Source organism: Schistocerca americana, chromosome 11, assembly GCF_021461395.2.
Source record: "Schistocerca americana isolate TAMUIC-IGC-003095 chromosome 11, iqSchAmer2.1, whole genome shotgun sequence".
Lineage (NCBI taxonomy): Eukaryota > Metazoa > Arthropoda > Insecta > Orthoptera > Acrididae > Schistocerca > Schistocerca americana.
Window position 1 is genome coordinate 143,661,986 of NC_060129.1, and position 72,089 is coordinate 143,734,074.

The following is a 72,089-nucleotide window of genomic DNA, read 5'->3' on the forward strand; positions in this document are numbered from 1 at the left end:
CCTCATTTTTTATCACATATTCGTGTAGTACGTAAAGAGATATGAATGTTTTAGTTGGACCACTTTTTTCGCTTTGTGATAGATGGCGCTGTAATAGTCACAAACGTATAAGTACGTGGTATCACGTAACATTCCGCCAGTGCGGACGGTATTTGCTTCGTGATACATTACCCGTGTTAAAATGGACCGTTTACCAATTGTGGAAAAGGTCGATATCGTGTTGATGTGTGGCTATTGTGATCAAAATGCCCACTGGGCGTGTGCTATGTATGCTGCTCGGTATCCTGGACGACATCATCCAAGTGTCCGGACTGTTCGCCGGATAGTTACGCTATTTATGGAAACAGGAAGTGATCAGCCACATGTGAAACGTCAACCACGTCTTGCAACAAATGATGATCCCCAAGTAGGTGTTTTAGCTGCTGTCGCGGCTAATCAGCACATCAGTAGCAGACAAATTGCGCGACAATCGGGAATTTCAAAAACGCCGGTGTTGAGAATGCTACATGAACATCGATTGCACCCGTACCGTATTTCTATGCACCAGGAATTGCATGGCGACGACTTTGAACGTCGTGTACAGTTCTGTCACTGGGCACAAGATAAATTACGGGATGACAGATTTTTTGCACGCGTTCTATTTAGCGACGAAGCGTCAATCACCAACAACGGTAACGTAAACCGGCATAATATGCACTATTGGGCAACGGAAAATCCACGGTGGCTGCGACAAGTGGAACATCAGCGACCTTGTCGGGTTAATGTATGGTGCGGTATTATGGGAGGAATGATAATTGGCCCCCATTTTATTGATGGCAATCTAAATGGTGCAACGTATGTTGATTTCCTACCTAAGGTTCTACCGATGTTAATGCAAGATGTTTCATTGCATGACAGAATGGCGATGTACTTCCAACACGATGGATGTCCAGCACATAGCTCGCGTGCGGTTGAATCAGTACTGAATAGCATATTTTGTGACAGGTGGATTGGTCGCCGAAGCACCATTCCGTGGCTCGCACGTTCATCGGATCTGACGTCCCCGGATTTCTTTCTGTGGGGAAAGTTGAAGGATACTTGCTATCGCGATCCACCGACAACGCCTGACAACATGCGTCAGCGCATTGACAATGCATGTGCGAACATTACGGAAGGCGAACTACTTGCTGTTGAGAGGAATGTCGTTACACGTATTGCCAAATGCATTGAGGTTGACGGACATCATTTGGAGCGTTTATTGCATTAATGTGATATTTACGGGTGATCACGCCGTGACAGCATGCGTTCTCAGAAATGATAAGTTCACAAAGGCACATGTATCACATTGGAACAACCGAAATAAAATGTTCAAATGTACCTAAGTTCTGTATTTTAATTTAAGAAACCTACCTGTTACCAACTGTTCGTCTAAAATTGTGAGCCATATGTTTGCGAGTATTACAGCGCCATCTATCACAAAGCGAAAAAAGTGGTCCAACTGATTCATATTTCTTTACGTACTACACGAATATGTAATAAAAAATGGGAGTTCCTATGTAAAAAAACGGAGTTGATATCCGTTTGACCTGTGGCAGCGCCATCTAGCGGGCCAACTATAACGCCATCTGGTTTTCCACCCTTCAAGCAAGACAAGTTTCGTACTTTGTAATTTTTTCGTTTGACGCTTATTTCGTGAGATATTTGACCTGGTCGCTATGAATGGACCACCCTATATATAAATATTCCTTACTGTCATTTTTTGTTAACAATATTAGCTTATTCCCAAGAATTAGCAGCTTTCACTCAGCCAGTCCTAGGCCGAAATCCAGTCTGCATTTGGGTCGCACTTCCTTAACTCACTCGGTCGTTCCAGACTGAGAAGTCGGCAGCGGCGGAACATTGCCTTAACGAAGGACACAGGATGATGTATGACAAGGCGCAATTGATCTCAAAAAATGGTTCAAATGACTCTGAGCACTATGGGATTTAACAGCTGTGGTCATCAGTCCCCTAGAACTTAGAACTACTTAAACCTAACTAACCTAAGGACATCACACACATCCATGCCCAAGGCAGGATTCGAACCTGCGACCGTAGCGGTCACGCGGCTCCAGACTGTAGCGCCTAGAACCGCACGGCCACTTCGGCCGGCTCACAATTGATCTCTTCTGCTTCTCGCTATTAGGAATGTGTTCTTAAAGAATCAATTGAAATTAGATTATCCAGTAATATTATTAACAGGGATAAAGGTTTTCCTCTAAGCAAGATATGGAATCCGATTTTGTCCGATATTAAGCAACAACGGTCTTCTTTTCGATCACTGCATTCTTCCAACTAGTGCTGTTGCGATTTATCGTTTCTGCCGTCTTCTCCCACTGGCGCGCTTCGCGTCTAGTTGCAGCCAGGAGGCGCTGCCCATCATCTCGCGAAAGTGCGGTTCTCTGTCCGTCGTGTATAAAGGTTTCCGTCGTCGTGGCTGGAATTCAGTTCCGGCGAGGCAGTGCACGAGCATTAACTCAGCTGAAGATGGCGGCCAGCTGGTCCGCCGAAATATTGTGTCTGGACGACGACATGATCCGGCTGCAAACCCGTGAAGAATATCAACATTCAGGACCGTTAGTGCTAATGGTTTAGACAGCTATCGTACATGTACGGGATGGAATCGAGAGGTCACTTCGTACACAAAACCTTGCGCTGTCAAAAGTTTCGCAGTTATGGAATGCTGTAGAGGCGGAATGATTTGGTATTTCTCCAGGGGGCTTCCAGCGACTCGTTGACTCCACGCCACTTCGGGCTGCCGTACCACGCCAGGGGAAAGGAGGTGCGACACGATACGAGGAGGTGTCCGGTGACTTTGGTCACGTCGGTGTAGATTTACAGAAAGATTCTGACGGTGCTAATTGACATGCACTCTGCGAGTTTTGAAGGTAGCAGAGATGAAATACGGCCAGTGAGAGGTTATTTACAAATTCTACAGGAAACAGACTGCGGTTGTACGAGTTCAAGGAAGAGGAAGGGAAGCGTCCGTGTTGTGAGAGATTGGGCACGATGTGGGACACGTGGGGAGGACGTGGTTCGCGGTGAGCGGGGGCGGAGGCGGGGGTCCGGGGCAGAGGGGAGGCTGCGGAAGGTCCAGGCGGGGGGCGGCGTATAAAAGGCGGGGCTCGCGACCGGCCGCCACTGCAGCGGCGGAGGAGGCGACGCTGGTGAGTGTCTGCGCTGTCCTTCCATCAGTGCGCGGTTTGCTGTGTCTGTCACTCCACTCACCTTCACAGTCTCTCGTTCTCTGTGTCACCCACACTCGATAGCTGCGAAGTCGAGCAAACCGAAGAAAAAAACCCTGTTTTCTTCTTCTCGACTGTTTCCCACGAACTGTAGCGGAACAACTCTTCTGATGCATCCTGCCCCGGTACGTGTCAGTTACGCCACTTTAGCACCCTACTGCTGCTTACAGCGAAACCGAACGGGTCCCGGTCTGGCAGAATTTCCTTCGGGCGGCCACAGTAACTTTGATAGACTCCTCTCGATACCTACTTGTTCAAATGGTTCAAATGGCTCTGAGCACTATGGGACTTAACATCTGTGGTCATCAGTCCCCTAGAGCTTAGAACTACTTAAACCTAACTAACCTAAGGACATCACACACATCCATGCCCGAGGCAGGATTCGAACCTGCGACCGTAGCGGTCACGCGGTTCCGAACTGAAGCGCCTAGAACCGCTCGGCCACACCGGCCGGCCCTACTTGTTCGAATCCACCCAAATTTGCAACATACGTAAGTTGTCATATTTTATGCGTATTACTTACAGGGGATAGGCGAAATAATATGAACACCTGCACTTACTTGGTAACGGTTTGATAATAAGGGACTGGACTCCCTTTTGTTCGTAATACAGCTGCGATTCTTCTTGGAATACGGACTTTGAATGTGGTCAGGTGATTGGGTATCACTTGTGTCATACGCCTGTACGCGAGATTTCTACACTGGTAAACATCCCTAGCTCCACAGCTTCCGATGTGATAGTGAAGTGGAAACGTGAAGGGACACGTACAGCACAATATGTGGACGACTGGTTGCAACTTCCCATGTGGTAATTCCATCTACTAGTGTCATAGTAGTTATTGTCCGCAGCTCGTGGTGTTGCGGTAGCGTTCTCGCTTCCCGCGCACGGGGTCCCGGGTTCGATTCCCGGCGGGGTCGGGCATTATCTCTGCCTCGTGATGACTGGGTGTTGTGTGTCTTTCATCATCATTGACGCGCAATGTCGCCGAAGTGGCGTCAACTACAAAGAACTTCCAATACAGTGGCCGAACTTCCCCCCCATGGGGCCTCCCGGCCAACAATGCCATACGATCATTTCATTTCGTAGTAGTTATTATGGTTTGGCCATTGCCATAATAACTTTCTTATGTAAATTCGATGGACTGCAATCAATATGGTTCCAGATGGGTCACATAATACACTAGTTTTTTTTTTTCTTGTCCTACCACGATTATAGCACTGCCGGTGCAGTGGAGGAGGTTGTGCTATACTGTTATCGTTGTTATTATTCAATTTAGCATCCTCTCGTATCAGGTCAAGTGATTGCAGCACACACATGAAGTGTTCCAGATCAGTTTCAGATTTCTCGACGCATTTGTTCCTAAGATGCAGTAGTTGACTGGCTTTTGATACTCTTCGAATGTCGCAGTTACATAGGTCTCATCCCAGTAACGTGTTTCATTTATGTATTTTTCAAAATACTTGCAGCGGATACAATGTCTGCTATTTAAGGATTCCGGATTAAGGACCTCCTTTCGACGTCTTTCCTGAACACAGCGAGATCAACATTTAGCTAAAATCTCTTGCTCGAATTGCTCGTAATCTTGACAATTCACTGCAGTCTCTGTGGCCCAAAGTGCGACCTCGATCTGTATGAAACATGAGATGAAGTGAATTCTTCGTTGGTCAGTCTATGACGTCGTTAGTACACCCTTAAAATAGTTTATGAAAAAAATGCAGTGGAGACTTTTTGTTTCTTCGATATCTGCGTGATTACACTATCTATTCACAATAAAGTGCCTTCAATGAACCACCTTCAAGCAGTCTCTCTACCGTTCCACTCTCGAACGGCGCACGGGAAAAACGAGCGCTTAAATATCTCCGTGCGAGCCCTGATTTCTCTTATTTTATCGTGATGATCATTTCTCCCTATGTAGGTGGGTGCCAACAGAATGTTTTCGCAATCGGAGGAGAAAATTGGTGAGTTAAATTTAATGCGAAAATCCTGTCGCAACGAAAAACGCCTTTGTTTTAACGACTGCCACTGCAGTTCACGTACCATGTCTGTGGCACTATCTCCCCTATTTCGCGATGATTCAAATAGAGCTGCTCTTCTTTGTACTTTTTCGATGTCATCCGTCAGTCCCATCTGATGTGAATCCCACACCGCGCATCAATATTCCGAAATATGGCGGACAAGGGTGGTGTAAGCAGTCTCTTTAGTAGGCTTGTTGCACCTTCTACGTGTTCTGCCAATGAATAGCAGTCTTTGGTTTGCTCCACCTGAAACATTATCTATGTGATCGTTCCAATTTAGGGATTTTGTAACAGTAGTTAAATGCATCTGAGTACTTTAACAATTACTTGTAGTAACACAAGTACAGAAAAATGGCGCTGTTACAGGCAAGCACACCCCCATCCCTTGCTCCCTTTCGGCGAATCATCAGCTCATAATGTCACATACAGCACTTCAATTTGAGAAAAATAAAAATAAACTGAAGTTGATATCAATATGACAGCAACTAATATAGGTATGAAATAAGACTATGCGCCATTTAGAGAACACTTTTTCACAATTAATTTGGGGTAAGGAAGAATTACAGTGTCTTAAGCTATTTCAGATATTACTTAGCTGAATTAGGCAGTGTCTATTGTGCAGAACAGTGTGATATATATATCTTGTAAGAAACTGAATCATAAATAGTGTACCGAGCGAGGTGGCGCAGTGGTTAGCACACTGGACTCGCATTCGGGAGGACGACCGGTTCAATCCCGTCTCCAGCCATCCTGATTTAGGTTTTCCGTGATTTCCCTAAATCGTTTCAGGCAAATGCCGGGATGGTTCCTTTGAAAGGGCACGACCGATTTCCTTCCCAATCCTTCCCTAACCCGAGCTTGCGCTCCGTCTCTAATGACCTCGTTGTCGACGGGACGTTAAACACTAACCACCACCACCACCATAAATAGTGTGAAACATTAATCTACACTAGCTAATTTACATTAAATTATGCTAACTAAAATTACTTGTAACTATATTTGTTACAGGTTGTTCTGCATGGTACAAATTTTTTGAAGGTTGTTTACCTGGCGTGATAACTTTTTCCTGGCACTATGTGTTGCAGAAGCATTTTGTGGTTCATCTGCATTTTTGTGGCGATAGTCACAGATTCCAGCCACAGTAGCCTGGCCTCTAATACAGGTAAAATATTTTTTTTTTTTTGAGATCGTATAAGTTCGGGTAGAATTAATAACAATTTTATATTAAGTGCGTTCAGTGTTTTCATAAAGATTTCCATCAATTTCATTTGCAGGCTCTGATTCTGAAGTCGCAGCTTATAGTTTAAAAACGGACAATGGAGGTAAGTGTTTTTTTCCATTATTCCTGAACACTTTTCATGGCTCAAGAACTTCATCTGATGCCAGCTTATTTCATTGTGGTAGTCTTACTTAGTGATTAACAACGTCTTTAAGTCACAGTGTAATCATGTGAGTCTATTGCCTATCACAGTACTCAGAATCACAAACATTCATAACTCTTGCTTGTGGTGTTACAGATCACTAGTTGGTGTGCTATTTATTTGTGTATTGTATACATGTTCCATAGATCCTTACAGTGATAATCGTAGCCTGACTTAGGAGGGCATCAGTTATATTTTCACGAAATGGTTTAATAACGCATCATTAGGCATCTGCAGTAGAAGAAGTGTTGTGTTGTGCTGTATATCTTACATCGTTTTTGCCAGATACACTGAGGCTGCAGTGTCCACCTTTGAAACGCTAGAGTAGAAGGTGACACAAAACCGGCAAAGTGCAAAATTCGAGTAACTCGCATGGTTATTTACCGACATTCACATATATAATCTTACTTTTCTTGGTATCTGAATAAACTGACATATGTCAGATAAACTCGCCTCTGAAACTTAGATCCATATACTTCACCTTTTTTTGTTGATTGTATCAAATCTTCTGCTTGTGTCGCGATATAGTGTGTATTTTGTTATGTTGCATGCCGCCTGAAGCGTATTTTGTGCCGCAGCATCAGCTGTCATCGAAATTTGTACTCGATACGATACTAGCAGTGGTATCATCGTTCAAAGATCCGTTCACCCCCAATTCCAGTGTATATCAATATGTATAAATGCGAATTTTTGTGAATTTCTGGAAGGCATGACAGTTTTTCATGACAAATTCCACAAAAATTCGGCGTTTGTGACGTAGTTACTGTGGAAAAGCTGTAACTAACAGACCGTGTTGCACTCAGCTCTCCCCTTCAACAGGAATGTATACTGTCTCCATATATCGCAAGTTGCAATTTTTGAGTTTGACAGCGCTCAAAATCTCAAAAAATTTGAAGCAAATTAGGAAAGGTTATGCTAGGTCTTTCTGCGGCGTTAATATAAATCTCGTTTTGCGCTCCGATTGCCTCGTTTTGCGCTCCGATTGCTTCAATTCTTACTGCGAACTATCAGTAGTGTTAGCTACACTGATTGAGAAATTAAAAAACAATCAAAAGGCTTATTTTAATGTTATTTGTTTACTATTACGAAAAACATTAGGTCAGACTGTAATGGTACTTGAATTACGTAACCATTACGGCAGCTCAACTCAACCTCTCGATACCAGCAATATTCTACTGTGTTTCTGTAAAGTAGTTAACATATTTCTGAGACAACATTCAGATGTAATTTCATTAATGTAGAGGTACTTTGATACGTCGATATGTTTATATTGCAATGATATTACTCTTATGGTTATTCTTTGTCACTATGATCTTTGACGTTCTTGTAACTCTGATTTTTGGGCGCGTAAGCGATAAGCAGTTAGAGAGTCGGACCTTGAGAAAGTCAAGTCTTGGACGTCATTTTGGAAGGACGCATAACGTAGTCAGCTTACAAAATGTGAACTTTAACAGTGAGGAAGATGTTTTCAAGTATGTTTTGTATTGTGGTGTTTTGTGATTTACGTGATACTGCAACAAAAGTAATAAAAGAAGTGTAACTTAAATTCGGAGTGCTGATTATTTTTTTTTACATCACCATTGTGCTAACTTTCGAAGGTTTAATCTTCAAGAATCGTTTCTGAAACACATCTATAAAACTTTTGAATATAGCAGAATAAAACCTAGGCCTCTTTGCATCTGAGCTTGGAATCATCATCACCTAGGTTTTCGACAGTTGAGCCATGATTTTACAACGAGACCAGCGTGGGAAACACGAAAAGATGAGTGCCTAGTTTAATCATTATTACATGAAATGACTTTATTAACGGTGCTCTAATGACACCTGCCACACAATAACTTTGTTGTTGCCCGAAAATGCAGTATTTACCAGCGTGAGCAACACCACAATCATTATTAAATTTTGACCTTTGTTGTGGTAGGGTTGTTAGAAGACGCAAAGAAGCACCACTCTTAACGTTGTTCTTGAACATGGGCAGAGGTAGTTAACGTTTGTAGCAGGTGGAATTCGCTCTGACTACTGTCAAATGATTGGAAGCTGCTGAACATTATACCCATCCTCCTTGCCAACAAAATCGAGACGTTCCCCACTGACTATCCCGTGACTTTTGTCACAGCGGGGAGGGTATGGTCTAAGGGCAAAGTGCTGCAGAGTGACTCTGTTGACTCTACACTTCCGAATCTTTGACAGTGGAACCAGTTCAGAGGGATAAGGAGACCGCAGCTGTGGACCTGGCCGCCCTTCTGGACGCCGGGGACAGAGCCGTGGTGACGCTGGTGGCGGGCGACACACGTCTGGTGGCGCACAGGGCCGTCCTGGCTGCCAGGAGCACCGTGCTCGCCGCCATGTTGCGGAACACCACGCTGGAGGCCAGCAGCGGCCACATTGCCATCTCGGGCGTGGAGGGTCCAGTGCTACGCCAGCTGCTGGCCTACATGTACACACTCCGGGTCCCCCAAGCGCACAGCATGGCGCCACAGCTGCTGGCCGCTGCTGACAGATACGGACTGTCCGCCCTGAAGGCGGAGTGTGAGCAGCTGGTGGCCGCACAGGTGTCTGGGGGGCCCGCAGCGGCCGCAGCTGTGCTCCAAGTCAGGCGCTCCTCTGACAGCCTCAGGCAGGCCGTGGTTGACTTCGTAAAGGCTCACCTGCTCCACGTGATGGGAGGGACTCTGCACAGCCAGCGTGAAGATCGGGCGGAAGTGAGCCGCCTGCTGTCTGTTCCATCAGCAAAAACCAGGTAAGTTTGGGACAACTCACATGTTCATGTTGTAGAATTATATATGTACACTATGTGATCAAAAGTATCCGGACACCTGGCTGAAAATGACTTACAAGTTCGTGGCGCCCCCCATCAGTAATGCTGTGAATTCGATATGGTGTTGGCCCACGCTTTACCTTGACAGTAGCTTCCACTCTCGCAGGTGCTGGAAGGTTTCTTGGGGAATGGCAGCCCATTCTTCATGGAGTGCTGCACTGAGGAGAGGTATCTATAGTTCTGGACAACATGGTTGTGGAGAGAAGCAGCGATTAATATGATTAATCAATAATTCAAGAACAGTCCTAATCGCATTTATTATTGTTATAATACCACCAACCGGTTTCAACCCGACGTAGGGGTCATCTGCTGGGCGTTTACACCATTGGTCGACTGCTGGTGGTGTCACTCCTGTCTACCTAACGGCAGGGAACTGTCAATGGTGTAAACGCCCAGAAGATGACCCCCTACGTCGGGTTGAAACCGGTTGGTGGTATTATAACAATAATAAATGCGATTAGGACTGTTCTTGAATTATTGAGAGGTATCTATGTTGGTCAGTGAGGCCTGACACGAAGTCAGCATTCCAAAACGTCCCAAAAGTGTCAGTTGATTCTCGTGATATGTGCTGGACTTTTCTCCACTCCTTTCTATAACTCAAGTAGGAGGTGTTTTTTGGGACAAGGGCGCTGTATTTGCTTCTTGGAAGAGCCACGGTCAAATCTCATGCTGCTTGTCTTACGTGTAGCTATCTGTAGCGATACTAAAGGCTGTCTAGTGAATTCCAGTGCTTCATTCAACCAGGACTTCGCTAGTCCATGCACAGCAGCTACTAATCGGTCTCTAACATCCTCAAAATTGATATGACCTCCAGACAGAACTATCCTCAGTTAAATATAGTACAAGTCATCCTTACAAGTCTGGTGAGCAGTAATACTCATAATTTTCCTTTATTTCTCAGCTATTTTTAAATTTTTATTCAGTTTTTAACTAGAGTTCTTGCCTTCGAGATAACGGTGTCTGCATTGTCTGACTTATTTCTCATTTAATTGTATCCTGTCTCGTAAGCCACTCAAACCTGATCTCTCCTGCTCATTGTCGTGCAACACGAAAATGAATATTGGAAACAAAATACGTATCACCAGCAGTCTTTTCAAGATATCCTATGACACACACTTTAAACATATTCTGTCTGCAGTATTCAAATGTATATTTCAGAAAGTTGATAACTTAAATCGGATAATGTTATAATTCCTAACCATCATCTTCTTCAGTGCCACATGTTATGCATTATTATATGGTAATTGTATGTTTTCTCGTTAAAACATCAACTTCACAGCTTTTCATTAACATCACCTGTATGTCTATAAACAGCTTAATGTTATGTCAGTGGTAAATTCGTAGACGACTTTGCTAGATTAAGTAACCAGAACACACATTAACACACGACCACAAGAAATCTGTCAAATCTGTTAATTACTATACATTGAACAAGATACTCATTTTATTACATGGTCAAACGATTACTGCCTTAAAACATTGCTCCTACATGTGGCATGGTTAATAAAACTCTTAAAATGTTTCCTTTTTTCTTTTCCCATGACTACATCTCCTCGATCATTGACTGCATTCGTAAATTCCATATCTAGTTTCACTCCTACCACAGTTGTTTCCATTTGTCAACACATTACCTACAAACTTCTGTGGAGAGGCTAACTTTGCACTGATCCATCCTGAAAACATTCCAACTATGTTTCAGGATTGCACTGAGATAAAAAAAGCCTGTCATATATTTCAAAATGTGTTACTCTAAATAAAGCAGTAAAATTAAATTACTAACCACAGGCATATAATTATTACACACACACACACACACACACACAGTTCACTTTACAGACATTTTCTTCTACTATCTTCTCCTCTCTGCCCAAAATCACATTTGTCTTTAATCAATTTCTATACGCAATCATAAATTCCTGATTATTTACAAAAATACACTTTTTCTACTAACTTATCCAATATCTTTGTCACTATTTTCAATGACTTATCGAACATTTGAGTGTAACAAGAACAGTAGTCCCCACAAATTATACACTGAACTTTTTTATTAATTTTTATATTCTAATGAAGAGTGGGAAATGGGCAAAGAAATTGTTCGTTTCCTTTGACATAATCAGGCTAATTGAGAAAACTATTGAGTGAATTGGGGAATACTTTAGACTGAATTTCTATAGCCTACTTTCAACACGAAAAATCTGACAAAGATGGACAATTGGGGTATCAAATATAACAGTGTGAGGTGCAGGTTTGAAGAAAGATGTAATTACGTGAAGAAAAAATCAGGCTAGTAAAGAAAAATGTAATTGATCATTTCAAGGGAAACTGAAATATTTCATTATTAGATGCTACTAGCTGTGTAAATAAAGTGTCGAAATCTTAATCCCTTCAAGTCCTATCCATTTTCCACATATATACACTCCTGGAAATTGAAATAAGAACACCGTGAATTCATTGTCCCAGGAAGGGGAAACTTTATTGACACATTCCTGGGGTCAGATACATCACATGATCACAGTGACAGAACCACAGGCACATAGACACAGGCAACAGAGCATGCACAATGTCGGCACTAGTACAGTGTATATCCACCTTTCGCAGCAATGCAGGCTGCTATTCTCCCATGGAGACGATCGTAGAGATGCTGGATGTAGTCCTGTGGAACGGCTTGCCATGCCATTTCCACCTGGCGCCTCAGTTGGACCAGCGTTCGTGCTGGACGTGCAGACCGCGTGAGACGACGCTTCATCCAGTCCCAAACATGCTCAATGGGGGACAGATCCGGAGATCTTGCTGGCCAGGGTACTTGACTTACACCTTCTAGAGCACGTTGGGTGGCACGGGATACATGCGGACGTGCATTGTCCTGTTGGAACAGCAAGTTCCCTTGCCGGTCTAGGAATGGTAGAACGATGGGTTCGATGACGGTTTGGATGTACCGTGCACTATTCAGTGTCCCCTCGACGATCACCAGTGGTGTACTGCCAGTGTAGGAGATCGCTCCCCACACCATGATGCCGGGTGTTGGCCCTGTGTGCCTCGGTCGTATGCAGTCCTGATTGTGGCGCTCACCTGCACGGCGCCAAACACGCATACGACCATCATTGGCACCAAGGCAGAAGCGACTCTCATCGCTGAAGACGACACGTCTCCATTCGTCCCTCCATTCACGCCTGCCGCGACACCACTGGAGGCGGGCTGCACGATGTTGGGGCGTGAGCGGAAGACGGCCTAACGGTGTGCAGGACCGTAGCCCAGCTTCATGGAGACGGTTGCGAATGGTCCTCGCCGATACCCCAGGAGCAACAGTGTCCCTAATTTGCTGGGAAGTGGCGGTGCGGTCCCCTACGGCACAGCGTAGGATCCTACGGTCTTGGCGTGCATCCGTGCGTCGCTGCGGTCCGGTCCCAGGTCGACGGGCACGTGCACCTTCCGCCGACCACTGGCGACAACATCGATGTACTGTGGAGACCTCACGCCCCACGTGTTGAGCAATTCGGCGGTACGTCCACCCGGCCTCCCGCATGCCCACTATACGCCCTCGCTCAAAGTCCGTCAACTGCACATACGGTTCACGTCCACGCTGTCGCGGCATGCTACCAGTGTTAAAGATTGCGATGGAGCTCCGTATGCCACAGCAAACTGGCTGACACTGACGGCGGCGGTGCACAAATGCTGCGCAGCTAGCGCCATTCGACGGGCAACACCGCGGTTCCTGGTGTGTCCGCTGTGCCGTGCGTGTGATCATTGCTTGTACAGCCCTCTCGCAGTGTCCGGAGCAAGTATGGTGGGTCTGACACACCGGTGTCAATGTGTTCTTTTTTTCCATTTCCAGGAGTGTAGTTAATTGGTGTAATGTTTGACTGTTAAAAAGGCTTCCTTCGAATCAAGTTATACATTTAGGTTCTTTCGAGAACACAAGGGGCTAGGAACTAAATTGAGATATCAAAAACTTCTTCTCTTCAACGTCTGGCTATTTCGTGCATAAAAAGTAGCACTGGTGTAGTATTTAACTGTCAAAATGCCTTACTTCTAAGCAAGTGTTAAATTCAGGACACTTGGAGAACGGAAAACGTCAGGAGAAAGGGGATTCATGTTGAGCGATCTAAGTGGCCAAATCATTTGCTCGAGTTATTCAGAATGTTCTTCAAACTAGTTGTGAACAATTGTGAGCCAATAACGTCATATCGTTGCTGGGAACGTGAAGTTCAAGTAGCTGGACTCGAGCATTTCCAGTCAACGGTTCAGTCTGATAAGAGATGCCAATCTGTTCCATGTAAAAACCGCCCACGCCATTTTGAAGCCACCACCACCAGCTTGCACAGTGACTTGTTGCGGACTTGGCTCCATAGCTCTGTGAGGTCTGCGTCACCGTCAAACCGCACTATCAGCTCTTACCAACTGAAATCGGAACTCATCAGACTGGAGCACGGTTTTCCAGTCGTTGCAAGTCTATCGTGATCGACCGACATCTCTAGGGATGCTGAAAGACAACAATAGACGCCAATGCCTCACCATAACTCCGGACATGCTTTACAGTGCTGGTCACAACATTATTCCTCCACTATAGCTATTGTTGAGGAATGATGGTGGACATATTGAGCATTTCCTGTAAGGAACATCATCTTTGGTTTGTCTTACTTTGTTATGCTAATTATTGCTATTCTGATCAGATGAAGCGCCATCTGTCGGACATTTTTTGAACTTTTGTATTTTTTTTGGGTCTAATAAAACCCCATGTCATTCCAAGGATGTGTGTCAATTTTTACCTCTCTATCTACATTATTCCGTGGTTTATTAAGTTTTCAAATTTATACTGACTTTTTGATCACCCTGTATATATGCATGTCGGTATTCCATGACTTTTGTCACCCTAGTGTATTTTATTCAAACTGTTCTTTCGTACACCTACTGGTACTGGAAACTTGTGAGAAGTTGTGTGTAAACTGATTACTTAAATGACTGGCCATTCATATTGCGAATCGGCTATTTTCTGTGGCAATGTGTGCCCTGTTATCAGTGTGCGGACATACCCTCAGCAATACTGCCCCCTGGCCTCCCCGTGAACACACTTTGCCATGCGTTGTCCCTGTGTGCAGCTCGCCAGCCACTGCCGACAGCTGGACGACCCCCACCGCTCAGCCGCTCAGCGACCACAGCTGGAGTCCCGACGCAGCCGCACCGACCACGCCTACCCACCACACTCCCCCACCTGACAGTGTTGACATCGCTCTCCTGCGGTGAGTTGCGTCACTACTCGTGTGTCTCTTTCACATTCACAACACACCTTATTGGGGATTTCACGAAGTGTTATGGTCATGAAATGGTATGTCACTTTACTGTATTTCCTCTTTACATCTTATAAACATGTAATTGTGTATGTTTGTTCAACATCTCATTCTAAGTTACTGGAGCGATTTCAAGCAAACGTGACACATGTAACACTTCCTGTCTGGAATGAAGCACTGTGGAGGTAACAACCACCTACACCTCGAAGAGGTGAGGATGGGAATGTTATTGAAGCACATCGCCACATACTCTAATACCCAGTGTAGGAGACGTCTGTGGCTGCTTCAAAATCAGATTCAGACTACAGAGATTCCTCTCTCTTAACGGCCAAAAACACTGAGGCATATAACTGCCCATGTAACAGAACATGCACTTCCAGTAAGTTGGCCATCCAGAATACGTGTCAGACGGCAGCAGGAGCTTTGTAGCTCTGAAAGCATTGGTGAGGCAAACAGATTCCAAAAAATCCACAACAATGATGCAGTAATTGCTACGCTAAAGATCTTACAAGGCGACAGGTCCTATCAATTTGCATCTGGTTGCCGCTACAACAGTAGTGACAGAAAAACGTCTGGACCTGAACCATCTCGATTGCTCTATGAAAAAGTGCCTGATTCCACAGCCCAGACTTTCACTCACATTTTTAGTGTTGTTAGAATCTGTAGATGTGACTTTGACCTCTTTAACTGTTCTGTGTGTGTCAAAAGTAAGTAGCACCGTTGCAAGTGTTTAGTGTGAAATCGTGGGTCCTTGTGGACCAGTGCACACACCTGGCGAAGGCGCAATGTCTCCAACGAGACCACGCCTTGGAAAGCAACATGGGGCTCAAAACAGCATCCAGCCTGGTGGCCACTGTACCGTTGTTCAGAATTCTCATTTCCTGTCTCACATTTCCATAGAAACGATCAAGAATCGTTTCCCATAGTTATCAGAATTGTAATATCCATTCTTAAAATATGACATATTTGATTTTCAGTCGGAAGGGTGACATTATCATCTCCATGTGCATATGATATTTATAGAGGAAGCAAATGAGTACTTAATCGATTGATGGAGTTTGGATTAATCAAGAATGATATGACATTTGGCAGGAAAATAACATGAAATTATCCTAAATTGTCTCTACCTTAAAAATAATTTGCTACATTTAATTGCTGGACGCCATCTTTAATATCAGAATTTTAGTATTATTTGTTCTGCTGATTGTGGTGAGGCAGTTACATGCAAATGGTATGGTGAATTTCTGAGGACATACATCAATCGTTAGACTTCCATGCTGTGTTTAGAAAGTCAAGATTTACTTGGAGCAAATGTGTGTGTGTGTAATTGATTGTCAGTGCATGTTTTGTTACTATGGAAGCACATTTATTTGTACAAATGAGGACTTGCACAAGAGAATGAGTTTCTGTATATAAGCAGTGGAGTCAAGTTACTGCTATAAAAATATTTTAGCCAAATTATTTCTTGATAAAGAGTAGGTTTCTGGGTTTGGTTAGGCTGTTTCAAAAAATTTGTGAATAACTTTTCTACAATGACAGGAAATACACACATAAAAAAAGCTTTGTATTGCCTCAGTTCAGAGAGTTCCGGAACCTGTACAGAAAATTGGAATAGAGATCAACATGAACATCATTTCCACTCTTTTCATTGTTCATGAAAACCACACACTGCATGTTGTACCACCGTACAGTGAGACCTTCAGAGGTGGTGGTCCAGATTGCTGTACTCACCGGTACCTCTAATACCCAGTAGCACATCCTCTTGCATTGATCCATGCCTGTATTCGTCGTGGCATACTATCCACAAGTTCATCAAGGCACTGTTGTTCCAGATTGTCCCACTCCTTAACAGCGATTCGGCATATATCCCTCAGAGTGGTTGGTGGGTCACGTCAGAACCTCTACCTTGCTGCCCTCGCTGGACAGTGTGTCTAAGGCGTTCAGCCTGACCGGGTTGCCTCCAAACACGTCTCCAACGATTGTCCAGTTGAAGACATTTGCGACACTCGACGGTGAAGACAACGTGATGCCAATCCATTCAGCATGTTGTTGGACCCATCTGTACCGTGCTACATGGTGTCTTAGTTGCAAAGGTGGACCGCGCCATGGACCATCTAGGCATGGTTGAACAACAGACAATATGAGCCATGTACTTCCTTCCTGGTGAATGACTGGAACTGATCGGCTGTCGGACCCCCCTCTTTCCAATAGATGCTGCTCATGCATGGTTGTTTACGTCTTTGGGCGGGTTTAGTGACATCTCTGAACAGTCAAAGGGACTATGTCTGTGATACAATATCCACAGTGAAGGTCTATCTTCAGGAGGTCTTGAAACTGCAGTGATGCATAACTTTTTTTGATGTGTGTACTTAAATACCTGGAGATCTAATTAGTATTTTATGTTCTGTTTGCAACTGTCAGAATGGGTTGATGCACATAGGATATTATGACTGGGTGCAAGAATTATCTCTTTCAGTAGAGGCAACACTACTGAACTGTAGCATTTTGTGGTCAAGTGATGTTGCTGTTGGGGAATCGATGGGACAAAATTGTGAGACTCGATTTCATGAGAGAAGCAATGTAGGATCTATAACGGAGATATAATTAAGACTTTGAGAGTGTTGTGTTTGACTTAATACACAATGGTAAAGGGAGATGGGCTGCAGGGTGGTGAGGCAACTGTTTCCATAAGAAAGCTGGACAGGAGCAGAAATGATTAGCAAGCAAATTAACAAACAGGAGATTCCTTTTACTTGTATTTCTTTTCTCTCTCTCTCTCTCTCTCTCTCTCTCTCTCTCTCTCTCTTTTAGGGTCACCAGTCTACTGACTAGTTTCATGCGACCCGCCACGAATTCCTCTCCCGTGCTAACCTCTTCATCTCAGAGTAGCACTTGCAACCTACGTCCTCAATTACCTTCTGGATGTATTCCAATCTCTGTCTCCCTGGACAGGATTTGCCTTCTACATTCCTCTCTAGTACCATGGAAGTCATTCACTCATGTCTTAACAGATGCGATATCATCCTGTCCCTCCTCCTTATCAGTGTTGCTCACATATTCCTTTCCTCTCAGATTCTGCACAGAGCCTCCGCATTCTTTACCCTATCAGTCCACCTAATCGGCTGTTTCCTGTGGCAGTTTGTGCTCTATTGTCAGACCCACAGCAATACTGCCCTCTGGCCTCCACGTGGACACACTTTGCCACGCGTTGTCCCTGTGTGCAGCTCGCTGGCCACTGCAGACAGCCGGACGACCCCCGCCGCTCAGCCGCACAGCGACCACAGCTGGAGTTCCGACGCAGCCGCCCCGACCACGCCTACCCACCACACTCCCCCACCTGACAGCGTTGACATCGCTCTCCTGCGGTGAGTTGCGTCACTACTCGTGTGTCTCTTCCACGTTCACAACCCATCTTATTGGGGATTTCACAACGTGTTATGGTCATGAAATGGTATGTCACTTTACTGTATCTCCTCTTTACATCTTATAAACATGTAATTGTGTATGTTTGTTCAACATCCCATTCTAAATTACTGGAGCGATGTCCGCCCCGGTAGCTGAGTGGTCAGCGTGACAGACTGTCAATCCTAAGGGCCTGGGTTCGATTCCCGGCTGGGTCGGAGATTTTCTCAGCTCAGGGACTGGGTGTTGTGTTGTCCTAATCATCATCATTTCATGCCCATCGACGCGCAGGTCGCCGAAGTGGCGTCAAATCGAAAGACCTGCACCAGGCGAACGGTCTACCTGACGGGAGGCCCTAGCCACACGACATTTCCATTTACATTTCCACTGGAGCGATTTCAAGCAAACGTGACACATGCAACACTTCCTGTCTGGAATGAAGCACTGTGTAGGTAACAACCACCTAGATCTCGAAGGGGTGAGGATGGGAATGTTATTGAAGCACACCGCCACATGCGCTAATACCCAGATTACATTCATCCAGTATTTGAGAATGAGAGTACTTAGTAACTCGAAATAAACTTTAAAACACAATTTCATACCTATTTCCTCTTTGATCCCCACTGGCACCTACGAAATAATGAAAGGATATTGCAGCGGCTGTGTTACCCCAAATTACGATGTAATGTGGCTTGGGACATGCATTCATGTCTGGAGGAATGCGACATCGTAATTCGGAATAACACCAACACTGCAATATCGTATTCATCCATCGATACTGGGCAAACGCCTTTCAAGTAAAATGTCTCCCCTGTATGGGAATATACATAATGTACGCACGAGAACAGGTTGTAGACACATGGTTGACAGCATATAAAAGTTCGCGTCGTGCTCAGATAGCGTAATGGTAGGGCGACTGTCGTGATAAGTGGGACATACGGATTCGAGTCCTGGACTGGTACAAATCTTTACTGTCGTCATTCCGTTGTACGGTTCATGATTATCCATATTCGCAAATGCAAACACATATCATGAAAGGAAGAATATTTATCGTTCTCTAAATTTTCGCTGATCGTGCAGAAAAATTGCCGTTTCTCGTATGACGTTTTCATTTATTACTTTGTTACTACAAACTCCGTTCCTAACGCATTTTGCATATTGCATTCACATATAACGGAAAACGTCGCTGAAAAAACATATCATTGTACGGCACATAGTTCGGGGTAGATGATGTAATAAATACTGCCATGCGCAAAAATCTACCGTTCCCGGCGTGATGTTTCGCTATATCACTAACTCTATTCGCAACACATCCACGTACCAGATATGTTCAAAAAGTAATCGAAAATTTTATTTTCGCGTTGTTTATACATCCAATTTTCAAAATTTTCTTATGATGTTAGTACACATGTCTGTGATGTGTTCTTCAGGGTGTATACGTGAGACAAGGAAAAAAAATTCCCGGATTTCCTGGTTGAAAATACACTTTCTCCCGCATGAAAATAAACTTTTTCTGTGTTAAAAGACAGTATACTTTTCCCCGGCACTGTAAAACTTATCAATTCTTAGAATGTTTATGGTTTTCTACACAGACGTAGAATTTGCCGGCACTTTAGAAAACGAAACACAGGGGAAAAAAACACGTTTTGGAAAGATCTTTGATGTGCAGCAACATGTACGCTGCATTTCTTCGTTTTACGGAGATATAAATTCGAATTGCACCAAACACTGCATGTTACTCTCCGAAGCAATGAAATCGAGATTGCCACGCGCTTTTGTAAGCCAGTCATAGCTCATGTCACGTTATCTCGACAGCTGATGACAGCACAGGACACGAAGTGTAGTCAACCAATAGCAAGATCACTCTTAAGTTCCCTAAATCGTTTCAGGCAAATGCCGGGATGGTTCCTTTGACAGGGCACGGCCGATTTCCTTCCCCATCTTTCCCTAACCCGAGCTTGCGCTCCGTCTCCAATGACCTCGTTGTCGACGGGACGTTAAAAAAAAATACTCACTTTTAAGTAGCGCGAACACACAAAAAGAAAAGTTAATGGTTTAAATGAATATACAGTTTTGCTAGAAGAAAAACAAAGCTTTCACAAATAATATTGGTCTTTAAGATTAATAAGCTGCATGAAAAGCTAAGCTTCCACATATAATGCTGATCATTTTGCGTGTGTTACACTTTTAGATACAGCACACAAATGTGCCAATAAAATTTTTAATAACGACGTAAATGTCTGATCTTGTGGGCTCGAAATTCTTCTAGATGGTCATCCTCAAAGAGTTAATCTTTAAATGAGAGTGAAACGCTCTGTGATTTAAGAAATTCGTTGTACATTCTCGCACACAGTTCATCTTGCGTAAAAGGAAATTTACTTTGAAAGTAACACTTTTCAAACCACCTTTCGCAATATTTTCCCGTGACCTGTTAGAAATTGGTTCGTTTCAGCAGTTGCCAGAGAGCGACAGATAACAGGCGTCACTGCGCCTGCCCAGCTATGACGACGCAGGAAGCCCGCATGTTCGTACGTGTAAAATATTAAAAGATCTTGCATTATGTCATAAAAGAAACAAGACATCAGAGGATACTTCAGGAGCATCGGAATTTCGTGAACTATACTAAAATGAATAATTCGGCTTAAAGTCCACAATCGTATGTCCAGATTCGGATGTAAGTTTTCTTGAGTACCAGTACTGTATTATCTCATGTTTGGTTCTTTATTATGGCATAACGCCATACAAGCTAGAAGATGGAAAACGTGCACTTGAAATGCTGCAAACAGTTGAAACTAGCCAACAGTGTGAAATTAAACACTATACTAAAATGAATAATTCGGCTTAAAGTCCACAATCGTATGTCCAGATTCGGATGTAAGTTTTCTTGAGTACCAGTACTGTATTATCTCATGTTTGGTTCTTTATTATGGCATAACGCCATACAAGCTAGAAGATGGAAAACGTGCACTTGAAATGCTGCAAACAGTTGAAACTAGCCAACAGTGTGAAATTAAACACTTCGTTTCAAATAAATTGACTGCCTCAGTGAAAAATACAGGGTGATTCAAAAAGAATACCACAACTTTAGGAATTTAAAACTCTGCAACGACAAAAGGCAGAGCTAAGCACTATCTGTCGGCGAATTAAGGGAGCTATAAAGTTTCATTTAGTTGTACATTTGTTCGCTTGAGGCGCTGCTGACTAGGCGTCAGCGTCAGTTGATGCTAAGATGGCGACCGATCAACAGAAAGCTTTTTGTGTTATTGAGTACGGCAGACGTGAATCGACGACAGTTGTTCAGCGTGCATTTCGAACGAAGTATGGTGTTAAACCTCCTGATAGGTGGTGTATTGAACGTTGGTATAAACAGTTTACAGAGAATGGGTGTTTGTGCAAAGGGAAAAGTTCTGGACGGCCGAGAACGAGTGATGAAAATGTAGCACGCATCCAGCAAGCATTTGTTCGCAGCCCAGGAAAATCGACTCGCAGAGCTAGCAGAGAGCTGCAAATTCCACAATCAACTGTATGGAGAGGCCTACGAAAAAGGTTAGTTATGAAACCTTATCGTCTGAAACTGGTTCAAGGCAGGCAGCCCGTGACAGAGCACTTCATCACTGGCATCCAAAAAGCCCTGATTTTACCCCCTGCGATTTTTTCTTATGGGGGTATGTTAAGGATATGGTGTTTCGGCCACCTCTCCCAGCCACCATTGATGATTTGAAACGAGAAATAACAGCAGCTATCCAAACTGTTACGCCTGATATGCTACAGAGAGTGTGGGGTTATATTATGTTTCTTTCATTAAATACACATTTTTAAAGTTGTGGTATTCTTTTTGAATCACCCTGTATTAATAAAAGTCAAATCTCTTTAGCAAACCGACAAAAATAACTTCATCGTTCTGCAAGGTTATTAATGCTTGGCTGTCAGAAAGATGGAAATAAAACCTGAAACTAACAACATATTTTAGCCTTCCGTAACTATGCGAACTTATTTTAATTCATTTGGTAGGTCCCGGCCACAGAAATCCGTTTAGTTTTCATTTAATGTGAGAGCAATAAACGAAGAGGAAAGAGCAAAATCACTTAACGTAAGCACAGGTCACATGGAGACTAACCACCTCCTCACTACAACGCAGACTGCTCTGTGCATCAGCCCTGGATCTACGGTATTTCCGAACCGGAGCAATTTAGATAGTGGCACCCAGCCACACATCTGTGGCCGGAAGCGGAAGAAGGCGACTCAACTGCGCATGCGCAAGAGCCCGCCCGCAACTGCTCAAATGAATCATATGTAAACAACTGTCATGTCACGCTCATCGGAGGCAATTTGTTGTTAGGCAGCACTGCATATTCTTCCCAAAGCCTTTGACACACTTTGGTTGGTAGACGCTTGTATGAGCACTGTGTTTTGTTGTTGTATATGGCGCCATTTACTTTGCGACTTAAGTTTTATTTTCGTTTTTTTTTCTCTCGTTCATGTTTTTTTGCTGCAGCATTATTCTGCAGAAGCGGGATACAGTAATATTCTTCGTTATAGTATTGGTTCTTACCAGTCAAAATCACAAAAATTTAACTGGTAACTAAGACAAGGAAAAGTTCCCGGAATTCTAAGAAATTCCCGGTTTTTTGCCGGTTTTCTCCCGGACGAAAAAATTCCCGGGTTTTTCCCGGATCTCCCGGGTCGAATACACCCTGGTTCTTGCAATATCAGTTGGGTTGGGTTGTTTTGTGGGAAGAGACCAAACTGCGAGGTTATCGGTCTCGTCGGATGAGGGAAGGACGGGAAAGGAAGTCGGCCGTGCCCTTTCAAAGGAACCATCCCAGCATTTGCCTGGAGCGATTTAGGGAAATCACGGGAAACCTAAATCAGGATGGCCGGACGCGGGATTGAACCGTCGTCCTCCCGAATGCGAGTCCAGTGTGCTAACCACTTCGCCACCTCGCTCGGTCAGTTGATCTGAATATTTAGTTTAATGTTGACATTCGAAAAGGTTATACGTTTCTTAAGTTCCCATCGAATCTTTGTTGTTGTTGTTGTGGTCTTCAGTCCTGACACTGGTTTGATGCAGCTTTCCATGCTACTCTATCCTGTGCAAGCTGCTTCATCTCCCAGTACCTACTGCAACCTACATCCTTCTGAATCTGCTTAGTGTATTCATCTCTTGGTCTCCCTCTACGATTTTTACCCTCCACGCTGCCCTCCAATACTAAATTGGTGATCCCTTGATGCCTCAGAACATGTCCTACCAACCGATCCCTTCTTCTGGTCAAGTTGTGCCACAAACTTCTCTTCTCCCCAATCCTATTCAATACTTCCTCATTAGTTATGTGATCTACCCATCTAATCTTCAGCATTCTTCTGTAGCACCACATTTCGAAAGCTTCTATTCTCTTCTTGTCCAAACTATTTATCGTCCATGTTTCACTTCCATACATGGCTACACTCCATACGAATACTTTCAGAAATGACTTCCTGACACTTAAATCTATACTGGATGTTAACAAATTTCTCTTCTTCAGAAACGCTTTCCTTGCCATTGCCAGCCTACATTTTATATCCTCTCTACTTCGACCATCATCAGTTATTTTGCTCCCCAAATAGCAAAACTCCTTTACTACTTTAAGTGTCTCATTTCCTAATCTAATTCCCTCAGCATCACCCGACTTAATTAGACTACATTCCATTATCCTTGTTTTGCTTTTGTTGATGTTCATCTTATATCCTCCTTTCAAGACACTGTCCATTCCATTCAACTGCTCTTCCAAGTCCTTTGCTGTCTCTGACAGAATTACAATGTCATCGGCGAACCTCAAAGTTTTTATTTCTTCTCCATGAATTTTAATACCTACTCCGAATTTTTCTTTTGTTTCCTTTACTGCTTGCTCAATATACAGATTGAACAACATCGGGGAGAGGTTACAACCCTGTCTTACTCCCTTCCCAACCACTGCTTCCCTTTCATGTCCCTCGACTCTTATAACTGCCATCTGGTTTCTGTACAAATTGTAAATAGCCTTTCGCTGCCTGTATTTTACCCCTGCCACCTTTAGAATTTGAAAGAGAGTATTCCAGTCAACATTGTCAAAAGCTTTCTCTAAGTCTACAAATGCTAGAAACGTAGGTTTGCCTTTCCTTAATCTTTCTTCTAAGATAAGTCGTAAGGTCAGTATTGCCTCACGTGTTCCAGTGTTTCTACGGAATCCAAACTGATCTTCCCCGAGGTTGGCTTCTACTAGTTTTTCCATTCGTCTGTAAAGAATTCGTGTTAGTGTTTTGCAGCTATGACTTATTAAACTGATAGTTCGGTAATTTTCACATCTGTCAACACCTGCTTTCTTTGGGATTGGAATTATTATATTCTTCTTGAAGTCTGAGGGTATTTCGCCTGTTTCATACATCTTGCTCACCAGATGGTAGAGTTTTGTCAGGACTGGCTCTCCCACGGCCGTCAGTAGTTCCAATGGAATATTGTCTACTCCGGGGGCCTTGTTTCGACTCAGGTCTTTCAGTGCTCTGTCAAACTCATCACGCAGTATCATATCTCCCATTTCATCTTCATCTACATCCTCTTCCATTTCCATAATATTGTCCTCAAGTACATCGCCCTTGTATAGACCCTCTATATACTCCTTCCACCTTTCTGCTTTCCCTTCTTTGCTTAGAACTGGGTTTCCATCTGAGCTCTTGATATTCATACAAGTCGTTCTCTTATCTCCAAAGGTCTCTTTAATTTTCCTGTAGGCGGTATCTATCTTACCCCTAGTGAGATAGGCCTCTACATCCTTACATTTGTCCTCTAGCCATCCCTGCTTGGCCATTTTGCACTTCCTGTCGATCTCATTTTTGAGACGTTTGTATTCCTTTTTGCCTGTTTCACTTACTGCATTTTTATATTTTCTCCTTTCATCAATTAAATTCAATATTTCTTCTGTTACCCAAGGATTTCTTCTAGCCCTCGTCTTTTTACCTACTTGATCCTCTGCTGCCTTCACTACTTCATCCCTCAAAGCTACCCATTCTTCTTCTACTGTATTTATTTCCCCCATTCCTGTCAATTGCTCCCTTATGCTCTCCCTGAATCTCTGTACAACCTCTGGTTCTTTTAGTTTATCCAGGTCCCATCTCCTTAAATTCCCACCTTTTTGCAGTTTCTTCAGTTTTAATCTACAGGTCATAACCAATAGATTGTGGTCAGAGTCCACATCTGCCCCTGGAAATGTCTTACAATTTAAAACCTGGTTCCTAAATCTCTGTCTTACCATTATATAATCTATCTGATACCTTTTAGTATCTCCAGGGTTCTTCCATGTATACAACCTTCTTTCATGATTCTTAAACCAAGTGTTAGTTATGATTATGTTGTGCTCTGTGCAAAAATTCGACCAGGCGGCTTCCTCTTTCATTTCTGTCCCCCGATCCATATTCACCTACTATGTTTCCTTCTCTCCCTTTTCCTACACTCGAATTCCAGTCACCCATGACTATTAAATTTTCGTCTCCCTTCACAATCTGAATAATTTCTTTTATTTCATCATACATTTCTTCAATTTCTTCGTCATCTGCAGAGCTAGTTGGCATATAAACTTGTACTACTGTAGTAGGCGTGGGCTTCGTATCTATCTTGGCCACAATAATGCGTTCACTATGCTGTTTGTAGTAGCTTACCCGCATTCCTATTTTCCTATTCATTATTAAACCTACTCCTGCATTACCCCTCTTTGTTGGCGAATAATATTGATCAACGAATTTGCAACAATTTTTAATTGAAAAATGGAATAAAGTTCAGCAATACATTCAACATTTTGATCGTGGTCTTTGGCGAATCTACTATAAATAAGACAAGAGTTTACGAGTGGTATAAAAGTATGACGGAGGGTCGAGAAGATGCTGACGATCGCCGTGAACGCTGTAAGATAGCCATTACTGAAGACAATGTGGAAGAAGCACACAAAATAGTTTTCCAGAATTCCCGAATCACCACCAGAGAGGTTGCTCATGATTTTGGTACGTCCTCTGGCCCACTCCAAGCAACTTTTCGGGCGTTTTCGGCATGAACTGTGTAGCACCAAAGTTTGTTCCAAGATTATTGAATTTCGACCAAAACCAACGCCACGTAGACTTCACTCAGAAACTGCTGAATGAAGTCGACAACGATCCAGATCGTCTAAAGGTTAGAACAGGTGATGAAAAATGGGCGTGTGGATATGACGTCAAAACTAAGGCCCAGTCGTCCTAATGGTAACTGCCTGAAGAGCGAAGACCGAAAAGGTTCGACAAGTTCGATCACGTGTGAAGGTTCATCTCAGTATTTTCTTCTCTTACAATGGGATAGTGCGACAGGAGTTCTTGACTTATGATCGTACGTTCAGTAAGGAATACTACCTGGAAGTTATGCGCCGTTTGGGTGGAGAAATCCGAAGAAAACGACCAGAAATGTGACAAAACCGCTCGTGGAAATCGCATCGCAATAATGCTCCCACTGACACCTCAATATTTCTTCGTGAGTTATTGGCAAGAAACAAGGCCGTTATGTTTACTCAGCTAACCTACTCGCCGGACTTGGCGCTCTGCGACTGCTTTCTACTTCCGACGGTGAAGAGATGTCGTTGTGCCAACACTAATGAGAGAAAAAGAGGATCGCTGAAGGAGCTGATAACGATAACGAAAAGTGAGTTCCTGAAGTGCTTGCGAGATTGTAAAAGCTGGTGGCACAGGAGTGCTATATCTGAGGGGGATTACTCTGAAGAAAACACAGCGGATGTTGATGAATAAATAAAAATTCTTTAAGAAAGACAAAAATTCCCATTACTTTTTGAGCACACCTCGTATATCAGTGAATGTACTGCAAAATTATATCACAGTAATACACACATATCAGGAGATTGTTGGCCTCACATGGGCTGAGTGCACCACGCCTGCCAACAATGCTACGTAGACACAGGTCAAGGTGTTAACCAAGCTCGACAGTGTTTTTATGGGTGTTACCACTGAGGCAAGGCCGTTAGATGCCGGGGATGCCACTCACAAAAGCGTCTGGTGAGCTGTGTTCTGTAACTGTTCACCTGGGTGCAGGAGGAGGCTGTCCTGTGTTCGCACCTCGGACACACTGCTATGGGTTTACACCACTGCTCGCCCTACAAGCATACACAGGCAGCCAAAGCAGAAACTCTTCCCAGTGTAGGAGACGTTTGTGGCTGCTTCAAAATCAGATTCAGACTGCAGAGTTTCCTCTCCTTTAACGGCCAAAAACACTCAGTCATATAAGTGCCCATGTATCTATAGTAACAGAACGTAGACTTCCAGTAAGTTGGCCATCCAGAATACGTGTCACACGGGAGCAGGAGTTTTGTAGCACTGGAGGCGTTGGTGAGGCAAACAGATTCCGAAAAATCCACAACAATGAAGCCAGTACTTGCTAGGCTAAAGATCTTACAATGCCACTGGTCCTATCAATTTGCATCTGGTTGCCGCTACAACAGTAGGAGTGATAGAAAAACGTCTGGACCTGAACCATGTCGATTACTCTATGCAAAAGTGCCTGATTCCACAGCCCAGACTTTCACTCACATTTTTAGTATTGTTAGAATCTGTAGTTGTGACTTTGACCGTTTCACGTGTTTAGTGTGAAATCGTGGGTGCTTGTGGGCCAGTACACACGCCAAAGACAGGCGAAGGCGCAATGTCTCCAACGAGACCACGCCTTGGAAAGCAACATTGGGCTCAAAACAACATCCAGCCTGTTAGCCACTGTACCGTCGTTCAGAATTCTCATTTCCTGTCTCACATTTCCATACAAACGATCAAGAATCGTTTCCCACAGTTATCAGAATTGTAATATCCATTCTTAAAATATGAAATATTTGATTTTGAGCCGGAAGGGCGACATTAGCAACTCCATGTGCATGTGATATTTATAAAGGAAGCAACTGAGTACTTAATCGATTGATGGATTTTGGATTAAACAGGAATGATATCACATTTGGCAGGAAAATAACATGAAATTATCCTAAATTGTCTCTACCTTAAAAATAGTTTGCTACATTTAATTGCTGGGCACCGTTTTTAATATCAGAATTTTAGTATTATGAGTTCTGCTGATTGTAGTGAGGCAGTTACATGCAAATGATATGGTGAATTTCTGAGGACATACATCAATCGTTACGAGTTCTATGCTGTGTTTAGGAAGTCAAGATTTACTTGGAGCAAAATTTATCATGGTAATCTAGCTAGCGCATGAGTCATTGATTCACTCTCTTATCCTGTGGTTTACTGTTGCGTTCAGATATGTTGCAACCAAAAGACTCCACGTTCATTGTGTGTGTGTGTGTGTGTGTAATTTATTGCAGGTGCATGTGTTTGTTATTATGCAAGCACATTTATCTGTACAAATGGGGACTTGGACATGAGAATGAGTTTCTGTATATATGCAGTGGAGTCAAGTTAGTGCTATACAAATATTTCAGCCAAAATATTTCTTGGTAAAGAGTAGGTTTCTGCATTTGGTTACGCTGTTTCGAGAAATTTGCGAATAACTTTTGCACAATGGCAGGAAATCCACGCACATAAAAAAACGTTTTTTATCGCCTCAGTTCAGAGAGTTCCGGAACCTGTGCAGAAAATTGATATAGAGATCAACATAAACATCATTTCCGCCCTTTTTATTGTTCATGAAAACCACACACTGCATGTCGTACCACCATACAGCGAGACCTTCAGAGGTGGTGGTCCAGATTGCTGTACACACCGGTACCTCTAATACCCAGTAGCACGTCCTCTTGCATTGATCCATGCCGGTATTCGTCATGGCATACTGTCCACTAGTTCATCAAGGCACTGTTGATCCAGATTGTCCCACTCCTCAACGGCGATTCGTCGTAGACCCCTCCGAGTGGTTGGTGGGTCATGACGTCCATAAACAGCTCTTTTCAATCCATCCCAGGCATGTGTGACAGGGTTCATGTCTGGAGAACATGCTGGCCACTCTATTCGAGCGATGTAGCTATCCTATCGATGTCACAAGGGAGAAGCTCGAACAAACTAGTTGCACCGTAGTGGCTCCAAGTCCATGCAGGGGGAGAGGCTGCCGCCGACCATCAAATGGTTCAAATAGCTCTGAGCACTATTGGACTTAACATCCGAGGTCATCAGACCCCTAGAGTTAGAACTACTTAAACCTAACTAACCTAAGGACATCACACACATCCATGCTCGAGGCAGGATTCGAACCTGCGACCGTAGCAGCACCACGGTTCTGGACTGAAGCGCCTAGAACTGCTCGGCCACAACAGCCAGCGCCGACCATCCTATACTGTGAATCTCGTGTTCCCATACTGTGATAATTTTCCTCATAAGGTGTGTGTGTGCGCGTGTGTATGCGTGTGTGCGCGTGTGTGTGCGTGTTCGGAAATAGTGTTGGAACATCTGTGATTTTTTGCAGGACATTATCTGAAGAGGAGAAGGGCAGGAGGCTGATCCAGGCATCTATTCAGGGCTCAGTGGAAGAGCTGCAGGCACTGCTGGCGGCTGGAGTGAACTTGGGGGCGAGGGACATGAACGAGTGGACCCCCCTGCATTGGGCAGGTATCAACGGATACGAGGAGATGGCGAGGCGCCTGCTGGCGGCAGGTGCGGACGTGGGGGCGAGGGACAAGTTCCAGCAGACGCCGCTGCACTTGGCTGCGTGGGGCGGCAGCGCGGCTGTCGTCAGGCTGCTGGCGGCGTCCTCCGCCGACCCCGACGCCAGGGATGTGGACGGGTGGACGCCGTTGCACTCTGCAGCGTTCAATGACGAGACGGAAGCGGCTACGGCGCTGCTGGAGGCAGGGGCCGACATGGGGGCCGTAGATAACGATGGGAACACCCCACTGGACATCGCCAGACAGTACAACAAGCAGCACGTGATAGACGTGCTGTGATAAACCTGAGAGTCCCACACATGTCTGTGGACTAAAATAAATAAACATTTTTAGCAGTACTTTTCGTTGTTTGTAGAATAAAGCCTACAAAAACTCCTGCAGTAAGTTTTTGTACACATTCTTAGACAGTGTGTATAAATCTTGTAGTAACACCAGATGGATAGCATAACGAAAAAAGCAGCTGTATAATGAAAAGTAAAAAGACTCGAGCTTCCATTCTTGAAAACTAGATAGAAATCGAAAAATAATCCATTAACAATAAACACTGTGGCCCAGTTGTGCTCTCTCACGATGTCTAATGGCTATTGAGGTCGCTGATATGGAGTAGCTGGCATGAGTCGTGCTTGGGTGGCTCAGATGGTAGAGCACTTGCCCGCAAAAGGCAAAGGTCCGGAGTTCAAGTCTCGGTCCGGCACACAGTTTTAATCCGTCAGGAAGTTTCATATCACCGCACACTCCGCTGCAGAGTGAAAATCTAATTCTACCTGGCAGTAGATGGCAGCACAATGCACCTAATATGAAAAACGTATGTTTTGGAGGGTCACCGGATACTTTTGATTACATAGTCTATCTAATTATTGAAAAATGCTTGGTAGGAGCATGTTTGGTGGTATCTAAAACTACTGTAGATTTCTCCATCGCGAAAATTTTGCTTTACAAGGTCTGTAATGAGAATGCAATTTCACTTCAGGTCTAAGAATAAATTTACTGCTTCCTGTGCAGATGATGCAAAAACAGTCAACTGTATTTACAGTGTGACATGTTTAGCAACATTCACACCATTTCAGTTCTTATCCCAGAGTAAATTTACACTCATGTCTTCAGTACGCATAGTTCTGTAGCTACTGTGTTAAATTACAATTGGACGCTGGTACCAATATACACACCACATCATCAGAAGTCATGTTATCAGTCTATTGTCAGTTAAAAAGAATGGTACAACAACGTCGAAACATACACATTACAGGGTGCAGCAGCAAATTTTCCATCTTCCCATATTTCCCTTCTGCCCACCTTCAGTGAATTTCTTTTCAGCCCAGCGCCATGTCAGCAGAGCAGCTGCAGAGGCTGCAACACAACAAGCCGAACCTCAGCAGTCAGTCTGCTGAACTACGGCTCGTGGCAACTGGAAAACAGTTTTGGCCAGTCCTGTCGGAAAACTAAGCAAGCCACACAGCACGTGAACTGTACACCACTCCCAGGGAATGAAAGCCAATTGTGTTCTTAATATTTCGAAAAATGGCTACTTTGCAATTTGTCAGAATAGATTATAAATAATTGCGGTGATCAATCTCCATTATCAAACAGGTTATTTCCACTTGTAAGGGTGGGGGTTTGTTTCTTTTTTTTTATTCTAGAATGGAGAACATCTATGTGGGGAAAATGACAACTTTAATGTCGCAGTATTTCTCACCAAATTACAGCTTTAAAACAATTTTCAACTTGACAACATAAAAACAGCGCAATGGGTAACGCATCTTGCCAACATCAAAAAGGGAAATAATTTTATACATAACAATATTAAATATTAACTCTCTGAAAGAACACTAATCCTAAGCACAATATTATGAAAGTTTAATTCGAAGTTTCATTACACTATTGCTCCTACACATACGTTATGATGTTGGTCAGTACTACGAAAATCGTCCGATTCCAGTTCAAAGTTCAGTACTATTTAGGATGACAATCAAGTCTATGGTGGATGATTAGTCAAGTGACAAATCTGAGGGCAAGATTACTCAAGGCCGCTAGAGTTTACAGTGGACGCAAGCTGGTGAACCAACAAAGTTATGCCTCTGCACGCGGTATTTACCTTAAGCTTGCAGCTGTCTGCAAGGCCGATCTCTCCCACTGAAATTCCTACAAAACTAATCTGGCCTTTGCTGAACTTTCCAGCATAAACTTTCCTTATATTTCTTGCTATGCAAGGAAACATGTACTCAGCCCTAGTCTTATTATACAGGCACATGGTTGGAGCAGTGTGCATATTATAGTGCTCTTTCAGTTCTCGCAAGAACAGTTAACTAATCTGGCTGGTTCGCTTCTCCACAGTTGGAGCTAACCGTTGCTGCAGCTAATTTTTTCGCTGGAGTGCAGCCACTGTGAATGCACTGTCCACATAAATTTCTTCTCTGCATCGTACGGAGCTTTAAGCGCTCCATTCTGCACTTGAGAAGAATCCACCTGAAAAATTTCTCTCTTTTCCTACTCATGGCAGAACTACCTCCCTCCACTTGGGTTCCTCTTTCACGTCACGGCTTTTTTCAACCACTCGGTACGCTCCCTTTCAGTATTTTTCTCCTTCCTAGTGCGTTTCCGCCAATCGGACGTTTTATGACTGTTCTAGACGCCTACAGTACATTGACCTTTCTCGTGTGTCACCCATGCTGGACGAAACTGCATCACTCTTTTGTATGTATCCCATTGGAATTACGAAATGCAGTTTTCTAAAGCTTCTTCTCTGCCCTTGTGCAGATGCCCCGCTACAGGCGGTCCTCTGGCTCGAATCACCTGGCCCAGGATCGCTGTCCTCCTTCCTGCCAGCCCTTTAAGTGGTTTCTGGCGTAACTCCTGCAGTGCAACTTTGCTACGCTGTTGTGGAGCTGGCTTTTGAAAACTAAAAGCAACTCGTGTTCCCTGTTCTACCTTCCACTCAAAGACATGCATTGTATAGGAATGGTGTGTTAATTACCATCAATTCCTTTTTGCATTTCATATTGATAGGCAAATGTTCTCATAACTGCCGATTTACATTATGTCATCTTCACCTTCTTGTTGCGATTTGTAAATGTCTCATGTAAGGTGCGAATCTGACCATTTATTCTGCCACCTTACACCCTGACTACCAGGAAGCAGTGACAGCATATCTTACAAGCCGTGATATAATGAGAATGTAAGCTAGCCCAACAGATATTCAAAAACAAAGTGATCATCTATGAAACATGCATATAGTTTGTTTATGGCAAAGGACACTGAAGCAGCCACCAGACATCATAACACAGTCACAAACGGTACACAGCACAGGCAAAAAGAACATTAATATCATCTTCATATTATTATGCCTACTTTTCAACATCAGACTTCAATAGTAAAAAAAATGCAATTGCCCTTCAGGCAGAAGACAGATTGTCAACTACCAGTGCAAGACAGCGAGACATATTTCACAATGCCGACTTCTGAGTTGTATTTCACCAACATTTACCAAAGATAGAAAACATTAATAATTGATTCTTTAATTTCACAATAATTAATGGGCTGCAACCATACCTCACTGAATTCGATATAATATTTATGTCCAGATTGTTAAGCAATCCTTTATTCTAACTCTTTATTTTCCCTCATTAGGCTTCCTAGTCACATCTGCCACAAAAATCCGAACTGATCCTCATTCCAACAATTACTACACATGTCCTTAAAATCACCACCAAAAAACTCGTGATAAATAGAGCTAAATTTGTATCATCTTGTCTACAAATATTTAAAAAATATAGATTATTTCTCACTAGTTGGTTTGGTAACTTTCCAATATGTTCAGGCTTAATAAAAATTATCTACTCATGTCTATCTCAGGTAAAATAGTAACTAACAACATCCTGATTTTCAAGAATGAAGTCATTGAATACAAGTGAATTATCTTGACATTGATCCAGTGCAAGAATTTAATCATTATTTGCACTAGAAGTACTAAACTTTTTATTATTTTTGTCTTTCACTTTCTTATACACCTTTATAAATTCTTGATTTTTGGCTAATCTAAACTTTCAGAGTAAACATATGAATGACTGATTTTGTTCCATTTCAACCAGGTCAGAGGTAAAATATATTATTGTCAATCATTAATGCTATCTTTCCACAATCATTAGGTCCTATTGTTGCACCCTGAATGAAATGTGATGAACGCTTACAATGCTTACTTTTTGATTTCTTCTCTGGAGTTATTTTTGGTTCACAATCAGTTTTCATTTCGTTAATGATATTTTTAGTAGTAATGAATTAGCCACTTATTTCAATTGAGTGACAAGCCATCTGTTCTAAAAAAAAACAGAAAGGAAAAACGACTGACTGTACCTATACAGCACAGCTATAATAATATCACATTGGTTGGTTTATGTACAAAATTTTTGACACCAAATAATACATTGAAAAATATTAACTGTATTGTGATGAGGAAATGATAAAAATTCATGTTGGACCCTATAGCTTAAAAACCATAGCAAATTTTACTGGTGCCAAAAAGCCAAATATACCCATTCAACCAAATGAGATTTTAAAACGAGTTATTGTTGAGAGCTATGTTAAATTGTACATGGAAAAAAGATAACTGTTGATAGTGTGTTTAGATTTAGTAATACAACTATTACTGAAACTTCCTGGCAAATTAAAACTGTGTGCCAGACCGAGACTCGAACTCGGGATCTTTGCCTTTCATGGGCAAGTGCTCTACCATCTGAGCTATGGGCAAGTGCTCTACCATCTGAGCTACCCAAGCATGACTCATGAACCATCCCCACAGCTTCAATTCTGCCAGTACCTCGTCTCCTGTGAGGATGGGTTGTGAGTGGTGCTTGGTTACCTCAGATGATAGAGCACTTGCCCATGAAAGGCCAAGGTCCTGAGTTCGAGTCTCGGTCTGGCACACAGTTTTAATTTGCCAGGAAGTCTCATATCAGCATACAATCTACTGCAGAGCGAAAATCTCATTCAAGATGTTCTTAAAATTATTCCATTTGAATTAATTAACATTAATTGCAATTTAGCTGATGTGATGTTTGTGAAGTATAGTGATCACTTTCATCGAGAAACTAACATTATTGCTCCATTTGGGCCTAATGTAGGATTCAGAGCATTAGTAATTCATGAGTAATAGAACAGTGTATAAAGTTCAGGATTTAGAAATAACTGTAACTAATGAAAATGATAAGCTGGTTAACTTCAATGGTGCTAGTGGGACAGTTATTTGAGAAAAGTCTTAATAAATTTTTGTCGCTATCGGGTAAGTAACATTGACAGCTATCAGTTTTACTCATTCAATTTGAATGAGAAATCTAAAAAATAATCTAAATATTCCTAAGAAACATATTGAAATTAACATTCACATGAGTGCTGGTTCAGTTCATTCAAATCATGCTCAGTTCTACATGGGCTTTAGTATTGCTGATATTCATTATTATCCAGCATAAGATGGTAAATCCAACAAAAAATTAATCGATAGTTATGTGGCAAACGTATCTGATTTTATAACAGAAGAGAAAGGTAATAATATTCTGTACAGAACATCTTTTTATTTCACCATTAGATTTATTGTATTTGACTCAATCTCTTGTTGAAAAAATAAGCATGGAAGGGCATATAATTAACAACGGTAAAATAAATAGCAAGGAAAATGAAGTGTTTTATCCATCAGAAGTGTTTGGTGGCTTTTTTAAAAATTGTAAAGAAATTATGTGGGTGGTGATCCTACTGTAATTTTTACTTGGAGTTCCAGTGCTGGAGATGATATACTTACACGAGCTAACTACAATGTAACTAAAACTGAAGTAAAAGGTACTCTTCCAAAAGAAGGTGAAATTGTTGTAGAAAGCATAGAGATTCTTGTTACTATCGTTAAATACGAACCAACTTATAAGACTGAATATTGACAAAAACCGAAAATTCCAATATTTTTCTATGAATTGCAAACTGTAGAAGTGTCTGGGTTAAGTTCTAAGAAGAATTTCAAGCTAGATATCAGAAGTTACTGCAACTCACTAGAATTTTTCATGCCTGATTTTATTTTCGTTGCATTTCAGACTGATTGAATAATCAACTGTTTGTTTCATCACTGTATGATCAGGTTCAACTATAGACTTTCTATTCCAAAAATGAGAGAAATGAAGTTTTCCTGAAGCAAATGTGGAATATTAATCCACCAAATAATATTTTTCTCAAAGCTTATGATGCATTTCCTGATTTTAAATGTGCCACATAGGTGAAGGGCGATGTAAATGTAAAGCCATATAATTTCATTACCAAATCTGATTTATACCATTAATACGATTCATAGAAAAATATTGCTAGAAGTCAAAAGATGATGATGATGATGAAACAGTGTGCAGCTTATCATAATTGGGAAAGAAAAGGGGGGAGGCAGAGAGAGAGAGAGAGAAAGAGAGAGAGAGAGAGAGAGAGAGAGAGAGAGAGAGAGAGAGAGAGAGAGAGAAAGCTGAAAATCCCTCTGATGTTTCCTTCAGGGGACTGAAGGTTTTGTTGAATTTTATTAATAAAAAATTTTTCTATGTAAATGGAAGCACTCAAGAAGAAGCTCAATAGTGCAAGAAATCCTAATTTGTTCTAAAAAATTTGTGAGCTGCCAATATATGTTCTGAATATTACTGACTGACTTTTTGAGTACTAGACATGCAGAAAAATTTGTATGCAACTGAATAACGAGTTTAAGAATATTCTGTCTCAGATATTTGAAATTAACTGATGACAATTTTTAGTTTTTTTAAAAGGAAACGTTAAATTACGATACAATGGAATGAAGAAGTTTACAAAAAATAATGAATTTCATTCACATTGTGAATTCCATTACAATATTTACCTTATTTACTTACCCTATCTTACTTGCTAAATTTGAAGAGAAAGTTATATTGATTACTAATGATATTTTATGCTTTATACATTATGGAATCTCTGGGTGATCAAGAATCCTTTCCCCAAATTATTACAAATATAAATGATTTTTTTGAACAATTCTTAGAAAATTTATGAGGGAAAATAAATAAATGACAAAATTACCCTTCATTTCCCTATGTTTTCATTTATTTCCTTCCATTTTTCTTCACTTCTGACCATTTCTTTATTTTTTACTAAGAAAATTTTTTAAAAATGATGAAAATTCCACAAAAATAATGAAAAAATGGTAAAGGTAGATATATATTTTGTAAGTTCTGGGCTATTTTTTCTTAAATGATATCAGAAATTAAGAAAATCCTACATCATAAAAAACTCATATCCACTTAAGGTTATGAATAATTTATTGAAAAATATAAAAAAATTTAAAATAAATAAATAACAATAAAAACTGACAAATAAATGAAATAAAAAAGTTAATCATTGAAATTTCCTTCCACTTCCCTCCATTCCAAACCATCTCCCTCCATTTCACTCTGTTTACCTATGTTTTCTTACTTTTTTGAAAAAAAAAAAGAATTCCTCAAAATGAATAGTTTATAGTACAATAAATATTTAGGTTCCGGTTATTTTTATCTTAAAATACAGCAGAAATCGCGAAATTCCGGAGAAATTGTGCAATTTGGATAGTTGCAGGAAGAAATGAGCCTGAACTGACGTATTTATCCTACTCTACTAACTAGATGTTATATCGTTGCACTACTAATAATCCCTGCCAAAGTTACATAATTCCACATAATTATGAAGGGGGATTGTAACGGATTCTTACATTCCCAGGGGTTGGGCTGGCATAGGGATTCTGTACATAAGTAACACTCCTTACATTGGTGATTCACAGTGACTGTGTTGGATACCAGCTGTACTCCAGTATTGTCATCAGAATATGTGCAGGAACTAGTGGGGACTGCAGCAAGATTCTTGACTACTTTGTTAGACATCAATTACTAGACGCCACAATCTGATGCTGGTGATACCACAGTTGCTTGTGTTGAAATCCTATGCATACGAATGATATGGACGAACACTGCCATAATATTTTATTCTTTTAGGCATCAGTATTTATCACGTTCATTGGTGGTCAGATTAACTTGTACGCTGAGCGGTTCTAGGCGCTTCAGTCCGGAACTGCGCTTCTGCTATGAATGCAGGTTCGAATCCTGCCTCGGGCATGGATGTGTGTAATGTCCTTAGGTGTGCAGTGTGGGATCCTTACCAGTAGGACTGACGGAGTACGTTGAAAAAGTTCAAAGAAAGGCAGCACATTTTGTATTATCACGAAATATGGGAGTGTGTCACAGAAATGATACGGAATTTGGGCTGGAAATCATTAGAAAAAAGGCGTTTTTCGTTGCTACGGAATCTTCTCACGAAATTACAATCACCAACTTTCTCCTCCGAATGCGAAAATATTTTGTTGACACCGACCTACAGAGGGCAGAACGATCACCACAATAAAATAAGGGAAATCAGAGCTTGTACGGAAATATATAGGTGTTCATTCTTTCCGCATGCTATACGTGATTCGAATAATAGAGAATTGTGAAGGTGGTTCGATGAACCCTCTGCCAGGCACTTAAATGTGATTTGTAGAGTATCCATGTAGATGAAATGATGTTGGAGGAAGTGGGGTGGTTCACTTTGAACAAGGGTGGTCTTTTTTCTAGGCATCAGTCTTGTGACCGCTATGATGTGGCCCACCATGAATTGCTCTCTTGTGCCAAGCTTTTCATCCCAGAAAAGTACTTGCAATCTATGTCATCAGTTATTTGCTTGGATGTATTCGAATCTCTGTCATCTTCAACAATTTATACCCCCTACAGTTCCCTCTAGTTATTCACTGATGTATTAGCAGGTGTTGTATCTCCTATTCCTCCTTCTAGTCAGTGTTTCTCATACATTCCTTTCCTCACCTATCCCATGGAGGACATCCTCATTTCTTACCTAATCAGTCCACTAATTTTTAATACCCTTCTGTAGCACCAGAACATCTCACTTACTTCGATTCTTTTCTGTTTCAGTATCCCAGTGTCCATGATTCAATATCATACAATACCGTGCTCTAAATGTATATTCTCAGAAGTTGCTTCCACAAATTAACGCCAATTTTTATACTAGTTGACTGCCCTTGGCTGGGAATGACCTTTATGCCAGTGCAGGTCTGCTTTTTATGTGCTCCTTGCTCCACCACAGATTATTTTACTGTCTAGGTAGCAGAATTACTTAACATCGTCTACTTCATTATACCCAGTTCTGATGTTAAGTTTCTCACTGTTCTCGTTTGTGTTACTTCTCACTATTTTAATCTTTCTTCAGTTGATTTTTAATCAATATTTTGTACTAATTACAATATTTCTTTCCTATCAGTACAGCCTGTAATTCTTCACTTTCACTGAGGATAGCAATGTCATCAGCGAATCTTATCACTGATTTACTTTCACCTTGTATTTTAAACCTACTCTTGAACCATTCTTTTATTTCCATCGTTGCTTCTTCGAAGCGTAGATTGAACAAAAGGGGCCGCAGACTACATCTGTGTGTTACACCATTTGTAATCTGAGCACTTAATTCTTCGTTTTCCACTGTGTGTTCCCTCTTGGTTCTTGAACATATTGTGTATTATCCATCTTTCCCTAAAGCTTACCCATATTTTTGTCAGAATTTCGAACATCTTGAACCGTCTTATTTTGTCAAATGCTTTTTCTGAGTTGGCAAATCCAATAAATACATCTTGATTTTTCTTCGGTCATGGTTAAATCATCAATCACTATATCAGAAATGTCTCTCCCCATGCCTTTATCCTTCCTAAAGCCAAAAAGATTGTCACCTAAAATGTCCGAAATTTTCTATTCTATGTATTATTCTTGTCATCAACTCAAATTATGAGCTGTTAAGCTGATTGTGGATAATTCTCGTACATATTAGCTCTTGCTGTTTTCAGAATTGTGTGGATGATATTTTTCTGAAAGTCTGATGGTACATCACCAATCTCTACATTCTACATGCCGCAGCGAGTAGTAGTTTGGTTTCCACTTCCCCCCACGAACTTAGAAATTCCGACTTGATGTTAACTAACCCTTCTACCTTATTTGGTCTCAAGTTATCACAAGCTTTTTTAAATTGTGGCTCTCTCTCTTCCCTTTCGACTCCTGTTACTTCTTCTATCACATCAACAGGCAAGTGCTCCATCTCACAGAGACTTATCTACTCTTTCCACCTATCTACTCTCAGGTTGTGTCGAGGTATAGTTTGAACAGTGATTCTCACTGTGTTTTCATATGGCGTGAACTAGGAACCAGATACCAACCGCTTAATGTTCTTGAAAGGGACCTGTATGGAGGTCTGGTTTGATGATGTGGGGTGGGATTATGATTGGTGCACGTGCACCCCAGCATGTCTTTCACAGAGGAACTGTAACAGGTCAGGTGTATCAGGATGTCATTTTGCACCAGTTTGCCTGCCTTTCCACGGGTGCAGTGTGTCCTACCTTCCTCCCGATGGATGATAATACACGGCTCCACCGAGCTGCCATCATGGACGAGTACCTTGAAACAGAAGATATCAGGTGAATGGAGTGGCCTGCCTGTTCTCCAGTCCTAAACCCTATAGAGCATGTCTGGAGTGCTCAGTCGACGTATCACTGCACATCTTCAAACCCCTATGACACTTCAGGAGCTCCAACAGGCACTGGTGCAAGAATGGGAGGCTATACCCCAGCAGCTGCTCGACTACCTGATCCAGAGTATGCCTGTGTACGTGTGCATGGTGATCATATCCCATATTGATGTTCGGGTACATGCACAGGGAACAGTGGCGTTTTGTAAGCAGCTTCCACTTATGTAAAATTTGAACAGCTTTCACTTAGTTATATTCAGCAGAAATCCAACCTGCATTTGGATTGGATCTCCTCAACTCTTGTGCAGAAAGGTGTGCAGTATACTGCTGCATCAGTTATCAATAAGCTACCACAAGAATTCAAAAATCTCGGCAATAATCCACGCACTTTCAAATCGAAACTGAAGAGTGACCCCATGTGCCACTTCTATTCTATTGTAGAGTTCTTTGAAAAATTGAGTTGATTCTTATGTTATATTGTTGACTGCTTTTACTGAAATTTATGGTTTGTCTTTTTTTAGGTTCATTAACATTAGTTTTATCTGTTATCACTTTTATGTTGTAATTTCATGTACAGACACATTCCATGACCCTGGGAGATTTGCTTCTGAATGGCGGTGGCAATAATAAAGCAAAGGTGAAGCAAGAACGGAAAATGTAGACTGCAGCAGCTTGCAGCCCTGTGTTCAGCAAGATGGTTTGACTGATCACCATCCCAGATGAGCAGCATGACTCCCACATGATATGGAATGCTGCCCTCACGGAAGATCAAAGCAGACTGGAAGGAAATGCAAGAGTTCAAATCGATCACGAGGACACAATTTTGTTTCCTGGAGGAGGAAAACAAGGGGACGCTGTTATTCCAAGAGCAGCTGTAATTCCCCTCATAGGAATGAATGCCACGAACATTCTGATGGAGGAGAGTCGTGATGGGGATAGGGGAGGAGGGGAACAAATGGAAGGTTGTTGCCTCAGCAGCTGCAGAGTGCCTACCTTCAAAGTCTCCCTGCTACAGGTACAGAGGCTGGAGGATATTATTCCATGAGATCTAGAGAGGTGTTAGCAGTCTCACAGGGTCAGCCTGCAGAATCCAGGGCAGAAAAACTGTTGGCAGTGTGCACTGGCGAAATGGACATTTGCTGGGTGAGATTATCACACAGTGACACTGTGGAAAAGGATCTCCAAGTCAGCAAAGTAGAAGACCATTTGTCTTTGTTTGATTTTTTCGAGCCTTTGCGGTTCGCAGATGAGGACTCAGGCGTCTGTCCTTTACGGCCTGCTGGTTGTGTAGCAGATGATTTTCCCACCTGTGGTGAAGGTTTGGTGGCATGTTTCGCAGCTGGAGGAGGAGATGGGAATGCTACTATGACACTGGGCGATTTTCAACTGTAGTGCTGAATATGAGGTCACAAGTCTGCGTGGCCATGCCCTTTGTGGAGCAAGGCATATCAAGAATGGTGAATGCCAGATGGTAAAATGCAAGGTTTTTGACTAGCCAGCAAGCTGCGAGTGACAGGGCAAAGCAGTTTTTCCTTCACCCAGTTCTCCTGGATGGCACACTCATCGAGATACATGGGACATTCTTAGGATGAGGCTGCATGGTCACCATTGCAATTCATACAGTGGGGAGAAAGAGGCAGGGAATTGCCCTTATGAGCATCCCTACAAAATGTACACAGTTGGCCATGTCTCAACAGGAGTTCAAATGTGGCTGTAGTGTTGACACTGGTAACAGACCATCAGGTCTGGAACAAGCAATCTGACTGATGACTTCATAGTGTGCTCTGATCATTGACGGAAATAATACTCTGTCAAGTGTGAGGAAGTGTGTGTGTGTGTGTGTGTGTGTGTGTGTGTGTGTGTGTGTGTGTGTGTGTAGCGCAGGGGGCACTAAGGATACATCGACCTTTTTCATCACCCTATGGACTGGAGTGATGCCCCGATCAGGGAGGAAAGTTTGGATTTACCCCTGTCAGTCCATCAAGTAGTGTAATGTAAATAACAGTATGTGAAGAACTCAGCATTTGATGGACCTTGAGATGAACAGGATAGCTATGGAGGAGCAAAGCCATAAGCAGTTGTTGGGCTTGAAAATCGCAATTGGTCTCTAAAATCGAAGTTCCATTTCTTAAATGAGAGCACTATTTCCCAGTGCCTGTAATTGCATCAACACCTCTCTAAATAATAAACAGACTAACTGTACCGAAGGGCTGACTGTATTCAGTGCGTGATACATGATGAACTGACCTGCAGCTTGGAGATTCTTGGAATCTTTAGCCTCACTCAGTTTACATTTAGTAGACATACTCCGGGATGGTGACGGACTCGTTGTGAGAAAATCCTAAATGATTGCCAGTGTCTCTGATGGTGCGCTCCTTCCACCTGGGAGCCCCCTCAGAGTGGGGGCCTCACCCCCATTAAGTGATTGTTCACACCTCAGGTGACACCTCCCAGACTTCTAACAGAGGGACCAATTGGCAATATGGTAAGGTCACAGCTCAGCAATCACCCATCCCTGGGCCTGAGCTGTACCAGTGGGTACACAGGAACCCTACCTGTCGACCCAGAGCTGGGAATTATGCATTACCCAGTCACCTGTCACGCATCAGATGCATGGGCCAGCCTTCAGGAGCATACAGGTAGGAAGAAGAAGAAACAAGAAGCAATGAAGTGCACCGACACACAGTTTTAATCTGCTAGGAAGTTTCATATCGGCGCACACTCCGCTGTAGAGTGAAAATTTCATTCTAGAAACACCCCCTTTCTTCCTCAGATCGCTGAAAAATATTTACTACAGCAGACAGTTCCATCCCTCCACTTGTTCTCTCATAATTTTTTCAACAGTTCAGCTTATGGGCTTCTACTCTTTCTCTATCCACGCCAGCACATGTCCATCCTTGACAATATTTCGTCAAAATCTCAAGGTCCAGGACTTTCCCTGTGTCAGCACTTGTTGCCTTTTCAACTCCATTCTTAGATTTGTGTCCTCGTCTCTGCCAGGAACCATCAAAGGCAATACTGATATCAGTGCAACCATCATTTGCTTCCACTGCTTCTTTTGTTGCAAATATCATGTAATCTGTAGCCACTTCATTTACACAATCACCAATGACATTTGTGTAGTGTTTGTAGTGTTCATACTCTGTAGGACAGCCTGGTAAATTCATGATGCTGCACAACATTTTCCCAGCTGTCTGACCCTTCCCAATGCACCTCAGTCCATATACTAATCTTACGTTATTAGTATACAGGGTGGGCCATTGATCGTGACTGGGCCAAATCTCTCACGAAATAAGCGTCAAACAAAAAAACTACAAAGAACGAAACGTGTCTAGCTTGAAGGACTCCAAAAAGGCACCAAACCAAACCCCATGTATTTGTTCTTGCAGTGTGCTTCTGTAGTTCTCTTTGTCGCAAGTGTTTGTTGTACAATAGGGGACAGTCTGAAGAGTAAATTCTGAGGCCGCTCGAAGAATCTGGATCTGATGTTGACAATGATGGGTTTGGAACTACAATTAGTTGTTCTGAAATAGATGGTACTTATAATAACTATGCGTTTAGGGATCACAATTATATTCTCGGCAGTTTCACTGACTCATTTATTTTGATGGTAACAATGTGTGTTCCAAAAATGAAAATGGGCTATCAGATGTATTACAACATTCAATGAAGCAGAGGCAGAATACAACAGAAGTAGTCCCAAAGCAATGTTGTTGACTGCGTAAATGACGATGTTCAACATCAATTACTGCTGTTTTAAGGTGCAAGTAATGTCTTGGCACGTTTTAACGCAAAAAGCACTGAATTTGGTTGTCGGAGCGTCTTTATTGACGCTAATGTCATAAAAAAACAAAGACAAAAACGAACTGCTACACTGCTGCAACAATTTCCAAATTGCGGAGGCAACATACGATAACTTCCAGGCCCATTTGGGCTGCTGTGACACTGCATGAGATGTATCAGTTTTTATCCATAATTATTCACATGTGCCTTGTACAGAAACCCAATGTTATGGACTATTGGAGCAATGTGCTGATACTAGATTCTTCTTTACCTGCAAAACTCATGAAGAGGCAGATTTCGGTCAATTCACTTTGCGCTTCACTTGAATAACAATGATAATTACATAGGAAGGGGGTCAATCAAACCATGATCCTATACACAAAATCCAACCTTTTTTTGCTAACTTTGAACTGGAAAGCAAGAACGGGTTTCATCCTGGCGAAAATCTCACAGTTGATGAAGGTTTATGTCCATTCATAGGGAGAATTCGATTTCGAGCATATATCAAGAATGAACTGAGCAGGTATGCTATAAAATGTTTCATTGTAAGTGATTCAGCAACAGGATATGTTTTGAACTGTGAAGTATGCACTGGTGCAGATGAGAAAGACAACAGTGCAGATTCAGTGGTGCTACATTTGTGCAACAGTTACCATATTTACTCGAATCTAAGCCGCACCTGAAAAATGAGACTCGAAATTCAAGGGAGAGAAAAATTATAGACCGCATCTCCAAATCGAAAAAAGTTGGTCCATTGTAATATGAGACAATTTAGGTCGAACGAATGACGACACAGCTACAGTAGTTTGGTTCGAGTCTTAAGCTTAGCAGTTAAGCTTTACCAAGTAGCCATTGCTATGCGTCAGGCGCTCCGTCTGTATTTATACGGATACCCTTCCTTTTCCACGTGCTTCGTCTGGTTTAATTGACTGCTTATTTTTCTTTGATCTGATAAGCGCAGTTTTCTTTGTTATAGGTGCTTACGTCACTCTAAGCTGAAAATGCATTACTGTACTGTGTCATGCATTGTTTGTCGCATTCTGACAGTGCGTGTTTACAGCCTGTCGCCACTCGCGGCATGGCTTGCTTTTGTGCGCGCTAACGCCGCTTACAATTAAAAAAAAGAGGAATCATCTCATTAGCGAAATAATGACAAGAAACTCCTATTTGTTGTTACTTACACTGCTGCTTTCTTTGATAATGATCAACAAGAACCAAATAATAGACTGCGTATGATAGAAGATGTTCTGAACGAGAGTTTAGCGAAAATTTTTCTCCGTTTGAAAATCTTTGCAGGCGCCTCTTTAGTACATTACATTCTACACAGAAATTAGAGTCATCTTAGATTTAAAAATCTAGTCAATTGCCGTGCTTCGTTTCTGACTATCACTATTAGGCATAAGAATAATACGAATATAAACATGACATGATGTCTATTCTTCCGCGTTTGCTGTTGTCTCACTCTAGTTTCGTAGTTTATTCGGCAGACGGGATTTAAATGAGATAGCAGCAAACATGAAACAATACATGGCAAAATGTTTATATGCGTATTCTTGTTATGGTGACGAGAATACTGCATGTGATAGTTCCTATTAGTAACCACCTCTTCTCACAGATAGGAAAAAATTCAGAACGTAGAGTAGACCATATTGACATACATCCCAAACAGTCTTGCCAGTCGGATTTTCGTAGTACATTGAAATGCTGCTACATTCGAAGATGAACAATACGAAATTTGTATTTACTTCGTTGGATCATGTATGAAAATGCAGTGGTCGAAACTCAGGGCGGAGAAAATAGCTCGTCTTCCACCTTTTTTAAAAAATTTATTTACTAACGCAGAGGTTTTGGCGCCAGTATTTATCTTTGTGCCTACAAAGCATGCCTGTGTAGCGCTACATAAATTCGACGGCAGAAGTAAGTTGTGGCGGCACCCCACCAACTTTTTTCAGAATTTACGTTTACTTTGCGCTCGATTCTAAGCCGCAGGCGGTTTTCTGGATTACAAAAACCGGAAAAAAAGTGCGGCTTAGATTCGAGTAAATACAGTATCTACATAAGTGTCATACACTGTACATGGGCCGGTTTTATACTCCTGTAAAATTATTTTAAAGATTGTTTGATGAGGGCACATCTGCTATTGGCACAGTAATGAGAAACAGAAGAGGCCAACCACAGGAATTCAAACAGAATAAGCTAAAAAGAGATGAAATAGTATTCAAGAGAAAAAATTCACTGGAAAGATACTAGGGGTGTGTTTGCCCTTTCTACTAAACATAGAATGACAAGTAGTGTTAGAAAGACAAAATTCAAGGCTGGAATGATAGAAAAATTGAAGCCTGATACTTGATTACAATAGAAATATAACTGGTGTTGATCATGGGAGATCAGCTAGTGACCTATTATTTTCAACGACAAACAATGAAATGGTGGAAAAAGGTATTTTTTTCCATGTACACTCCTGGAAATTGAAATAAGAACACCGTGAATTCATTGTCCCAGGAAGGGGAAACTTTATTGACACATTCCTGGGGTCAGATACATCACATGATCACACTGACAGAACCACAGGCACATAGACACAGGCAACAGAGCATGCACAATGTCGGCACTAGTACAGTGTATATCCACCTTTCGCAGCAATGCAGGCTGCTATTCTCCCATGGAGACGATCGTAGAGATGCTGGATGTAGTCCTGTGGAACGGCTTGCCATGCCATTTCCACCTGGTGCCTCAGTTGGACCAGCGTTCGTGCTGGACGTGCAGACCGCGTGAGACGACGCTTCATCCAGTCCCAAACATGCTCAATGGGGGACAGATCCGGAGATCTTGCTGGCCAGGGTAGTTGACTTACACCTTCTAGAGCACGTTGGCTGGCACGGGATACATGCGGACGTGCATTGTCCTGTTGGAACAGCAAGTTCCCTTGCCGGTCTAGGAATGGTAGAACGATGGATTCGATGACGGTTTGGATGTACCGTGCACTATTCAGTGTCCCCTCGACGATCACCAGTGGTGTATGGCCAGTGTAGGAGATCGCTCCCCACACCATGATGCCGGGTGCTGGACCTGTGTGCCTCGGTCGTATGCAGTCCTGATTGTGGCGCTCACCTGCACGGCGCCAAACACGCATACGACCATCATTGGCACCAAGGCAGAAGCGACTCTCATCGCTGAAGACGACACGTCTCCATTCGTCCCTCCATTCACGCCTGTCGCGACACCACTGGAGGCGGGCTGCGCGATGTTGGGGCGTGAGCGGAAGACGGCCTAACGGTGTGCGGGACCGTAGCCCAGCTTCATGGAGACGGTTGCGGATGGTCCTCCCCGATACCCCAGGAGCAACAGTGTCCCTAATTTGCTGGGAAGTGGCGGTGCGGTCCCCTACGGCACTGTGTAGGATCCTACGGTCTTGGCGTGCATCCGTGCGTCGCTGCGGTCCGGTCCCAGGTCGACGGGCACGTGCACCTTCCGCCGACCACTGGCGACAACATCGATGTACTGTGGAGACCTCACGCCCCACGTGTTGAGGAATTCAGCGGTACGTCCACCCGGCCTCTCGCATGCCCACTATACGCCCTCGCTCAAAGTCCGTCAACTGCACATACGGTTCACGTCCACGCTGTCGCGGCATGCTACCAGTGTTAAAGACTGCGATGGAGCTCCGTATGCCACGGCAAACTGGCTGACACTGACGGCGGCGGTGCACAAATGCTGCGCAGCTAGCGCCATTCGACGGCCAACACCGCGGTTCCTGGTGTGTCCGCTGTGCCGTGCGTGTGATCATTGCTTGTACAGCCCTCTCGCAGTGTCCGGAGCAAGTATGGTGGGTCTGACACACCGGTGTCAATGTGTTCTTTTTTCCATTTCCAGGAGTGTATGTATGATGTGCGTCGTCCATTCTTACATTCTGTACAAGAAACTTCAGCCTGTCTCTCAAAACAATCCAGCTTGTTTACTTTTATGGTGAACCTGGGAAAACAAATAGCCTGTTTGCTGCTGAACCCTGCTTTTCATCTTCGTTGAAAGCTTCATGACTAACAGCAAGGCATTTCCCCACTCACATCGAATCAACAAGCAAGAAGTATGCATCAAGATACTGCATTGTTTGCTGTGTGAAGGGCACGCGCAGTACCGACAAGTGAGAAGGGAGACCAGATGGTGGTGTGAAGAATGTAATGGAGGATTGTATCTACTTGACTGTTTGAAGCAGTATCTTAAAAAGACAAATTTTGCTCAATGGAAATGTTGTATACATTCAATGAACTAGTTCTAGTTTTGTACATTTCATAATAAATTCTGATTTATCGCAGTTACAAACTTTTTCTACCTCTGAATCTTCTAATTTTCAAAATATAATGATTCTGTAAGTATGTGATACCTTTCAAAAAACTTTAAACAAATGGTGAGATATAGGACGATAATACAAACATCAGTTAAAAGATTTCCTGACAAATAATGGCTGGTTGCGACAAATAATGGTTGGCCGAGACAAATAAAATAACTCCAACTGTAGAAACAGGGCAGAACGATAAACATGGGACAGCAAGCCGACTTCAAATAAAAGTCACTACACTCAGTGTTATGTTGTGTGGAATAAATGTTTGGCAACACTCTAGATCAACTGCAGCTGCAGACAGTGTGGCATTGGCAGAAAGTGGTCCAGGCCTGCTATGTGGGCTTCCCCCTACCACATCCACACTGAAACTAAACCGAACTACTCCCGAACAGGCCATGAAGGCCCAATGGTACCGACCAACCGCAGTGTCATCCTCAGCCCATAGGCGTCCCTGGATGCGGACCTGGAGGGGCATGCAGTCAGCACACTGCTCTCCCGGCCGTATGTCAGTTTCAGAGACCGGAGCTGCTACTTCTCAATCAAGTAGATACTCAGTTTGCCTCACAAGGGCCGAGTTCACTTAGCTTGCGAACAGTGCTCAGCACACCGGATGGTCACCCATCCAAGTGCTAGCCCAGCCCAACAGCACTTACCTTCGATGATCTGACGGGAACCGGTATTACCACTGCAGCAAGGCTGTTAGCACATCCACATTATCAACCCTAAAGTAATTTTGAACAGACTATACATGAAGGCATTACCGGAACAGTATGAAAACTTCATTGTCTACAGCTGTGGTTAGTTTCAGCAATACGGAATAGCTTATGTATTATAAACATTCAGAAAAGTTATTCCATGTTAACGTTCAATGAAAATCAGAGAAACTAATTTTCATCGATGTAGATATCATTTTGATTACTTATCGTAACAGTAAGTCACTTGTTTGACACCTATTGTCAATTACAATTATTTATTTGATTTATGGTCCAAAAGTAGGGAATTCTACCTGTACTTTCATGATTCTTGCAAGGTAAACTCCCTATTGCATCTCCCTCAAATTAAGTGGTAAGGTGGCCCAGTGCTCATCAAAAGTGATGATAGATCAACCATGAAAACAGGAAGATGGCACATTGAATGGTGAAAAACTCAAAATGGAAACAGTGAATGATCCCAGGTGAACAAGTGCAACATCTAGGGAAGTTTAAGACCTACAGTGTTGGGGTTAAGTGGTCATGTTGGACTGCCAAGCAGATGAGATGGGCTCAAGACTTTCCATTCATTTTTTGACAACATTGTTAACAGTCTGTCCAGTCATTGAAATGTTTGGCCTCTTCTGTAGTCTTAGCTGTTGTCATACTTTACATTGGTTATATAGAATATGGGTCATGTGGTAAGAATACATTCCATTGCAAGTTCATGAGATCAATAGTGAGAGCAGGCAAGATACCACAGACATCTCACAGAAGTGAAAACAACAGGCAAAGCATATGAACCATGTTACAACAATGGAACTCAAAAGTCACAACTTCCAAAAATAAAATGCAACTTAAATGTTAAAAACTTGTTTTGACAAAGTGCACAGAAACTGTGTGTTTGTGAAACTATTGTGTTCACTTGTTGCAGCTTATGTCATAAACTATTATGTTTTCATCATTTCCTTGAGAGTGATCACATTTGCATTCAAATGAACACCTAAATCAGGCAATCTCACTCATTCACCAGGTGTGCAAATTAGGTGCAGAAGTAAGATTTGTATCCTATGATACACCTACTGTCACTAAAGCCTTGTATGACTTAGAAGTGTTTTCCTTTGGAGGATGTGATTGACTTGTCACCTTGTTATAAAACTTTGCAGTTCCTATTCGAGAGCCACTTCCATTTGGTTAATACAGTAGTTGTGCAGAATCAACTTTCAGTATACATCCCTTCATTACACCTCACTGTAGAAATGGACGTTACAACACAACACAGGCACAAAGTTCATTACTGTGAATAGTTGGGAAAAAAAAAAAAAAAAAAAAGGGAATGAAAAAACTTTGAACATGACTCACCCACTTTGTAGTCCAGCACTGTGACCCATTAACGACAACCCTGTGGCTTTTCCACATTGTTCTATGTTGCATTTGTGCTTGAACCATACTCCATTTCTATTTTGCTTCTTTTAATAATCCAATACACCTTCCTGTTTTCATGCTTAATTTGTGCTCAGTTTTTAATGAGCTGTCAACTGGGCCCTCTTACCTCTAAATCTGAGGGTACAATGGGCACTTTCCCTTGTTAGTACCACCTCACCCGCACAACACTGACTGATGTATCAATTTTATGTGCAGCTTTGTGAAATATTTGTTCTCTTAGTTAATATCTCCTGCCTCAAATGCAGCTTCAATTTTTTTGACAGTTTATCAACAAAAGTATACATGACAATTTACAAGCTTAGAAATTTTATTATTTGCATGTGCTATCTTCTGTCTGTGGCTGTTGCTGAATATGCCCACTTTAACTGTTTTACAGTTAAGAAAATGGAACTCTGGCACATATAACATTATAGAATGCTTGACTATCCCAAAATTCAACAAAATATTGCAAGTTTTGCACAGTGTTATGTTACATTCATGTTGTATCACTGAAAATTGATGCTGTATTTTTTCCTCCCCTACTTTACGAAATAGGTAAGTTCCTTCTATCTGCATAGTAGCCTCATACAGTATTACAATGTCCATTGGTTGTTTTTCTGAGTGGTGGAATATTTGCATGTGGTGTGACATCTAGTTTTGTGGCCCGATTGTAGAAATTTTTAAGACTCGCCCATCAATTTTCCAGTTTGTCTGGCCTGTAGTTGGGCAGACTGCCTAGTGGGGGGTAGTCATGGCATTATCAGCAGTGGCACCTGTCCATCTGGAGTTGCTACGTGCCAGGCTGCAGTTTCTCTGTTGACGTGACGCTGGACTGAGCAAAATGTGCTGAAGGTAGGGGGAATCTTGAAAGCATGATAATGTGCTGTAGCATGCTATACTGTGAGAGTGAAGGTCTGTGTTAGCTGACAGATGTATTTATATTTTTTAACTGCACCATTACAGCTGTGCAGGATGGGAATGTTGATGCAGTTCTTCGATTCTCTTTAATTAAGTGTAAAATGATAATAGGATTGCGGATGACAGGTGTATCATGCAGTGTGGTGTGAATATTGGTAGATATGGCATGAATATTCCTAGTAATGTCACATTGTAACCTAAATTTAGCTATGGGCATGTTAAAGTTCTTTTAACAAGATATGCGCACACATGCTTTCTGGGTCTACATGCCTCGTTACTAAATGCACTGATGATAGCTATACCACAGCAGGAATCTAGATAGATATGCCGTAACTGACACATGTGCAACATACTGATGTGTTCATCACTGATTATCACAATGTAAATAAACATATATGGCATCATCTGTACTGCAGACAAAGAAGCAAATGCTGCCTAAGATAAGAGCTGACAGTACATTCTAACCAAGCAACTTCTGTGGCAGGACCTGGCTGCAGTGCAGTTTACACAAGTTTAACATAGCACCATACATGTCCCTACTAAGTACATTTGAATAATGAAATGATGTAGAGGACTGTTTCACAGAGCTTATGGGGTGCCGCTGGGTGACATCTTTGGCAATCACTGATGCTTTGCCATTTGTGACTTTAAAATCATCGAGTCTTCTCCTCTCAGACTATCAGGAGTTGTGTAAGACATAATTTGGAAGCATTGCCTTAAATTGTATGAACAGTTTATATGACAAGAAAAATTAAATTTTCCTGTGTGAACTGGTTCACTGCTACAGAAAAGCATTTAGGGTTCTGTCTTCGAAAGATAAGTTACTTACATGAGTTTACTGATGTCTCCTCTTGATACTGTTGCTGAGACATTACTAAATGAGACATGCACTATGTAATCACAGGTGCAAAGGAACAATTTGAAGGATGATTTTTTTATCATTTATTTTGAAACTATGGAGAAGTGATATTGTGGAAATTTGTTTTACACCACATACACTACGAAAACTGCAAACTTGATTGTAGCAAGTCAACCACCTGATGGTTATTTTCCTGTATGGCGAAATCCAGAGCTGTTGTTCCAGCGTTATTTCTGGCTGCCTTGTCCGCTCCTGCCTCGAGCAGCATGGACACAACTGTGGCATTGCCTGCAACTGCCGCCCAGTGCAGTGGAGTCCTCCCACAGGTATCTACGACATCTGGGTAGTTACAGTCAAGGGGAGGGTCTGATGCCACCAGCAGCAGCCACACCACATACTCGTGGCCCCATATTGCCGCCAAGTGGAGAGGCGTAAGCTGCTCGAAGTACTCCACAGCCCCCACGTCTGCCCCAGCTCGCAGCAACCATCTCACCACCTCCACGTGCCCTCTGGCTGCTGCCCGGTGCAGAGCAGTCCACCCAAAGTGGTCCCTCACCCCCACATCAGCACCTGCCATCAGCAATGCCCGCAGCTCCTCCACTGCCCCCTTCTGAGCTGCCCAGAGTAGCAACTTGTCTCGCTCCTCTCCACAGAAGCTCCTGCACAAAAGATCAAGATGACATTTTTCGCTATAAGCGCACACACCAAATGAAGAAAACTATCAGAGAATCCTCTTTCCAGAGACAAATTACAAATCTAGAAATGTTCCTTCTGTGATACAAAACAGCTTCAAAGTCAATGCGTAAGCTACAGATGTAAAGCAGAATTCCCTGAGCATACTGTAGACATCTGTACTCTATCATGCTCACAAGACTGGCAAGATTTTCTGCTTTACCATTATGCCACCTGGTCATATGACCAATTTTTGTTGGAAGCTGATCTTTTCACCCTTTATTTCCAAACAGTAATACCAGACTGTTTCATATAAACCCTTTGTAGTAAGACAAGCCACAGTCCTCCACAGACTATTCTCTCAAAGTTGCTACTTCCACATATCCTGTGGGAGAATCTCTGATATTAGTGTTTGGAACTCAAAGGTGATCCATGTGCCCCCTAATGTCAAAACCTGTAAATGGAGAACCCTTCCTTAGAACCATAACCTCTTTTATCAAAAAAAACGTGACATACCACACAGCTTCTGACCATACAACTTGATTAACACCTCCATAAATGACGGAACTTACTCTCTGACACAAGTTGGATGGCAGCAGGCAGCCATGAGCAGTGCAGCTCTGACAAATGGGCAGTTGAAGTTGGTGTGGGACAAACTGCCGGCAGCAAGACGGAATGCTGTACACACAGAGATTCCACAAGTGAGTATTTACATGAGGACCAGAACTCATACTGCATACAAGAATAGCCTGTCAGTTAATATGAAGACTTACCAGAGAGCTAATCAGTTCCTATACTATTCTTACCACATTCTCTGTAGGCATAACAAGCATGCAGTACAACAAACTGTTGAAAATGAAGCACCAAGTAAAGGCAAATGCAAGGGCCAACAATGTTTCTGGGTTGACATAATACTAGTGATCACTTCAAATACAATTCCACAGCAATAGTCACACAGAGGTTAGAATAGCACTTATCAGGTTGTCTCAGACCTTTAAACATACACTTATCAGAAAGTCTTAAAAATCATTTGTAGCTGCTATAGTAAAACTGGCCTGTAAGAGGCACACACAAACAGGAGTTTGACAGGTTTTGAACTTAGCAGGGGAGGTAATTCAGAGATGGTAGTATTGCAGAAAACTAGCAATTGGTAACAGGATGGAACTAAGGCAGTGGGTAAAAATATTATCACAGATGATTTAAATATCATCCAATAAACAAACTTGACACACATTGAAAAATTAGCACTGTTAGCAGGCAACCATTAAAAACATAAAACTCGGAATTTGGGTTATCAACATACTGTAGAAATGATATTAAGGATTTCATGCACATGCAGCAAATGTGAAGGAAAATTTGTCAAACTGATGATGGTCAGAAACTACAAAAAGGATTCTGTACAAATTATCAATAGCATTTTCAAAATATACTTCTAAACAAACCAGATAATGTAGAAGTATTTGAATGTTATTTTTCAGTAACAGAATTTTTTAAAAGAATGGTTTTCTTTTTCAAACATTAATTTTCATATAAAATTACTCTGAACAAAAGAGACAGATTTCAGAGTTTACTCTGAAGACAAAAAAAGTCTGCACAGTGCAGGCAATATCTCAAAGAGAATGTTAACAGTTGGATGAGTAGCCAGTTTCATACAGCATACGCATTTAAAAATATCTGAGAAATAAAGGGAAGCGACATGGACTGAGCACACGTATCTGATACAGTGTAGTAAAGGATAGTTCAATCTTAACATCTTGTCATCAGTATTGTGTGTTAGAGATGTATCAGTGATTGAATCAGGAGTACAGAAGGTCACCTGCTATTGGTGCCAATGACACCCTGGTCTTTGGTAGCATCACAGACAACTTCAGGCAAGGTACCAGGCCAAAGATTTGGTGCCTGCTCCTCCAGGATGCAGTACAGTGTGTTAACCAGTACATATTGTTCTGTGCTTTGTAGACAGGAGTATACTGTAGTGTAGCACATGTTCTGGGCCACTGCTGAACATAGCAAGGAGGAAATGTGAAGGTGAGGCTAACCTTTGTGTGGGACCACTGGAAGCTGTTGAGTCACTGTATGGACTGGATTGTGGTCATGTGGGGTAGGTATGAGGTGTACTTATATAGGAACTGTAAATGTTACTAGTCACACAGAAGGTTTTGATCAACTGCTTTGACATTCTGACAATGTCACATTGGAACTGTGTTTTTATATACCTGTTTTTTATGCAGGTAATATGCAATTTTTTATAAAAGCAATAAGGAATGATGCAACAAAAATCACATGCACATGCACAGGAGGGGTACCTAGGAACACTTCAGAATGCAACATTTTGTGAATCTCAAAGCAGCTAGTCAGGAACTTTCGTAGACACACCATTTTGAACAAACATTAAAATTTTTATTTATATAGTTTCTTAAGCCGAACAAATGTCGTTATGCAATCGTCCTATAGACCCATAGCATTATCTTCATATTTAATCAAAAACTCTTAAAAGAGTTGTTCAAATGGTGGATAGAGAAACACCATTGTTCTGAAGATGCAGTTCGGATTCCCCAAGGGAAAACTGTTCTTGACAGCAGAGGGACTTTGATACATGATGTTCAACAGACCTTTATGAATAAATGTTTATATTCAGTATTGTGTGATAATAGCTGGCACTTATTACATTGTGACAATTATTACACTGGAAAGATAGTTTGTTTCTTCTGGGTCACACCTTATACTCATCTGTGGAATTAAATCTTTGCTGTGAGAAAGGAGAATCTATGTTCAGTACTATGCAAATGTCATCAGAACTGTGGGGGACGAGATAATCTCCCTCAGGCAGCTGTGCTGATCTCCCTCCTGTAAAATGTATGTGTGTGATCTTAAGAAATGTTGCTCACCAAGAGTATTCACCTTACAATTCACTGATAAACAATTTGACAGCTTATTCCAGTGACACACATAAAGAAGATATTGTAGCATGCTGACTATATCCAGGCATCTACCATTTACACGAAAATTACAATCGGCCTGTGTAGTGTACTGCAGCATCACAGACAGTTGGCAAGCAAGGAATGTTGTCACGGCAGTAACTAGACAATGATGATGCAGTGCTGCAAGGCAGGTAGCTTCTTGAAACAGTTAACTGAACAGTATTGCACAGAGTACTGCAGCAAGGGGTAAGCCAGGTTTCCGAACTGACAATGGCAGTGGGATTTCAGGATATGTGAATGATACTGCGCCAATACCGACAGTTAATACTGAACGTTTTTGCAATGAAATTATTCCCAAACCCGCAGCCCTAACAGAAAAATAGGGCTGTACTGGGCAAGGGCGCTGCACAGATCTGACAGTGAAACTTACAGGGCGAGAAATAGCTCTAAGCAGCACATCTGGCCTACCCAGATCGACACCAGGAGCATGGCCGACTCCTGCCCGGGAGACAGCAGGTCCCTTCCTATGAATCACCAGCCACGTATAGAGGTTGGAAGAGCATCTTAATGTGGCAGGCTTACTTACCATGATGCACCTGGACACTACTCTCAGCCATAGCAGAGATACAGCACGGCCGAATGCATTCGCCAATGGCATGCAAACTGCATTATCGAGGCGGCTGGTGCTCTGGAGAATACGTACAGACATTTTGGGGCATGCAAGTGTCCAGACCAGCAGAATTCAGTGGCCTGTCAGCCACTAACTCAGTGTACCAAGCAGTGCAGATGAATCAGTAAAGAATTGATCAAGTCGTAGGTGCCTTTCTCTGGAGTGTACCGCGCTCCCGCCTCACCACATCTGGCCACAACCCTCTAGCTTGTAGCCACCCCCTCTCCACTGGGGATGCTACGTAATGTATCATGCTGTGTCAAACATTGAGATTTAGCTGAAAAAGACTGGCCTGGGGATAATAGAAAAATCATTGGCAGTTTTTTTTTACACAAAGAGGAGTTTCCCCATATCTGGAAAGTGCAAGACATGGAAAAACATCCCATTCAGAATTCAAGCAAAGTTCCTAGGCATTAGAATCGACTTGAGCTTAATATGGAGAGCTGAAGTCTTGCTAAAATCAAACTTGTTTGTGCGAATCTTACAGACAGGACCTTGTAATCAAAAGTTTAATGAATGTCACATACTATGCAGGATGGTGGTACTGAGTGAGGCAGTAACAAGGAGAGGTCACCAGTATTGGGATCAATATTTTGAAACCATCTATATTGTTATGTAGGTTATGATTCCAGGAAACACATCCTGCAGCCATTCACCCTGGTCAGCACGCGTCCGCGAGTTATCAACGAAAAAAGTTTGGAATTTTACATGACAGTAGCGTTTAAAAATAAGAATTTAGTAAATGGTAATATCGAGTAATGGATAGGGTATGGCTTTCAGGTGCTGATGGTCGTGGGTTTGAATCTAGTCCAGGTACTTTAAAGTTTTTGTTTTAAATATCTATCAAAATGGGTAATCATTTTTAATTTGAGTAATTTTTATTTCTGTTCTTTGTCACATTTTTCTTATTGTAAAAATTTCTCTTGCTCTCACTTTTCTTTATATTTTCCCACTGAATTTTTTTTTAATGTCAATGTAATATTATTATACCTGTATTATAATATTTATTTGAAAATTCCAACATATTGGTTAAAAATCCAAACAAAATCTCTAAACTGACTGTGCAATCGTGTCGAAAATGTGTTTTTCGTTACAAGATGTGCATTTCTATGGTAATAGTTGTACAGAAATTTAAAATGTAGCATTAATTCCAGCTGCACTATGGACAAACAAACAGATGAAAATTTGAATGGAAGAAGGGATTGCAAGTGAAATGAATTTGAAGCAAAATGAGGAATAGAAACAATGAATGCAATAACATGGACAAAAAAAATTAGGATGATAAAATGAAACAAATTAAATCGAAATTCATACCTAAAATTAATCTCATATGAATAAGGATTTCAAGTGGAAAAAGTAATTATGGGAAGAAAAATGATGGCAAATTACGTTAAAACAATGATTAAAATGATGTCACAAAGGAATAGAATTTAAAAATAAAAGCACTTAGACCAATTAATTGAACAACAGTATTGATAAAAGAAATTTCGATAATTTAAATATAACAAATTTCAATTATCTGAAGAGTTTCGAACCCACAGCCTTCTGCACAACAAGGACTTACCATATCAATTACACCACACAGTCAGTATGATACATTTTTAATGCCATCAAGTCCCACACAAAATTTCGAAACTTTTTGTCAGTAACTTATAAACGAGGGCACACCAGGGTAAATGGCTAAAAAGTGTGATAGCTGGGATCTCAACCTACAGATGGTAATCATACAGATGGTTACAAAAAGTCCATCGAATGACTGGGGACCTCTCCTTGTAAGTGTACTGCAAAGTTTCTAAAGTCAAAATGGAACAAAAGTGTGCTGCCTATAATTACACTGAACAACAAATCTGAAGTGGAAGTGTGTAAACTGCATGATTTTGAGTTAGTTATGGTTATTTCAGTATAAAATGATACAAAATCATCATAAATATTTAGCTCTAGTTTTTTAAAAGTGATTCACATTTTTGTATAAATAACTCACTAACTAAATATGCATTCATCTGCCAAGATTCAACATAACAAAATTTAAGTTAATAATTACTTGAATCATGTTACGTGTTATGCATTGATAAATTTCAGTGCCATTCTGGAAGTACAAAAGTAAAATATTAAGAAAAACTGAGATAATATTACATGAATGGAAATACTTTGGAAGTCTACTTTGTACCAGAACTATGTAAAGCACAAAAGGAAATATATAAATTTGCTGGTCACAAATGTATATAAAGGAATACAAATGTTAAATGTCCATATGTACAGTATATACAACTACATATTTTGTTCAGAGATAAATTCAGAGGATGACCGTTTTCGTTTGGCTTGACGTTTATACACACATACTTGGGAACATCCCTTATGACAGTCTACCAGTAATCTGCTGAAATAGTAGGGCTCCACTTTCTGGCAGACCTCTTCTCAAATGTGGCAAATATCTTTATGAAATCGCTCCCCATGTTCATTACTTACTGCACCACAATCTTTGGGGAAGAAGTCAAGATGAGAAAGTAGGAAATGCGATTTCAATAACTTGTTGGAACCAAGTTCTTCGAAAGATGACAACATGTTATCTACAATCTCCTTGTAATTTATTGCTCGTTTGCTCCCTAAGAACTGTAAACAGACTCTTAAAACATTCCCGTTCATGCTTTATCACCTTGTATGATTCCATCAAAAGTATGGTCTCCAAAAAGCTCTCGAATCTGTGGGCCTACAAAGATGCCCTCCTTTACTTTGTCACCACTTAAAGGAATTTTAGATGCAAGTACTTAAAACGCATCACCATCTCTGTTCACTCCCTTATAGTTTTTCATGAGACTCAACTTTATGTGCAAGGGCGGCAGCAGAATCTTTTTAGGATCTACTAGAGGTCCGCTCAATGTTCTTTATACCTGGTTGAAGAGGTTTTCTGGTGGGCCACTCGTGTTTACTGCAATGAGATGCACGAGCTCGGCTATCCCATTCACAAAGAAAGCAATATTTAGTATACCCTAACTGCATACCTAATAGCAGTGCAACCACTTTCAAGTCACCACAAGTGCATTAATAAAGTCACAGGTTTAAGAGGAGGCAGACAAAAAGAAAATTGGTATCAAAATGTGTCCAAAATATTGCACACAAGTAGGGCCAGGGACAATAATATAATCCATTGTTACTAGTTATGACTGACAACCCATAATTTTATTTTAAACTTAACATAAAAATTTCGTATATAATCATCTCACCACAATAAAACAGTGTAAAATGAAAACTAGAGCTAATTTTGAATTGTCTGTGATATTCGTGATCGGCACATTAGAACTGATAGAAATTGGCTATTTTCATTCGATTTGCATTTTCATTGCCTCACAATGTTATAGATATGATTCAAGATGTGGCTATATGTGGCTACAAATAAGCAAACGGGAATAGTAACAAATTTCTTGTTTCTGGGGCACAGTGGCGTCTTTAGACGGCTTCACAAAGTAAGCCATGAACTTGAGCATAATCCTAAATGATGGTCGTCGACGAAACGTGAGCTCCAGCAACGAAACAGCGAGAAATGTCTATAATAATAATAATATTTTATTGTCGTTAAGCTTACAAAAGCAATAGACAACGTCAACCAATGCGGCACAACCAATGTGATTCGAACAAGATTTCCTAAAATAGCATTATTCCCCGGTTTACCGACTGGACTCTCAGCAGGCAACTCATAAAAAGGATTACGCACATGTGCTTCAGTCGTGGCCTGTTCCTAGCTCATCTGTTCCATATATGATCGAAGGAATCTCCAGTACACAACTTACGCAATGAAGGAGACGACATGAACCATCTACTATTTTTGTGTACCAGACACAAAACAACAGTAACCTTTCATCAGAGAATTAGTTAACACCAGAGGTTCGCTTCCAACATTAACTGCAGTGTTTCTGTCAACTGAATAGAATGAACCCAGTATTAAATGTGATGTGTAAGCTGAAAATTGTGTGTTTTTATCATAATGCAAAAGCGCGACAGATGACGTACGGGGATTGACCCCACACTTTCGACACACTACTTAGTACACATTCTTGTGTGCGCGACGCTAATTGTTGTAACAGCTGGTGAGATCACTTTACTCGAAAGTTTTAATGCTTCAAGACTGGAAGATAGAGGCGAAGGTTTAGAAATTAGAACTTCGAGATCAAGGTAAGTCGCGGAAGTTTTCCTGCCTGGCCTGCTAGCTTATAACTGGTTTGAGACTGTGCAGTAGAAACACTGTAGATTAAGTGGGTGGAGTAGTAGCTTCTTTCCCTAACACCTTTGATAAAAACGGTCGTGCGGCATCTGGCACTATCAAAACGGACTGATGACACGCCCTAACTGTGGGGACAGATACCGCGATGTTTGCAACGCTACCAGGAGTCCATACTATTTTGTTTTACAGGAAAATGCCGAAAAAACGCATTAAAACAACGGACGGGGTAAAATGAACTGCAGATCTAATAGAGGCTGTGAGACTAATCGAAGGGGAATGTAAGGCTAAAAGGAAAGCAGCTCCGCAGCGCGGGATTAGCCGAGCGGTCTCAGGCGCTGCACTCGTGGACTGTGCGGCTGGTCCCGGCGGAGGTTCGAGTCCTCCCTCGGGCATGGGTGTTGGTGTTTGTCCTTACGATAATTTAGGTTACATAGTGTCTAAGTTTAGCGACTGATGACCTTAGGAGTTAACTCCCCCCCAAAAAACTGCTCGAATGAAAAACATACCGGAACGAACACTTACGACGGACAAGACGTGCTACGCACAATTTCAAGGTAACAGGGTATGGGCCATCATACTTGGGTGAAAATGCAGAAAGGAAATTAGTTGCCTGCGAAAAGGAATTGCATGCATGTGATTTTCCTCGCAAACCGTCAGCTTTCAATAGATAGGATTGAAAAATTCAATCAAGAAATGAAGCGTGCACGGAAAGATTGGCTTCTCTCATTTTTTGAACGAAATACAGACTATCTTCCAAAGCGCATGGGCTTTCTGCTGCCAGAGCGACTGGAGTGGACACAGGCTAAGTCAGTTCTTACTATGATCTATTGATAAAAACGTTGACAAATGGAATTTTGAATAAACCAGATAGTATCTACAAAGCAGACCAAACTGGTCTAGAGTTAAACAATGAGTATGGGAAGGTTGTGGTGGCGAAAGGAAGCAGAGATGTCCATGTCACTGTTTCCGCCGAAAAAGGAGACGGTAACAGCTATTGCCTGCTGTAATTGTGAAGGAAATTTTTTAGCACCTTATTGCATTCACACAGAGGCAGATAAAAAAACAAGACGCTATCGACAACATGTGTCCAGTATTAGTTGTTCTAAGAAGAGAATCCGCTCATATCAACATCTTCATAGCTTGGTTCAGAAACCATTTCCTTACTAAAAACACCCCTGGCCTTGCCCTGCTCTGCTCCTGCTAGACGGTCATTTCCCTCATATGAATTATGTCACACTTTTGATAGCAGCTTTTGAAAACGAAGTGTCGATAGTTTGCCTGGTCATACGACGCACTGTTTACAGTCACTAGACCGATCTTTTTGAAGCCGCTTTAATCTCACTATAAAGAACCCTGTCATTCACGGGGTTGCAGCTAATGAAAGCAAAGACAAGAGCAACAAGGCAGCTCTTTGGAGGGTTTCCCTTATAGCACGGACCCGTGCAGAAACTGTCCAGACAGGAGTATCCGGGTGTAGAGCTACTGGAAGTATCCTGCTTGATATGGCAGAAATTCCTAACCACGCCTTTGTTCCACACAATAATATTGAAATTGAATTCACAACTAATGAAGAGGTCTAATTATGTGACTCCAGATCAGCCATCAACATCCGAAACAAATTTGTTTACAAGACACCCTTCTGTTCGCAAAAATTCCACAGATGCGGCTGCTGTTCGATTAACTGCACACATTTTCAGCGTAAATGACAACTCAGTGACTTCTCATGGAGGAACTATCAGATTTGCTGGAATAGATTTCACCTGTTCCTGCACTATCTCAGAGAAGTAAATCGCAAAGAAAACAGTCAGCAGAGTCTAACAACCCTGTTACGGCAACGAAAAAGAAAGGGGAATCACTAAAGGAAAGATTAAAGGAAAAGGATGTGCACAAAAACTGAAGCAGCTAAATGGGATCACGCACACACGCACGGAAAAAACTGCCAAAGATGCGTCTGCTTGAAGACAATTTCAGAAGAAGATCTTTAGCTCGTCCGAAGAATTAAATTTTCAAGGAAAAGAATGTGTAGAGTGCCTTGATCTTTAACGAGAAACTGTTTGGATTCCATGTGTAGAACTTTCTAGATGACTTCATGAATTACACACACTGAGGACAAACACTACTGGCCATTAAAATTGCTACATCACGAAGATGACGTGCTACAAACGCGAAATTTAAACGACAGGAAGAAGATGCTGTGATATGTAAATGATTAGCTTTTCAGAGCATTCACACAAGGTTGGCGCCGGTGGCGACACCTACAACGTGCTGACATGAGGAAAGTTTCCAACCGATTTCTCATACACAAACGGCAGTTGACCGGCGTTGCCTGGTGAAACGTTGTTGTGATGCCTCGTGTGAGGAGGAGAAATGCGTACCATCACGTATCCGACTTCGATAAAGGTCGGATTGTAGCCTATCGCGATTGCGGTTTATCGTATCGCGACATTGCTGCTCGCGTTGGTCGAAATCCAATGACTTAGCAGAATATGGAATCGCTGGCTTCAGGAGGGTAATACGGAAGGCCGTGCTGGATCCAACGGCCTCTTATCACTAGCAGTCGAGATGACAGGCATCTTATCCGCACGGCTGTAACGGATCGTGCAGCCACGTCTCGATCCCTGAGGCAACGGATGGGGACGTTTGCAAGACAACAACCACCTACACGAACAGTTCGACGACGTTTGCAGCAGCACGTACTATCAGCTCGGAGACCGTGGCTGCGGTTACCCTTGACGCTGCATCACAGACAGGAGCGCCTGCGATGGTGTACTGGACGACGAACCTGGGTGCACGAATGGCAAACGCCATTTTTTCAGATGATCCAGGTTCTGTTTACAGTATCATGATGGTCGCATCCGTGTTAGGCGACATCGCGGTGAACGCACATTGCAAGCATGTATTTGTCATCGCCATACTGGCGTATCACCCGGCGTGATGGTATGGGGTGCCATTGGTTACATGTCTGTCACCTTGTTCGCACTGAGGGCACTTTGAACAGTGGACGTTACATTTCAGATGTGTTACGAGCCGTGGCTCTACCCTTCATTCGATCATTTCAGAAGGATAATGCACGACCGCATGTTGCAGGTCCTGTACGGGCCCTCCTGCACTGAGATTTAAATATTTCGATATCAAAATGAGTTTCATAAATATCTCAGGTACCGACACTTACAAACATGACTAAGTATAACAAACTTTCACACATTATTTATGAAATTAGCACTGTTTCTGGCAATGAAATCAGTCGTGCGGTCGCTAAGGTTTACACGTGTGAGCCCATAACCTCGCGTCACATTTAACTGAAGTCATCTCGTGCTGAAGATCTCCGACAGAGGGGGATGGTGCGTGTGTTACGTGCGGGACGTGGCACTGAACCGCGCCTCCACTGCCGCGACCAAACTGTCAACCTTGTGAATTAATTTAATAGTTAATTCCCGAAACCGAATAACTCATTCCTTTACATTTTTCAGGAGAAACAAAAAACCGAAAACTGCCATATGTATTACAGTTACATTACTGGAATTTTTCACAACTGAAAGTGACTTCATTCTGCTTTCACCGAGACAAAAAATTAACTTGCAGTACATCACTTCGATATTTAATGACTTCAAAGTTTGACTTATCTGGTTTCAACATTTTACAAACATGTCTTGCTTTTTTAGGATTTAATTGTATGAACACTGCATATTACATTAGCATGGTCTGACAAAATAGAACGAACTTAACGATTTTAACAGCAATAATGATTAACTGTACATTAGCTATAATTTTAGTCAACAACTGGCCGAGAAAGACTTTCATAGAACGATCTCTTGGCAGCAGGCACATATTCTGTTACTTTCATCACATCTTCCATCTTCATTCTGGAAATAGGTACTTGGTATGTTGGGTAGGCCATTGGAATGCTGTCCATTAATCCTGGAATGATGGGCTCATGCCTTTTGCTTAAGAGAAAGATCAGGAATGGCAAAATTAAAAGAAAATTGAACGAGGAGATTAGCTTCCTAGCTCACCCGTTCTCCATTCAGGAGCTACAAGATGCCATCAAAGATTTGAGAAACAATAAGGCCGCTGGCCTCGACGATCTGAGATCTGAGCAAATTAAACATTTTGGACCGGGAGTACAAGCATGGATCCTAGAGCTAATGAATAACTGTATAACAACAATGCAAATTCCTAAACTGTGGAGGAAAGCTCGGGTTATTGCGTTACTAAAACCAGGGAAAGACCCAGCTGAAGCTAAAAATTTCCGGCCTGTCTCACTGCTTTGTCATTTATTTAAAGTGCTGGAGCGAATAATCCTCAAACGCATAGCTGATTATGTGGACAAAGCCCTCATTAACGAACAAGCTGGATTCCGACCAGGAAAATCATGCTGTGGCCAAATCCTGAATCTCACACAGTACATCGAAGACGGCTATCAGAGAGGAGAAGTAACTGGGGTCGCATTCCTGGATCTCAGTGCTGCATATGACACAGTTAACCATAAGTTGCTTACCCAGAAAGTGTATAATGTCACTAAGGACTACACCCTTTCTATGTTCGTGCAATGTACGCTACAGAACAGACGCTACTACGTAACCTTACAATCTAAAAACAGCCGATGGAGGACACAGAAAAATGGACTTGCACAGGGCAGTGTCTTGGCTCCAATATTATTTAACATCTATACCAATGATCTTCCCATCAGCCACCAGACACGAATGTTCATATATGCTGATGATGCAGCAGTGGCCACACAGGATAAAACCTTTGAACAAGTGGAGGAGAATCTCACAGGAGCCTTAACAGAACTTGCTACCTATTACGACGGCAATAATCTCAAACCAAACCCCAGTAAATCTCAAGTATCCGCCTTCCATCTTAGGAAGAAACAAGCCAAACGGAAACTCCGAGTCATGTGGCAAGGGGAAGAGCTGAAACATACAAACAGCCCAAAATACCTGGGAGTAACATTGGACAGAGCACTTACTATTAAGCAGCACTGTCACAACACTAAAAAAAAAGGTCTGTGCCAGGAACAACATACTGCGGAAGCTAACAGGTTCATCGTGGGGAGCTCAACCACACGTTTTGCGCACCACAGGTCTGGTGCTGAGTATCTCAGCTGCGGAATATGCGGCGCCAGTTTGGAGGAACTCTGCCCACGCTAAGCAAGTTGCCGTCGCCGTAAACGAAACTGTTCGTATTGCCACAGGATGCCTCAAACCAACTCCCACAGACATCATTTACCCCATCATAGGCATAGCACCACCCACTATCCGCAGACAAGTAGCCGCCGAGATCGAAAGATCAAAACAAAAGAATGATCCTCGACACACGATGTATATGCACCAAAAACAACGTGTCCGGCTGAAATCCCGCAGGAGTTTCATGGAAACTACTGAAGAGCTCGCCACCAAGCCCGTCGCAAGGCGGCTATCTCTCTGGGAAGAAATGGTGCCACACTCCACAATGGAACTACTTGAGGAGGGATCTGCAGGATGTCAACTACCTTTTACAACTTGGAGGTCATTAAACCGGCTGCGCACTGGAGTAACTGGGTGCAAATCAAACCTATTTAAATGGGGTTACAGTGATAGCGATAGGTGTGAATGCGGAGCAATACAGGACTTGGACCACCTACTGATCTGCCCTGATATGTCTATAACATGCACTAAAGATGATATTTTGAAAGTCAATGACAAAGCAATCTACGTTGCTAATTACTGGGAAGGGAAGATATAATTGGTGCATCCGGACAAGGAAGAAGAAAAAAAAAAGAAAAGTATGTCTTGCTAATCCATCCATATACAGAGGGCCAACCACCTCTCCTGTCTCAATGTTTAGAAATGGATAGGCACTGTGATTACTGTGTACAGATGAGAGCGAGATGAGTTCGTGACGCTTCGCTTAAAGATCCATGCTGCTTTGGCTTCCGCCACACAGCCTGAGGCTGCTGCCAAAGGGCGTCACTGTCGGGCGTTAGACGCGGGGATGCGAGGGATGTCGAGAACGATCCACGTGTCCCCCGATCGATCCACTGCTGTGACCTCCCGGGGTACTGCCTGCACCGAGGTTGACCTCTCACCTGTGGTCGAGTGGGAGATCATTCTAAAGTCTGGCAGGCGGCGAAAAACATTCCGTGGGGCCGATCGTAGAGCCTTCCCAGTTCGTTTGACGAATAGGTTTCGGCCGTTATCTGTGGCTGACGAAGTCTTTCAGCCGGATGCAGTCGTCCACCCAGTTCCAGAGGAAGCTTCTCGGCCCGCAAGGTCTGAGCATTCACGAAGGGTGGGTTGCTGGTCGTTCGGAGCTCCAACGTTAGGCGCGTAATGGAGCCCTATAGGAACATGGCTCCCAAGGAGGGGAAGAAAGCCAGTGTGCACTCCGTGTGCATACGGTGTGCGGACATTTGCCACGCCGGATATTTGCCATACTTGCCCCTTCGCCAGGCAGCGATCCCTCAGGTAAGGGACGCCCTTCCTCGTACTTCCGTCCGCTTTCAAACCGCTGTCTCTACATCTTACTCGATACAACCAGTACGTAAGGGACCTCCTTAGACATCTTGGCCGAATACAGAGCTTCTTTTCCGAAATCGAAAAATTTCTAACTTTTGGGAAACGAAAGCAATACCGACGATTATCCAGTATGTAATTAGTTCTGCCAAGTATAAATATAGATTCCTCTGTCTGTACGGTAGCTACCTTTCACGCTTACTGATTGCGATAGAAACAGTCCATCTGCAGGGGAGCAACAAGAAAGGAACGATGTAACGAGAATGCGAATGTACGCTAATCATTTCTTTTTGACCACTGCATTTGTGCCTACTTTAATTATTACAACTGCATACCCAAAAGACAATAGGGAAAGCATAAATGGGTATGTGAATTTTTGAAAAGGAGAACGACATACTCCATATTAATTTACTCTCTAAAAACATTAGTTAATATAGTGTAGCGGGACAATGTTCAATACATAACTGTAAACACGTTCACTAAATAGAGATAAGAACATCTATGATCGACATGTCATCTAAAGTCGACTTAGAATTTTAAAATGTTAGAAATAAGGAAATGAAGTAATACAGAATGCTACGATTGTAACGTACGTTGTTGTTCTACATTGTTTAGCTCTGGTATTTACAGGGTCACAGAGAAAGCGTCTTAGGTTCTGGAGGGAAAAGGCGTAATTGTAATTACCTACACTACAACAGAAACAAGGACAACTTACGGAGAATTAATGTAAGCTCACAATTGACTTTGGAGCAGATAGTTCCTGTGACTTAGTATGGGCAGAGGTTATATTCGACAATCGGAATAAATTAATAACTGGCTCCTTTTAGCGACCCCCTGTCTAAGATGAAACAGTTGCTGCACAGTTCAAAGAAAAGAAAACTTGAGTCTCATCACAAATAGGTACCCTACTCATACAATTATAGTTGGCAGTTACTTCAATCTACCTTCCGCATGTTGACAAAAATATATTTTCATATACCCTATTGTCAATAGAAAACAACTTCCGTAATTGTTCTAAATGCTTTTTCTTAAATTATTTTTGGCAATTAGTTGCTGAGGCCATTCAAATTGTAAATGGTTACGAAAACACTTGACCCCTTAGCCACAAATAATCCTGAGCATCACGACGGATATAGGGATTAGTGAACACGCAGTCGTAGCGAGGCTCACTTCCGTAACAAAGAAATTCACCAAAACTAAACGCGAAATGTATCTATTTATAAAAGCAGCTAAAAACTCGGGTGACATCTTTGTAAGACCATATGTGGCTTAAGTTCAAAGAAATAGTATCAACAGCACTCAAGGTATTTGGTACACAAAACACGACAGAAAGCTGTTGCAGGAGCACCGCAAAAGGCACGTAGAATTTAGATGGACGCAAAATCTCCAAGATTTTGGAAGTTTTATTGAGGCTCGAAATTTGGTGCGGATTTCAATGCGAGATGCATTTAATAGTTTCCACAACAAAACTCGCTCTAGAAATGTGGCGAAAAATCCAAAGAGATACTGGTCCCATGTTAAGTAAATCAGCGGAAAGGCTCAGTAAGTACCTTTACTGCGCGACAGCGACGGTAATGTTACTGATGACAGTGCCACTAAAGTGGAGTTCGTAAATGCATTTTCCGAAATTCCTCCAACAAAGAAGACGAAGTAAATATTCCAGAATTCGAAATGAGAACAGCTGCAAACATTATTTAGATGTAGATATCCCTGGTGTTGCAAAGCAACTGAAATTACACTGTCAGAGAGAGGAAATGATCAAATATATTTTCAAAAAGTCTCTAATGTATAAGAAAAGTAGGTCAAATACATTGGATCTGGTGTTCTTCAGTAACCATTTTCAGTAGCAAGCTCCTTGCTTTTACTGACGTGTTTAAAGATAATCAACAATTTAATAAGAAATTTTAATTTTTAAAGGGCTGTATCTAAATATACTTAAGTATATTTAGATCTACTACAAATGTTTGCAGCTAAACTTAAATAAAAAGTATCTGAGGTGCCAAAATTGTCAACCTTAGGATCAGATCAGTTTTGGGATGTCAATTTTAGGTGCAGTTCAAAGGTTCAGTTCCCATTTTCTTTTACAAAAGCGTATACTATCAGTTTAACAAACCATGTTATTTTAGGTACTAGTTGCGATTCTGAAGCTTCAGAAAATTATTTTTGAACTCACAATTATTTAACAGTATGGTCATAATACTGGAAGGTAGAAAAAAAGTTATCTTAACGTGACAACAACAAGGATACTTTTGTGAGGCTTGAAACACTTTAATATTTACATTAAGGACTGATTCGCATCACACTTTGCACAGGCTTTGGACTGTCAAAATGATAAATGACCATTTACCATTCTTGCGTGTGTAAAAAAAAATCAGCCTAAACACGCTGAACTAATGTACATTCTATTTACAATTACAACTTAATATTAGCTCCGATAATGCTGCTTATCTCAGTAATCTGCGAGGACTCAGTGGTCTTCATAGTTTTTAATACATTATTTTTAACGTGTTTTAGTCCAGTTTCTGAATATGGGCAATGGCTTTCAAGCAAGGCCTAATGTTGCCTTTCTCTTCATAATTCTTTACGATTCTCTCTATCCTGTCGTCCAGCTCCACGTACTTCTTCCTCTTCTTACCTTCAAGATTCATTTCCAATTTCATGTGCATGCAGTTTGTGAGCTCTACTTCCTTTTTCAAGCACTCCACCAAGTAGTTGATTCTAGGGTGAGGGTTTCCAATAATACTATGTATTTTGTTGTGCCACCCTTCAACAGCATTCGTCGTTCGGTGCCTTTGTCCGTAACAGTCCCACATTTCTATTGCGATATCCTCATTCTCAAGCCAGTTATCCACAAAGTGGTCAAAAAATTGAGAGAACCTTCCGTTATCAGGAGCTTCTGCATCAATCTCAATCCATCCATTGCTTACGTGCACCGGTTTTACAACTGTCAGCGCTGCACACACGCTGACGTGAAGTCTTAAATCCTCGTTCTAGCGGTACTCCTCAGACCGAGAATTCGAATTCTTCTCTATAAACTCTTCTTCATATGGAAATAGAATCCATTTATTTCAGTTGCGTGAATGGCCGATATCGCAGCTGCCTCAAAGTCCACCTTTACTTGTCTAGGACACCACTCAGAGACTGCCTGTTTTATCAGACAAAACAGACGAACATGTGTCTCTTCTTATTAGGGAGCAGTGCAAATACAGTAGGAAGAATGTTTGTTTCTTTAATCGGGCCTCCTAAGTCTACGTGTATGGTGTAGACCTGTGCAAACTGCTTGCTGCATCTCTTAAATGGTCCATCCATAAAAAAAATGGGAACATGTTTTTAAACTTTCTTTTCCTTTGCTTCCACTAAAAATCATTAATCTCACCTCTAATCTATCGTCTTCCAGAAGAAAACTACTGCCATCGCCCATTTTTAGTAGATCTTCATGAAGATCAATTTCATAAGAGTTCTTAAGCTCTTGGTTCCCCCGCTCTTGACTCCATCGACGACGCATGGCCCTCTTCATAGATTGTGAATTAGGCACCACTTTAACAAAGTCATAAACTTAATTATGTAGATTTCCCATTTCATCCGCGTATATCTCCGATAACTGTAGTTTCTTCTCGAGACCTTCTCTTCGCCCTTTCCACTTGCTTTCTCACCGCATCGTCTGGTGGTCCACAGAGATGTTCTAACACGTTCAACACTTCTCCATTCCTCGAAAGCAGCTTTCCCTTGCAATGATCCGCTTTTCGGCGTAAGCACATCCATGTAACAACACCTCCTTTAGATTCCCTCTGTTTAAGATACGCGTAACCTTTGTAATGAGCAGGAGGCCGGCCCTTGTTCGTTGTAATAACTTCCATACTGATGGTCACGTTAGGAACTTCGAAAGCAAACTAATGGCTCTGAGCACTATGGGACTTGACATCTGTGGTCATCAGTCCCCAAGAACTTAGAACTACTTAAACCTAACTAACCTAAGGACAGCACACACATCCATGCCCGAGGCAGGAGTCGAACCTGCGACCGTAGTGGTAGCGCGGTTCCAGACTGAAGCGCCTAGAACCGGTCGGCCACACAGACCGGCCAAAAGCAAACTGGGCGGGCGGGTGAGGAGGAGGAGGAGGGGGGGGGGGGGGGAGAGACAACGGACCCGACCCTTCGGAGCAGGTAAAATCGTGGAAAATGTCCGGACACCCTCGCCGCCCGACACGCAGTAAAGGTACTTACTGAGCCTTTCCGCTGGTTTTCTTAACATAGGACCAGAATCTCTATGGATTTTCCGCCACATTTCTAGGAAGAGTTTCGTTGAGGAAACTATTAAATGCATTTCGCATTGAAATCCGCACCAAATTTCGAGCCACAGTAAAACTCCGCCAATCTTTGAGATTTTGCGCTCGTCTAAATTATACGTGCCTTTTTCGGTGCTCCTGCAGCAGCTTTCCGTCGTGTTTTGTGTACCATGGGGTATCAGTTCCGTCTCATATTAATTTGTTTGGTATGAATCTCTCGAGTGCTGTTGATACTATTTCTTTGAACTTTAGCCACATATGGTCTTCACTTAGTTGGTTTGGAAGGATTAGAGACTGTCTCTTAGAAAGATGTCAACCCAATTTTTAGTTGCTTTTATAAATATATATATATTTCGCGTTTAGTTTTGGTGAATTTCTTTGTTACGGAATTCAGCCTCGCTATGA

General features: G+C 42.1%; 2 protein-coding genes across 3 annotated transcripts; one reads left to right on the plus strand and one right to left on the minus strand.

Moving 5' to 3' along the window:
- Positions 1 to 3,167: 3,167 nt before the first annotated feature.
- Positions 3,168 to 30,181, plus strand: LOC124553752 (ankyrin-1-like). 2 transcript variants are annotated; one of them, XM_047127686.1, is made up of 7 exons: positions 3,168 to 3,185; positions 6,287 to 6,440; positions 6,553 to 6,600; positions 8,890 to 9,439; positions 14,614 to 14,754; positions 18,027 to 18,167; positions 29,645 to 30,181. In XM_047127686.1, the coding sequence occupies exons 2-7, from the start codon at positions 6,353 to 6,355 to the stop codon at positions 30,120 to 30,122; spliced, it is 1,446 nt and encodes a 481-aa protein (XP_046983642.1). In that variant the 5' UTR covers positions 3,168 to 3,185; positions 6,287 to 6,352; the 3' UTR covers positions 30,123 to 30,181. The 2 variants fall into 2 exon arrangements, with proteins under 2 accessions (XP_046983642.1, XP_046983643.1); XM_047127687.1 differs by lacking the exon at positions 18,027 to 18,167.
- Positions 30,182 to 52,561: 22,380 nt separating this feature from the next.
- LOC124553401 (ankyrin repeat domain-containing protein 65-like) lies at positions 52,562 to 56,632 on the minus strand. The gene is made up of 3 exons (XM_047127267.1): positions 56,602 to 56,632; positions 53,667 to 53,772; positions 52,562 to 53,081 (listed from the first exon to the last, which is right to left on the minus strand). Exons 1-3 carry the CDS (start codon positions 56,630 to 56,632, stop codon positions 52,562 to 52,564), a joined length of 657 nt encoding a protein of 218 aa, XP_046983223.1.
- Between the last annotated feature and the right edge of the window lie 15,457 nt (positions 56,633 to 72,089).

Excerpts from the sequence above, each read along its gene's own strand:
- LOC124553401 (XM_047127267.1), bottom strand. The coding sequence starts at position 56,632 with ATGGCTGAGAGTAGTGTCCAGGTGCATCATG. Across the intron at positions 53,773-56,601 it reads TAGTGTCCAGGTGCATCATG|CATTCCGTCTTGCTGCCGGC; the intron begins GTAAGTAAGCCT and ends CTGTGTGTACAG. Across the intron at positions 53,082-53,666 it reads CATCCAACTTGTGTCAGAGA|GAGCTTCTGTGGAGAGGAGC; the intron begins GTAAGTTCCGTC and ends TCTTTTGTGCAG.
- LOC124553752 (XM_047127686.1), top strand. The coding sequence starts at position 6,353 with ATGTGTTGCAGAAGCATTTTGTGGTTCATCTGCATTTTTGTGGCGATA. Across the intron at positions 6,601-8,889 it reads TTTAAAAACGGACAATGGAG|TGGAACCAGTTCAGAGGGAT; the intron begins GTAAGTGTTTTT and ends AATCTTTGACAG. Across the intron at positions 14,755-18,026 it reads GTTGACATCGCTCTCCTGCG|CTCGCTGGCCACTGCAGACA; the intron begins GTGAGTTGCGTC and ends CCCTGTGTGCAG.